The sequence below is a fragment of the Solanum tuberosum genome, unplaced genomic scaffold (assembly GCF_000226075.1).
Source record: "Solanum tuberosum cultivar DM 1-3 516 R44 unplaced genomic scaffold, SolTub_3.0 scf00020, whole genome shotgun sequence".
Classification (NCBI taxonomy): Eukaryota; Viridiplantae; Streptophyta; class Magnoliopsida; order Solanales; family Solanaceae; genus Solanum; species Solanum tuberosum.
In genome coordinates this window covers 1,345-62,292 of record NW_006238946.1, presented here as the reverse complement: position 1 = coordinate 62,292, position 60,948 = coordinate 1,345, and the positions used below count along the sequence as shown (strand labels likewise).

General features: G+C 33.2%; 10 protein-coding genes, 1 long non-coding RNA gene and 1 other non-coding gene across 14 annotated transcripts; 4 read left to right on the top strand and 8 right to left on the bottom strand.

Moving 5' to 3' along the window:
• The first annotated feature begins 289 nt into the window (after positions 1 to 289).
• On the top strand, positions 290 to 3,761 carry LOC102601548 (uncharacterized). Its single transcript, XM_006340539.2, has 12 exons — positions 290 to 675; positions 1,193 to 1,352; positions 1,450 to 1,650; positions 1,840 to 1,904; positions 1,996 to 2,035; positions 2,148 to 2,206; positions 2,306 to 2,392; positions 2,525 to 2,575; positions 2,667 to 2,888; positions 3,113 to 3,206; positions 3,298 to 3,438; positions 3,529 to 3,761. The coding sequence occupies exons 1-12, from the start codon at positions 448 to 450 to the stop codon at positions 3,609 to 3,611; spliced, it is 1,431 nt and encodes a 476-aa protein (XP_006340601.1). The 5' UTR covers positions 290 to 447; the 3' UTR covers positions 3,612 to 3,761.
• A 765-nt stretch (positions 3,762 to 4,526) lies between these two features.
• On the bottom strand, positions 4,527 to 4,893 carry LOC107059172 (uncharacterized). The gene is made up of 2 exons (XR_001472530.1): positions 4,850 to 4,893; positions 4,527 to 4,759 (listed from the first exon to the last, which is right to left on the bottom strand). It is a non-coding gene; the product is annotated as an uncharacterized lncRNA (long non-coding RNA).
• A 1,444-nt stretch (positions 4,894 to 6,337) lies between these two features.
• Positions 6,338 to 14,220, top strand: LOC102600977 (ATP-dependent DNA helicase DDM1-like). Of its 2 annotated transcripts, none has more exons than XM_006340537.2 (16): positions 6,338 to 6,458; positions 6,670 to 6,752; positions 7,808 to 8,080; positions 8,176 to 8,262; positions 8,615 to 8,961; positions 9,108 to 9,297; positions 9,418 to 9,593; positions 10,166 to 10,235; positions 10,318 to 10,507; positions 10,949 to 11,044; positions 11,156 to 11,250; positions 11,333 to 11,452; positions 12,253 to 12,372; positions 13,073 to 13,171; positions 13,249 to 13,356; positions 13,650 to 14,220. In XM_006340537.2, the coding sequence occupies exons 2-16, from the start codon at positions 6,684 to 6,686 to the stop codon at positions 13,890 to 13,892; spliced, it is 2,283 nt and encodes a 760-aa protein (XP_006340599.1). In that variant the 5' UTR covers positions 6,338 to 6,458; positions 6,670 to 6,683; the 3' UTR covers positions 13,893 to 14,220. The 2 variants fall into 2 exon arrangements, with proteins under 2 accessions (XP_006340599.1, XP_006340600.1); XM_006340538.2 differs by having other exon boundaries at positions 6,665 to 6,752.
• A 290-nt stretch (positions 14,221 to 14,510) lies between these two features.
• TRNAE-UUC (transfer RNA glutamic acid (anticodon UUC)) lies at positions 14,511 to 14,582 on the bottom strand. Its single transcript has one exon. It is a non-coding gene; the product is annotated as a tRNA-Glu (tRNA).
• A 1,467-nt stretch (positions 14,583 to 16,049) lies between these two features.
• On the bottom strand, positions 16,050 to 18,153 carry LOC102600634 (protein LIKE COV 3-like). The gene is made up of 6 exons (XM_006340536.2): positions 17,930 to 18,153; positions 17,530 to 17,582; positions 17,309 to 17,418; positions 16,804 to 16,971; positions 16,508 to 16,732; positions 16,050 to 16,415 (listed from the first exon to the last, which is right to left on the bottom strand). The coding sequence occupies exons 1-6, from the start codon at positions 18,071 to 18,073 to the stop codon at positions 16,309 to 16,311; spliced, it is 807 nt and encodes a 268-aa protein (XP_006340598.1). The 5' UTR covers positions 18,074 to 18,153; the 3' UTR covers positions 16,050 to 16,308.
• Positions 18,154 to 20,616: 2,463 nt separating this feature from the next.
• On the bottom strand, positions 20,617 to 24,101 carry LOC102600303 (uncharacterized). 2 transcript variants are annotated; one of them, XM_015304342.1, is made up of 4 exons: positions 23,804 to 24,101; positions 23,622 to 23,703; positions 20,921 to 23,454; positions 20,617 to 20,821 (listed from the first exon to the last, which is right to left on the bottom strand). In XM_015304342.1, the coding sequence occupies exons 2-4, from the start codon at positions 23,665 to 23,667 to the stop codon at positions 20,747 to 20,749; spliced, it is 2,655 nt and encodes an 884-aa protein (XP_015159828.1). In that variant the 5' UTR covers positions 23,668 to 23,703; positions 23,804 to 24,101; the 3' UTR covers positions 20,617 to 20,746. The 2 variants fall into 2 exon arrangements, with proteins under 2 accessions (XP_015159828.1, XP_006340597.2); XM_006340535.2 differs by having other exon boundaries at positions 23,622 to 24,101.
• Positions 24,102 to 24,341: 240 nt separating this feature from the next.
• LOC102595380 (F-box/kelch-repeat protein At3g23880-like) lies at positions 24,342 to 25,310 on the top strand. Its single transcript, XM_006340866.2, has one exon. It carries the CDS (start codon positions 24,342 to 24,344, stop codon positions 25,308 to 25,310), a length of 969 nt encoding a protein of 322 aa, XP_006340928.2.
• A 5,147-nt stretch (positions 25,311 to 30,457) lies between these two features.
• On the bottom strand, positions 30,458 to 33,750 carry LOC102599753 (F-box protein At5g49610-like). Its single transcript, XM_015304340.1, has 2 exons — positions 33,219 to 33,750; positions 30,458 to 31,553 (listed from the first exon to the last, which is right to left on the bottom strand). The coding sequence occupies exon 2, from the start codon at positions 31,542 to 31,544 to the stop codon at positions 30,918 to 30,920; it is 627 nt and encodes a 208-aa protein (XP_015159826.1). The 5' UTR covers positions 31,545 to 31,553; positions 33,219 to 33,750; the 3' UTR covers positions 30,458 to 30,917.
• A 747-nt stretch (positions 33,751 to 34,497) lies between these two features.
• Positions 34,498 to 38,319, bottom strand: LOC102599427 (transcription initiation factor IIB). The gene is made up of 3 exons (XM_006340532.2): positions 37,647 to 38,319; positions 35,914 to 36,072; positions 34,498 to 35,662 (listed from the first exon to the last, which is right to left on the bottom strand). The coding sequence occupies exons 1-3, from the start codon at positions 38,226 to 38,228 to the stop codon at positions 35,126 to 35,128; spliced, it is 1,278 nt and encodes a 425-aa protein (XP_006340594.1). The 5' UTR covers positions 38,229 to 38,319; the 3' UTR covers positions 34,498 to 35,125.
• Positions 38,320 to 39,776: 1,457 nt separating this feature from the next.
• On the top strand, positions 39,777 to 43,903 carry LOC102599104 (uncharacterized). Its single transcript, XM_006340531.2, has 3 exons — positions 39,777 to 40,091; positions 40,225 to 40,440; positions 43,500 to 43,903. The coding sequence occupies exons 1-3, from the start codon at positions 39,840 to 39,842 to the stop codon at positions 43,566 to 43,568; spliced, it is 537 nt and encodes a 178-aa protein (XP_006340593.1). The 5' UTR covers positions 39,777 to 39,839; the 3' UTR covers positions 43,569 to 43,903.
• Positions 43,904 to 44,713: 810 nt separating this feature from the next.
• Positions 44,714 to 46,140, bottom strand: LOC102595054 (uncharacterized). The gene is made up of 3 exons (XM_006340865.1): positions 45,853 to 46,140; positions 45,442 to 45,780; positions 44,714 to 45,208 (listed from the first exon to the last, which is right to left on the bottom strand). Exons 1-3 carry the CDS (start codon positions 46,138 to 46,140, stop codon positions 44,714 to 44,716), a joined length of 1,122 nt encoding a protein of 373 aa, XP_006340927.1.
• A 676-nt stretch (positions 46,141 to 46,816) lies between these two features.
• On the bottom strand, positions 46,817 to 47,338 carry LOC107059065 (F-box/kelch-repeat protein At3g23880-like). Its single transcript, XM_015305475.1, has one exon. It carries the CDS (start codon positions 47,336 to 47,338, stop codon positions 46,817 to 46,819), a length of 522 nt encoding a protein of 173 aa, XP_015160961.1.
• Between the last annotated feature and the right edge of the window lie 13,610 nt (positions 47,339 to 60,948).

Genomic DNA, 60,948 nt, shown 5'->3' with positions numbered 1-60,948 from the left:
GCGAAAAATGAGCAATTAGTAATTATATATCATCTTATTCTTAGGATAGTAAATGTATATACGAAATTGGAAAAGATATAATTACACTATTAATATCTTTTTGGTTTTCTAAAGTGAGAAGTACGTAACTATTTTCGATCAAACTCTTTTATTAGCACAAAAATGACAAAAATTCTTAAATGACATAAATTAAAAGGATATCTTTGTTTAACAGTACAAAACATGTAAAATGTCCATATCAGACACATAGCTATTTCAACTTTTACATATTATATATAAACGTAGGCAATAAAGGGATATTCAAGCATACAATATTCTTGAAGTTTGTTTTAATTCCCCTCAGGCCTCAGGTTCTTCAAAGTGGAATATATATAGAAGTAGCCAATTAATTATCTCAAAGGAAACAGAGGAAGCTACTTCTATATATAATTCTTATTAAAAAAGAGAATGAAGGCGTTTTTCGTAACAGCAGTATGGATACTATGCTGGGGATTATTCATAATAAGCGATGTTGGGATTAATGCAGAAAGGCTTACTTTGAAGGATAAATTAGAGCCAACTGCTACTTATAACATTAGTTATGTGGAGAATAATGAGATGAGACCACATGGCTTTGCAGTAAGGCTTGTGCATTTTCTGTGGAGTGGAAAGTCCTCTTATGAGCACGTCTGGCCGGTAAGATTAGAGAGCATATTCAATTTGTTATGTTTTTACATAGTTTTTTCATGATTCTTTGATATTTGAGTGCCAATGAAATTTGAACCTATATATCCAAGACTTGCTTTTTGTTTTTAAGTTCATGTTGAATCGTGTGACCGTCTAGCTTTTAAATGAGATATGGTAAAATAGCAGGCAGACCTCCTAAGTTCAAAATTTTACTACCACATATATATAAAATCAAAAATATTTTCACTTGTTTAATTCATGAAAATGAATCAAGTCCATGTGATGAATGTGTTGAGACATACTTCATCTGTCCCAATTTATGTGATAATATTTCTTATTTATACATTCCAAAAGGCATGATACCTTTTGATAGTTAAAAATAATTTAATTTTTAATGGAATGATTTATCGACACACAAATATTCCTGACTTGTTTCACAGTCAAATAATATCACATAAATTGTGACCGATGGAGCTAGTAATATATATCAAGTAGTAAATAATGTTTTTTCTTTGGGAGCATACAGGAGATGGAGTTTGGATGGAGAGTAATTGTTGGGTCCATTGTGGGATTTTTTGGTGCTGCTTTGGGAAGCGTCGGAGGGGTTGGCGGCGGTGGAATTTTTGTTCCAATGCTAACTCTTATTATTGGCTTTGACCCAAAATCATCTACAGCTATTTCCAAATGTATGTATGTATATATATAGTACTTCTTTTTTTCATACTAACATGTACTTAGTATATATTTGTGAAGCAGTACTAAACTATATTGATTTTGTTAAAGGCATGATAATGGGAGCAGCTGGATCAACAGTGTACTACAACATGAGGCTGAGGCATCCAACACTAGACATGCCTATAATTGACTATGATTTGGCTTTGCTCTTACAACCTATGCTAATGCTTGGTATTAGCATTGGGGTGGCTTTCAATGTCATCTTTGCTGATTGGATGGTTACTGTCCTCCTTATCATCCTTTTTGTTGGTAACTAACTATTCCATTCCCAAATCAATTTGATCGTCGTACTGAATGACTTTTTATATTATCAGTGTAGTTTAAGTACCTGTGACGAAATGTTAGAATTTAGAAATTTAACTCTCTTGGATTCCTGCCATGTACAAGATTATTCCATCTTTTGCAAAAGGCTAACTATAAGGAGTACATATGTTGTAGGTACCTCGACAAAGGCTTTGTTTAAGGGAATTGAGACATGGAAGAAGGAAACAATAATGAAAAAAGTGAGTTTTACATTTCTTCATGATTCTAAGTTGTGCCGTTTCTTTTCATGAACTCACTTGAACTTGATATCGCGCTACAATATAATCCCAGGAAGCAACCAAGATGCAGTTGGAGTCAGAGTACAAGCCAGGTAAAATTTTGGCTTCTTTGAGTGCGCGATTGCATGAAAACAAATAGAGTAGCTAGTAGAAACATAATTAGAGATCATACAAGAAGTAAATTATGAGTTGAAATGAATGCAGAGTCTGAAGGGGAATACAAGCTACTTCCTACTGGTCCATTAGCTTGTGTAGATGACACTGTAAGTACATGCTCTTTTGATATCTTGATGACTAAATTTAATCCCACCTTCCTTAACAACTTCTCTATTTAATTAACTTTCCAAATGTCACCTGATTAGGTTCCTATGCTTCGCAACGTTTACTGGAAAGAATTGGGACTTCTAATGTTTGTTTGGGTGGCTTTCCTAGCTATTCAAATTGTCAAGGTAAGCAACTACTTGTGATAAACTTGTACCTAATAGAAAAGTAAACAATCTTTCTAGTCTCCAACACATACTCTATGATATGCTGCTTTTTTTTATTTTTATACCAATGGTTATTCATTTATTTTCTTGCAGACCTACACCGTGACATGCTCCATCGGGTACTGGATTTTAAACTTATTGCAGGTAATTCCCATTTAGTTTGGGAGTTCAAGTATATGCTACAAATTTTAAGAATGAGCAAGAAAGATGATGATTTCATATATGTGTTAATTAGGTACCTGTTGCTGTTTCGGTTTCATTATATGAAGCAATATGTCTGTACAAGGGGACAAGGGTGATAGCATCAAAAGGAAAAGAGATAACAAACTGGAAGCCACATTTACTCTTCTTTTACTGTTGTTGTGGCATAGTTGCTGGTATTGTTGGCGGATTGCTTGGTCTCGGAGGTGGCTTCATCCTTGGACCGCTGTTTCTAGAACTTGGAATTCCTCCTCAGGTACATCTTGCCTTTTAATACTCCATATATCTCATCTGCTTCTCTGTTTCTTTTTTCTTGTACAGATATGAACAACTCTTGTTCATGTAAAACCAATCGTGTTTAACTTCTATACATTGACAGTTGGGTAATACAATAACTATTACCCATAATAAGTACTCGAATGATGTTAATTAGTCTCACATATATTGTTCTTTGACAAAGTGATGAAACAAATATGGCAGGTAGCAAGTGCAACATCAACCTTTTCAATGACATTTTCATCCTCTATGTCAGTTGTGCAATATTACCTATTGAAGCGTTTCCCTGTCCCATACGGTACGCAACAGACAAAACATGAACAAATTATCTTCACTATAACTACGTTACAAGAAAGTTAAATCTTGACAGTTCATATTTCAAAATGCAGCTACTTATTTCGTTTCTATAGCAACAATTGCTGCAGTAGTTGGTCAACACGTCATAAGAAGAGTAATTGCTCTGCTTGGAAGAGCCTCTATTATCATATTCATACTGGCCATGACAATATTTACCAGTGCAATCAGCTTAGGTATATATCAGTTTTCATCCTGCCAATTGCTTCTTTCTATTTTCTGGCCTTAAAAATAACCATATGTATGTTATGTTGGATAATTGGCAGGTGGTGTGGGGATAGCAAATATGATTGAGAAGCTGGAGAACCAAGATTATATGGGATTTGATAACCTTTGTTACCATTCCTAGATATGTAATTTGGCTTTAAAACAAAGGCTAGTTGTGGAAGGATATGACTACTTAATTCCACATTGTAATAAGTCACATTTTCAATTTATATTGCGTCTATTTGTTTTCAAGAAGAAAACAAAATTATAACTTGGATCCATCTCTATTTTATTCGAGTAGTACTAAATTTCTTGTACTTCGACTATTTTGATATCCGCTACAAATAGACTACAAGAATATTTCTTTTCACTTAGAACAAAAGTTTATTTAGGAGTCATTATTTTGTGGTATCCTATAAAGGCCTTGATGTTTTGCATAGTCAATTTTCAACCTATTGAATATTATTTCATAATCACTTATTAATTCTTAATAAACCGTCTTAAAATAAAGGGATAAGGGTCTGAAAAATACTTCAACTTTGGTCGGATTTGCTGTTGCGATACTAAACTTTCATGAGGACCTATTACCTTCCTAGACTATTTAATACCGTATTTTTTACTCCCTGAACTATTTAATAGTGTATTTTAAAGGTATATATGTGCCCACGTGGACACATTACTATTTATAATTTTGCATTATTTTTTATGTCCACGTGGGCAAATATATATGTTTAAAATACGGTATTAAATAGTCTAGGGAGGTAATAGGTCCTTATGAAAGTTTAGTATCGCAACAGCAAATCCGACCAAAGTTGAAGTATTTTTCAGACCCTTATCCCTTTATTTTAAGACGGTTTATTAAGAATTAATAAGTGATTATGAAATAATATTCAATAGGTTGAAAATTGACTATGCAAAACATCAAGGCCTTTATAGGATACCACAAAATAATGACTCCTAAATAAACTTTTGTTCTAAGTGAAAAGAAATATTCTTGTAGTCTATTTGTAGCGGATATCAAAATAGTCGAAGTACAAGAAATTTAGTACTACTCGAATAAAATAGAGATGGATCCAAGTTATAATTTTGTTTTCTTCTTGAAAACAAATAGACGCAATATAAATTGAAAATGTGACTTATTACAATGTGGAATTAAGTAGTCATATCCTTCCACAACTAGCCTTTGTTTTAAAGCCAAATTACATATCTAGGAATGGTAACAAAGGTTATCAAATCCCATATAATCTTGGTTCTCCAGCTTCTCAATCATATTTGCTATCCCCACACCACCTGCCAATTATCCAACATAACATACATATGGTTATTTTTAAGGCCAGAAAATAGAAAGAAGCAATTGGCAGGATGAAAACTGATATATACCTAAGCTGATTGCACTGGTAAATATTGTCATGGCCAGTATGAATGTAGTCCACGTATAAATCTAAGAATCGAGTGATCACATGCCGTGGCGGAGTCAGAGTTTTTACTGACGGGTTCAAAATATGAAGAAGTAAATACACAAACTAGACAAACTAGACGAAAGGGGTTCGACATCTTCTACTATATATAGACAATGTATAAATAATATAATTTTCTATGGAAGAAGGTTCGAATGAACCTTAGTGGCAAACAAAGTTTTGCATACTATTGCCACTAAGTTACTACTCTATACGCAGAAAAGTATTCCGTTTTTTAATTAATTAACCATTTTAAAGAAGACTACATTAAATAAAATATACAAAATGTTGATGCAAAAATTCAAACTTGGGTATTGTGTATGGATTGGGCACACTTTTACCACTGAGTTACGGCTCATTACTATTTTTGAGAGTGTCCCTGTTCCTAACCATTGGGTGGCTCCGCGCCTCCGCCCCTGGTCACACGTATGAGAGGTGTTACCTACACATGTCCCTCACCGATTGTGTAAAGTTTTTCAAAGGAATTTAAATGGTCATTTGCTATTCCGCTCATCTTAAAATTTTTGGTTGATGCTTTGATTCTTTCACCAACCTCCACGGGCTCCATCATCAACTTCGATGACCCAACCACTATTTCTAGTCACCATCAACAACTACCTCTATAGGATATTGAGATAAAATTTAAATTTTGTTCGTTCCACTTTAGATAATTATATATTAGTTAGAGCGGCAATCAATTCTTTTCTCAATTATGTAGTTTTGTTTTTGAAAATGTAAGTTGAAAAAACTTAATCATTGTACAAAATGCTACAAACTTCTTGGAATAAGAAGGATCATTTGGTGGGACAAATATAATAATTTTTTAGAATATTTCATAAGATTGTTTTATTCTGTATTTGATAAGGAATATCATTTCGTTTTAAGATTATTTTCTCTCATTATTTTTAATATAAATAGTGAAATAAATTATTTCATATAAAAGATGAAATAAAATAATCTCATAAATTATATCTATCTATCTCATCTTACCGACCAAACTATCCCCGAAGAATATAAACAAATTCGAATTTGATTGGCTCCTGACTAGTGTTACAGAGTTTGGACTTTTTAAAAATCCCTCTACCATACTGGTCAGCAGAATCAGCCTAATGGAGACAGATCAAAGTTTCCTCTTTAGTTATTTCTCTGCAAAGTTCAAATTTAAATTGGGCCACTATGGATGTGACAACCCATAATTAAATTTTTACGGGATAACGCGACAATATGTCGGGCTTAGCGATGCTGGAGCACTATAACACGCGCGCGCAACGGTCATCCAAATCGACGCCATCGATGGCTTTCTTGATATTATTTCCAACTTTCTAGGGTAATCTTGTAACATTGTTTTCCCGCCCTTTGGTCTTCTTGCACGACCATTTCGATTGCAATAAAAGAAAGAAAATTTATTAACCTTTTAGCTGCAATTGCATTCTGCATATACAGTGCACCTTTTCCAGTGCCGCCCATTCTTTCCGGTCTCCTCCGGGCTTCGTTGCTCCTACTTTCTTCCGTTCATTGAAGAAACTGATTCAGTATGTCTCTATTGCTTCATTCTGCATTTTTTGTGGTGATTTTGAGCATTTTCTTGAGTTTTTTTTTTTAAAATTTAAATACGATTCCGTTTTTGTACTGATTTTTTTCACCGGAGGAAATACTAGAGGGCAGATGCTTTACTTTGAGTTGCCAACATTCTTGTTTTGTTGGACTGTTTTTGATTGTGTAATGCTGTTTATCGAAGCTTAGGGTTTGGACTAAAAATGGTGGCCGATGAAGGAGTGAAGGACAGGACAGTTGCGGACTCTCCTGTTTCCGTCCTCGAAGATGAGGTATTGCTCTATTATTTTGCGTATTTACTTATTTATTTTTGTAATGTTTATTTGTGTTTTGTTGCTTATTACCGTTGTCCCTATTGACTTTCATTTAAGGTTCCAGGTGTTGTAACTGGAAGTTTACTTCATAGTTTGTAGGTTTTGTTGGTTACTGTATAATGTATTGACTTTGAATTCTCAAATCCTTATCCTTGAAAATAAGTTGCTAGCATCGGAGGAGGTTTCTAGATAAAAAATAATAACTTGGTTTCAAGACATTTTACTTACCCTAATGCGGAGAAGCGAGGAGGGGGGAGGAGTGGAAGATTAGTGAAGCAGGACATGTATGAACTCCAAAGTCAGATCAATTTGTTTAAAGTGATTGTTACTCTACTAGTCATCAGTATAAAATGTCGTAATGTTTTTTTTTTTAATCTTTCGTGAGTTTCCAAGGCATATAGCTACTTATTTTTTTTGTCTTCAGTTTGTTTTTGATTCACATGCTGAGTTCTTGTATCATTCACCAGTAGCTGCTTATTTTTCTTGCTCACAGTTTATGGTTTTGAGTCACATGCTGAGTTCTGGTATCATTTACTAATAGCTGCTTTTTTTTCTTGCTTTCAGTATATGTTTTTGATTAATATGCTGAGTTTTGGTATCATTCACCAGTTATTTCTGTGTGGAGGTTTACTGAATCAAGGAACACTTCCCTGATGGGGATTTAAGTTTCTTCGGTATCTCCTCACCTGTATTGCAGTTATAGTCTTATTGTTTATTATGAATTTAGATGGAGGCATATTACCCCATCTAACTAAGAAAATGTTCTGGAGGTTGATTCTAGGTCCATTTTAATCATAAAGCATAGAGTTGGTGTAAGGAAAATTAGTTCTAGTAGTTTGCTCAGACTCTTGTCCTGCTTTTTCTTTTCTGATTTTAGGTTTGAGGGAGATGTCATTCTGATACTTTTTTTTTCTTATTTTCTTTTCCCTGCAAGAGTCTAGCTCCTTAGGTTCTCAAAAAACATTTTAATGTTATTTTTCTTCTGAATCTAATTATCTATGCCTGTCTTGCAGGATACCTGCAAAGAGGACTTGGCTGTCAAATTAGAGGAAGAAGTAAGTTTGGACCCAGAAAATGGGGATGCCACTCATATACCTGAAAACATGGCAAAGGAGGAAGAAATATTGATAAGAGCACGGGCAAAGGAGGAAGAGGAACAGCTGAATAATCTCAAGGAAGCGCCCATCTTGAATGACACTCAATTTACGAAGCTGGATGAGCTTCTTACCCAGACACAGCTGTACTCTGAGTTTCTACTGGAGAAGATGGATAACATCACAACAACGGTATCTCCCTGACATTTTGAAAGAATTTAAGTTTAATGTGGAAACGTTTAAGCTATTTTGCTTATCAAGTTCATTTTTTCACTTTGTATGAGCAGAACGTGAAGGAAGATGAAGAGAAAAGCGTTAAAGAAAACAAGAAAGGCCGTGGCGCAAAACGGAAGGCAACCACAAGCTACAACAATGTACACTTTTTCTCATGTCTTATCTTGAATATGTCATCAAACAAAGAACTCTAGTTGAGAGTTTGTTGGATAATTTTATCCTGCCATTAGACTGGTTGAATTTTCTTTTGGATGGTATTTAAAATTTCTTTCATTTTTGTCTCATGCAAATTACTAAAATGTATAAAAAGTATGGTTTTGCTTTGAACAACATTTGCATTCACCCAGTAGGTCTTTAGTTTTCTGTGGCCCTTATACTCGTAACTAAAAATATATTTGTAATTCTTTTGGAGGTTATTTCCCTTTCTTAATTGTGGAAGGCTAATTTTGTTGTTACCTTCATTTCATTGAAACGGTTTAATAAATTGCTTAGAACAAAGCCAAAAGAGCTGTTGCTGCCATGCTTACTAGATCTAAAGAAGATGTTCCTATTGAAGATGCAACCCTTACGGAGGAAGAGAGATTTGAGAAAGAGCAGGCGGAACTTGTGCCCTTGCTGACTGGTGGGAAGTTGAAGTCTTATCAACTGAAAGGTGTCAAGTGGTTGATTTCATTATGGCAAAATGGATTGAATGGTATTCTAGCAGATCAAATGGGACTTGGAAAGACAATTCAAACAATAGCTTTTCTTGCTCATTTGAAGGGGAATGGGTTGGATGGTCCCTATTTGGTCATTGCTCCCCTGTCTACACTTTCAAATTGGTTGAATGAAATGGAAAGGTACATTAGCATCTCCATTCCTGTGCGATTATCTTGATGTTCTTTCTGTGTATTGGTAAAACTACTTCCCTTTTGGGCTGAAACTGTCTTGTGTTATTTGCGTGCAACTACATGGCATGATATTTTTTTTCTATTTCAATTGAAAGGTTTGTGCCCTCAATCAATGCAATCATCTATCATGGTGACAAGAAACAGAGGGATGAGATAAGGATGAAGCACATGCCTAGGACCACAGGTCCCAACTTTCCCATTGTAATTACGTCTTATGAAATTGCAATGAGTGACGCAAGGAAATTTTTGAGGCACTACAGTTGGAAATATCTTGTGGTGGATGAGGTACAGTTTGCCTTTTAAACTAGTATTATTATTTTGTATCATTTTCTATCTACAGTCATTCCATTTGAAAGCACCCCATTTTGTACTTTTTGTTCTGATATTTTGTTACTTCTTTCTTAGGGACATAGGCTAAAAAACTCGAAATGCAAACTGATCAAAGAATTGAAGCTGTTGCCGATTGAAAACAAGCTTCTATTAACTGGAACCCCTCTGCAGAATAACTTAGCTGAGTTGTGGTCCTTGTTAAACTTCATTTTACCTGATATATTCTCATCCCACGATGAATTTGAGTCATGGTAATCAGCTTATTATTCTGACCATTTTGGTCAAAGCGCTTTCGTGTGACTGTTTTAAACATGTTTTTATAACTGCAATATAATTGAGATTTGTATTTATCTGCTGATTTTATATGTTAATATGTTTTTCAAAAGTAGCAGCCACTTTTTCTTCACCTTAAATTGATTTGTTTGTCTATCTGGGGCTTTTGAGTTAAAACTTGTCACATCAGTGATGGTTAGGCCATTTATCAGTCCTTCAACAGATATCCTGTCTGTTATGGTGTCTAATTGCTTAATGTGTCCCAATTCTCCTAATTGACTTTCTATTGTGGTCTGCTCTTAAAACTCCTAATACGTGCTATTATTGTATAGTCACTTGTATTGGAGTAATTACACTGATTCTTTTCAGAGTTCATAGGGATGATGATCTACTTAGTCTATCAGTATGAAGTTGCATGTAGCAGGAGAATCAAATGTAGGATCTGCCACTGATTTGATCATCCCCCGACTCTGTTAATATATAAGCTTTAGTGAATGGCAATCATGAAGAATCTTGGTGTAACATATTATGTGGTCTGTTTATATATCAGGTTTGATCTGTCGGGGAAGTTCAGCAATGAATCTGAAAAAGAAGAGATGGAAGAAAGAAGGAAAGCACAAGTATGATTATTTTCCAGTATTATAACCATTTCTTTTCCATCTTAAAATAATAATCATCTGATTAATAATGTGGTAATTGCAGGTGGTGGCAAAACTCCATGCAATATTACGCCCTTTTCTTCTACGGAGGCTGAAAGTGGATGTTGAGCAAATGCTTCCTCGTAAGAAGGAGATAATTTTGTATGCCACCTTGACTGATTACCAGAAAAAGTTCCAAGAACACCTAATTAATAGGACGCTGGAGGGCTATTTGATTGAGAATGTGTCCACTGGTAATTAGTGTAATCTTAAATATATCTGATTTTGAGGGAGGTGTATTGCTTAATTACTTCTAGGTTTTCAGTTTGATCGAGAGTGTGTGCTCTGGATTAGTGCAATCACAAATATGTGGCTGACTCTGTTATAATTGAGTTGTTTCTCTCTCTAGATTTTCGGTTTTATAAAGAATGTGTCCACTGCATCATTGTAAAATTTTAACTTATATCTTACTTTGAGGGAATTGTATTGGTTTATCTCTGCTATGTTTTCTCTTGTAATAAAACAATGACTTTCTTTTACCACACTATGGCATCGCCAGGTTTTATTTGGAGAGTCTTTTATGTTAGTTTTATCCTGTGAAGCGATTTTGTTTTAATGTACCTTCATAGGGTTTTAGTTATTCCTGGACCCTGTTGAGTTCAAAGTCCTAATGCCTTGTCTGATTGATTTTGCAGGGAATGGATTTAAAGGAAGGCTTAATAACTTGATGATTCAACTTCGCAAGAATTGCAACCATCCTGACCTCTTGGAGTCTATCTTCAACGGTTCTAGTATGTGATGATTATTTTGTGGAACTGATAATTGTGTGCTTGTGTTGGTAATAACCTATAATTTTGTGCTTGTGTTGGTAATAACCTATAATTTTGTTCTTTATTTGGCAGATTTTTATCCACCTGTGGAACAAATAGTTGAGCAATGTGGCAAGTTTCGCTTGCTGGACCAGCTGTTATCAAAGCTTTTTGCTCGCAAACACAAGGTTTTATAAGCTGTCTGGTGCTTCAAGGTTTCTTCCCACTTTGCTCGAACTATTTAAAACTCATTTCATTTACTGCCAACAGGTTTTGATATTCTCTCAGTGGACTAGAGTACTAGACCTAATGGACTATTATTTTAGTGAAAGGGGATTCGATGTTTGTAGAATTGATGGCAGTGTGAAATTGGATGAAAGAAAAAGACAGGTAATTGGTATTTACATTTTGATGCAGATTCAGTATGTTTTTGTTTTGATTCTGCTAAGGTTTGAACCAGTGATGACGTAGACAATTGGTACTGCACACATTGCATGTCTGTAATTCCTAAGATTGTCTCAATAGTTTTATTATTCCAGCTTCTCTTGCTCACAGAATGGTGAGCAGTTATGGCCATGGGATAGTATGCATGAGTTTTTATCAACATCTGGGCTCTGGCTATCACCATTGGTGTGCTGATAACCTTCTAGTATGCCTAACTCTGATTGTGGGTGGAACTCCACTGCTCCTGATGTGTGTGGAATGTCTGGTTGAAACGTGATGGTGTGTACCAATCAACCTGTGTACTTTTCTCATGATTGGCAAGAGAAAGTGCCTGGGATTAATGATTTCTGTTCATAACGTATTTTCTTTTGGGCTCTAAGTTGTTTCACTCTGTTTTTCTAAAAAAACTGATTCACTCTCCTGCTGAAGTCAGTTATTCCTTTCCAATTTATCTCATCTGCTGTCTCCCTATCATTTTTCATTTCAGAGCAAAGTTTCCATCTCCTTGGTTATATATTGATATCAAGTAGTTCTATGTTGCTTTGTTTTGCTTTGATGTAACAAATTTCTTAATGACTACTCTCAATGTTGCATTGTTTAAAGTTCCTCCCACTTGAACTCTCTCTAAAATATTTTGGCTCTTATTGTAGTTCATGTGCTATTGGAATGGTCACATGATCTTGTTCGTTATCTGTAAAATTCTTTATGAAGTTGATCCGTTTGTATTTTCCTTATTCGAGGAACAGATCAAGGAGTTCAATGATGTTAGCAGCAAGTTCAGGATATTTCTTCTTAGCACAAGAGCTGGTGGCCTTGGTATCAATCTCACTGCTGCTGATACCTGTATTTTGTATGACAGTGACTGGGTATGTTCTTAAAGACCCCTTGTGCTTCCATTTGCTTATTCCAATGATTATTTTTGCATGGTTTCTCCCATTAAACAGTGCTGTAATTGACTTTAGCATAAAGAATTCCGTGATATCAAAGATGAAAGAGTAAGGTGTTTTTTTTCTCTGACAAGTAGGCTTCGAGTGCATCATGAAGAGAACTGTATAGTTTCCAGCCTAAAGAACCAGTAATTTTGTATGCTATAGTTCCTCTCTTTTCTTATAGAGTAGTTTCACTTATCAGATACATGCTTGTTTGGTAGTGTTTTCTACCTATGTATTACTTATACATGTATTAGTTAGAGTAAATCATGGCATTAACAATATGGGGTACTATTCCTATTCTAATACACTCTATTCAATTAATACAACATTCCCTATTCAGTATATTATTCCTATTCTAATATACCCTATTCAATTAATACAACAAACCAAACAGTCAATAAAAAATAATCTTAGCATAATTAATCCCAACATTACCAATACTCCCTATTCATTACTAATCTTATACACCCTACCGAACAACCCCTTACCTCATCAAAAGAAAAATAGTTATTGCCTTGCATTCACCTTTCTTTTTTTCTTTTTTTCTGTTATTTTAGTTTTCCTTGTTTGTAGCATTTATGAATTGATGACCATTTTAGATTATTAGTAAGTTAGTTCACATTTTTCTTTTCAGAATCCTCAAATGGATCTGCAGGCAATGGATCGATGTCACAGAATTGGTCAGACCAAACCTGTTCATGTTTACAGACTTTCAACAGCTTTGTCTGTGGAGGTATTCAGGCTATATCTGGAAGTGTGTTTTGCAGCTCTTTATTGCTCATTCTAATAAAGAAAATTTGTGTGTTTCAGGGTCGAATCCTCAAAAGAGCTTTTAGCAAGTTGAAGCTTGAGCATGTGGTTATTGGAAAAGGACAATTTAAGCAGGAAATGAGCAAACCTTCCATGGATGTTACAGAGGTTTCTGGTTGTTTCCCTCTAGGAAATTCTATTTTTTTCATCCCATTTTGCAAATTCTATTTTCCCTATATAATCAGTGAGTTGCTATCTTTCCAACACTTCCTTGTATAGCAACTATTGGAGACTGATAGTTTTTGGTTGTTTACTTTTTCATTACTTGTTCGAATATGTTCCTGCTTTACCTAGTTTGTTGTCTTTGAACCCATTCTTTTCTGTTGTATGCAGTAACAATGCGACAGAGTAGTAGATGAAAATAATAGGTGAATTTTGCTAATTAATCTTCAATGTTGCAGGAGGAGGATTTGTTGTCTCTCTTGAGAGATCGAGACAGTGAGGAGGACAAGTTGGTGCAGACAGATGTCAGTGACGAAGATCTGCAGAGGATTTTAGACCGTAGTGATCTACTTATCCGTCCTCCTTCAGGTGAAGACGGAGACGCTGAATCATGTGTTAACGTCCTTCCTCTCAAAGGACCTGGTTGGGAAGTAGTTATTCCAACTGCAACTGGAGGAATGCTTTCTACCCTCAACAGCTGATGACAGTTAACATGTTTTAGAACTTATTTAGTCAAATAGTTAATTCTTGAATTATTATGTTTTGGGTAACCCCAGTAAAATTTTGTAAATTTGGGCTGCTGCTTACCTGGGTGAACTTGTTAAAGCATTGAATGATGCTTTTCGTAACAGCAGCAATTTTGTGAAGCTGTGCTAATGAAGTAGGTGAAAATGGGGGAAGAATAGATCTTTTTTTGACTAGTTTTGAGATATTGAATAGTAGTTAATGTAACGTTACACTGAGTAAGTTATTTTGGTACTCACTCAATTTGCGCCTTGCATACAATGAAGTTAAGAGTGTATTTTATAAGCTTTGAATATTCACTAATTTTGCTTGTCCATTTTTGAATTTTGATTATCAAGAGAAATATTTTTTTTTCGTATTTTACCCATAATTAGTCATTGTCCAAATTATTCCAAGTCCACTTTAGGGGAGTATAATTTTCTCCAGTTTAGTTTATCAAGAGAAAAATATTTTCATTTTTTATTGTTACTGTTGAGTGTTATCTATTCATCTACCAAGTCTATTAAGAGGCAATATGATTTAGGTTGGACAGAGTATATGGGCAAAAAAATATAATAGTCGTCATATAAAAAAGATTCCGTTACCGGGAATCGAACCCGGGTCCCCTGGGTGAAAGCCAGATATCCTAACCGCTGGACGATAACGGATGTGTTTGTCTATCATATCAAAGAACGATATAAAAGGGCAGCTAAGAGACTGTCGACAGGGCCTGACATCTTGGACCCCTCAAAATATGTGCGAAAATGACGGCATTTTAACTTCTACTTCATTTGAAATAAATTTATAAAGAATCAGACTAACCTACAAGGAAATTGAATGAATTTTTACACAATTAGTATACTTTAACCTTTTATTACTTATAATTGTATGTTATCATTATCAACATGCATTTACCTTTTAATTAATCTGATTGTAAGATATTATTTAGTATCAGCGCATAAAACTTAGCTCTAGTTAAAATACTTCTCGAACTTTACACCTGCTTTTTTTTAAGGGAAGGAGGGAAGAGATGAACACAACTGAATGTAGTGGAGAAAAGACAATGGGCCGGAGTCTAGTGCCGACTCAACAACATTGGGGGCCTAAAGCAATACTTAAGAGAGGGGCCCTAATATTTTTTTTTTATCATATATACTTTTTTTTAAAATCTACTTTTCTAGCTATTTTGGATGCGAAGTCATTATGTACTGTTTTATAATCAATTTGTTTTAATAATTCCTTTACAATTGATAATATAGTTAATTCATCCAATCTCTCTTGAGACATTGTTGATCTTAAAGAATATTTAATCAATTTTAATTTCGAGAAAACATCTTTCCGCTTAGGCAATGGTTACAGGAACTGCTAACATTATTCTATAAGCAATATATGTATTTGGAAAAGAATCAAGTCTTTTATTTGATTGAATATTTTCATTAGATCATTATCTTCTACTTGTATTATTTCTCTTAACACTTTTAATTCATTAAATAAATCTAAACCATCAATATCAAAATAACTATTACGTGTTAAAGAATGTTCAAGGTTAAGACAATATTTTTAAAAATTCTCATCATCTAGTGATTTCAATATTTTACCACTAAATAAGAATCAAAAATATTTTCATATGCTTCAATTGATTCAAATCTATTTTGAAGTGAAAAAATAGGTTTATCTACTCTACATATATAAAGCACTCAATTCTAAAAGATTCTTCAAGGACTTTGTGATTTCGCTATCCATATTTTCATCAAATTGTTTCTTAAGAAATGCATATTTATTTTCATCTCATATGTAATTTCCTTGGTAGAAATCATAGCACTCATAGTACATATAAATTTTTTTTTTTAAAAAAACATATATAAGTAATTATTTTTTAAAAATGGGGGCCCAAAAATATATGGGGCCCCAAGCGATGACTTTAGTGGCCTAGGGGTTGAGACGGCCCTTGGCCGGACAGATCTAGCCAGGAAACATTTCTTGGTTTCATAAACTTACAATTGACCCATACCACTCTTAGATTATTTACATGCTCCTCTATAACATAATATTGTACTTGTTCCCATCCAAAAAGAAATACTATATGCAAGTTGTTGAGAAGAAAGGAAAAAAAATATATCAAAGGCAACCTCCTTGTTGCAATCTGTATAGGTATGAGTTAAGCTCAATTTCTAACTTGAGCTCATTTGACAAAATCTTGTTTGTTTAATATTGTTTTACAAAAAATCAGATAAATGTACCAAAAAATCACAAAGATCAGAGGAGAAAGATTGGGGATATATTCTTGTAAGAGCCTCTATCCTTGAATTATTAACCCCATTTCTAGGTCTGTATGTCCAGTTTACTCGTTGAGCAATATCTTTTCCATGGTTTCTTGTTCAAATGGTTGAGTAATCAAACTTGTGGAACTGCAAATTTTCCAACTCTCGGAGATGAAATAGATTGCACTTCCTGTATGTTCAGTACCTTTGGTACAGCCATGCCCCCGGAGATTACAATTTCTACATCGTTTGAAATTTAAACGTTGTTAAAAAGAGATGAAGATAAAAACTGCAAAGTTAGTTTGTCAAAATGGTCGAATTTAGACTCTTACCTATCCCCTCTCGAACAGAGAGATTGGGCCTCATAACGTCTTTAGAATTCACAAGAAATATATCTCCAAGGTAGAGGTGATTAGTTGGCACATAAACACAGCAGAGTTCCTCTGCACCTGTATTCTTGTGAAGTATGACAGTTGAAGTGATAAAGCCAAATGCATATTCACCAAGCCGCGGATGCCTTATTATGGCCACTTCTTTGAAGGCATGTGAAGTCTTATCTGGAAAAAATTGCTACATTCTGTTTAGTATTTGGAACGTTCAAACAGAACTTCAAAATTTGGTAGGATACCTGGTGAAATTGCTGAGCTAATTTGCTTGGAGGCAGAGTAGATGTAGCTCATGAGGGGCATTTTTTTTATGAACCACTCTCCTAAACTAAGAAGAGATGCACCTAACCATGAGGACATGAACACCCCAACGAAGAAGATGAAAGTCATGGAGGTAGCAAATCCAAGGCCTGTGAATCAATATGAACACTAACCATAAATAAAATGCGCATTCAACAACAGCAATAAATCTTTTCATGCTCAAAAGAAGGACCAGATACTGGAAGTATTTCATGTAGGCATTTCTCAGAAGAGCAATCACATACTCAAATTAAATATGCTAATATAGAATAGAGGCAATCAAATTGGAGGGACGTATCGGTATGCATACATAAAATGAGAGGCGCGCACACACACAATCACTGAACACTTAAAACCATCTTAATCTTTGAGATGAGTCTCAATCTTAATCTTCATCAGTTTTTGTACAGTCAAATAGATAAGTACATAAAGATCGTAGGTACTAACCAAAGACATTGATTCCAAGGTGATTATAGATCGGAGAAAAGAAGGCATCCACAAAATGAATGAACCACCAGGTGATGTAAAAAGTTATGGCTATGGGAAATAAGATGACACTGCAAAACAATTATACAACATTCATGCAAATAAACCATTCAGCAAAGAGAAAAAGCACTGCATAATGATAACAACAGGAGGAACAGATTTCTGAGCAATAGAAAACTAACCATCCGCTGATGAACTTTTTCCAAGTCCAGCTACGAATAACTTTGCTAAATGCCTGCATAGAAGGATAACAATTCATGCTGCAATTCATCGCGCTATCACAATTCAAGCTCTATGTTACCTGGACGGGTAGATATCCAGTATATAAGTAATCACTGTGATTTTGCACAATTTTTTATGGAGAATTTTCATGAATAATCAACGCACATTTGATACAAGTACGTCAAGGCAAATACAGGATTCATGTTCTATACTATAGTCTAAGCTTCAGGCTAACCCATAAAACGTCAATTAGGAAGAACATACAGAAAAAATAATGACAAATGTATCGGATCAGATTGATGATAACAAAATGGCGCGGCACATTGATGAATGATACTGAGAGAGAGATTATGCAGAAACCTCTTTCCCAGAGGAGTGATGAGACGATGGAATCTTGGGGGAATGAGAAGGAGAAGAAGATTTGGAGTGATTAGCATTAATATTCTCAATGACTCCCATTGGTATGAGAAGCTCTAATTCTCTATCTGCTCTTGGCGTCGCCATTAGAGATCTCCTTCCTTTCTTCTTCTCTTCCCCAAAAATGAATATGCTCAACAGACTCCTCGGCAGTTGATTCAATTCCCAATTGCTCAGCCTACCCCTTTTTTCTCCAAACAAAAAAGTAATCTCAAAATACATATTTAAAAGTTTGTGTCCTAAAATGTATAAAATTTTCTTATATGAGTTTGTTTAATAACACATAAATCCTCGTAATTTAGATAGTATTTAATATCGTTAATAAACTAGGTAGTGTATTAGTAATGCACAAAGTAACATGATGCTGCATTTAACATATTTTATGTGAATGTATCATGGTATCTTAATTTAATGAGCAAATAATATACATTTCACTAGCTTATGCCTCCGCCTTAGTTTTTGAAATTATCTTTATCTATCATATTTATTTTGCCGTATGGATTTATACCGGTCAAACCAGATGTAATTCATTCTAGATTTGTAAATACATTGTATTAAAGTATGATTCACATGTATTTGAGATATATTGATTCTTTCCATCGTCTTTTTTCTATCTCGCTCGCTTTTCTTTCTATTTATTTGTATTTCAAAATGTATCTGATATTAAAAATACATATATTCTATCTAATACTTTCCCCGTCTACTTTTTACGTTTTTCGAAAGTCAATTTGATTAATTTTCAAAGTTAAATTAGATTACATTAATTTGATATTTTAAAGAAAAAAGTAGATATTCAAAAACTATACGAAAAATACAATAAATTGGTATCTTTTGCATATCAAAATGATGAAAAAATACATCATAAAATGTTAATCAAAGTTCTTATAGTTTGACTCTAATAAAGAAATCAGGACAATTAAAAATGGACGGATGGAGTATTAAAAGATACTTCCTCCGTTTCACAAAGAATGATCTAGTTTGACTTGACACGGAGTTTAAGAAAATAAAGAAGACTTTTGAATCTTGTGGTCCTAAATTAAAGTTATGTCAAATGTACAAAATTGTCCTTTAATCTTGTGGCCTTAAATATGCCACGTGAAAAGCTGAAATTAAAATGTTACCAAAAAAAAGAAAGAGATCATTCTTTTTGAAACAAACTAAAAAAGAAAACGATGCCATTCTTTTTTAAACGAAGGGAGTATATGTTTTCTCGCTCACTTGTTTGTCTCTCTCCTATCTCACTCGCTTCTCTTCCTATGTATGTATTTTAGGATGTATTTGATATTAAAGATACATATATTTAATATTAAATATACATGTTGACTTTCTCACTTAAAATATGAAGGAATAGTGTGACTTAAAAACTGATACAAAATTATTGGAGTAATTAATAAGATAATATATATAGTTATTTCATTTTGTAATTAGATACTACTTAGTTTTTTTCATTTTGTAATTTGTTTCTCTTAAATAGCACACTGTATTTAAAAATCATCTTATTTATTTTTTTATGAATAAACATCTCATTGGGCTCATACGTATCCCTCTCGAGTTTTTGGCTAAAACCATCCCTCAAGTATAACTCAAACTTAGGGTACATCCTTGTGGTATAATTGTGAACAAAAAACATCCTTCTACTATCTCAAAATTTGCATAAACATCCTTTCTGTTAACTAACTGTTAAAAACTAACAGAAAGAAAAACATATGCTAAGCACGTGACTTTCCTCCCAAAGTCTCCATATACTGTAAATTGATTGCTTCATCTTTTTATAAACAATAGCTCACGTGCAGACTCTTCTTTCATATGTTTGTACAGAAAAATAATTTGCTCTGTCCCACTTTCAGTTTAACCTTCAGAAAATGCGTCCCTAACTGAGGGTTTAAATTGACTGCTTATATAACTCATACATATCCATTCTCCTATGCGAGCAAAGAGGAAGCGAGACAAGCCTAATGTGCCTAGTTGAGAAATGATAAACAACGCTCATAGAAATGCATCGCGTCTGAAAAAGAAGTAAGCCGATAAGAGGAAGGATTGGCCTCACTTTGAAAAGAGAGAAGACGAGAATTTGGAGTTGTAGTAAAAGTAGTCGTTTTATGTTGGATCAGTCTCGCTTTGAGTTTTTCGTATTAAACGTATCTTGTGTGTTTGCCAAGCGCAATGAAAGTACTCTGAGTTGCCTAAAAGCATTTGTTTTTTCTTCTTTTTTCCACCTTGAGCATTTTAACACTTCAAACCAGCAAAAAAGGCTAATATTTCACCTGAAAAATAGGATCAAAACTTGCACAAAAAGCACACTCAAGAATACATCAAGGCAGCTAATTAAAAACAAGGAAAAAGGATTATGAAAACTGGTAAATCAGTACAAAAATAGCATAAAAATCAGCAAAACAATACCAAATTAGCCAAACACAGCAACACATTAGAAAACAACAAAAAAATTGATAAACCAGTATATAAACAACAAGAAAATCAGCAAAACAACACCAAACTAGCATAAAACAACAAAAACAAACAGCAATACAACAGAAAAATTGGTAAACCAATAGTAAACAACAAATTGTTTGCCAAAAAATAAGAAAAGCAACATGAAAAGACCAGCAAAACAATAGAAAAACCAATAAAAATAAGTAGAAACAGAGTCTAGTACCATTAAATTAACAGAATAAGTAAATGAACAGCAAAAACCAGTAGCATATCATCAGTTTGATATACAAGAACAAAAATAACTCAATAAATAAAAAAGAAGTAATTTCTTCAATCGTTCCTGCCATTTTGAGATGTCTGGAAAATGTAACTTTGATGGCCGACTTGAGATTTGCCTTTTCTAACCTGAAATAAGAAATGAAAATATTACATATTTGCATTTATATACTATATTAAAAAACTTAAATAATTGAAATTTAGATGAGAATATTTGAACACTCTTACAGGTAGCTTTTCCACATTATGATAACTTGATGCTCTCTCGATCATGATGGAGTCCAAACTACAAGGATGGTCCGATGGATGAATTTCAACGGCATCAGATGAAGGAGTGCAAGTTCTACTATTATGGCCAGGCCTACCACATTTCTTACAATGAACTGATTTTTGTTTCCTTTTTAACTTCATCCTGCTAGCTCCCGATTCATCATCTTCTTTCTTTCTTAGTTTTTGTTTCTTCCCTTTCTTTGTCTTTTTCAAGTATAAAGGTGGTAATAGTGGAGGATTCTGTGACTTCGGCCATAAATCAGGACCATTCATAGGCAATATTGGAACTTCATAAATTTTTTGATATGTCTCGACCTTGTAACAATCATCGACATAGTTTAAAACTTCATCATTTTTCAACCAAATAGATGATATAGCATGCTTACAAGGGATACCCGAAAGTTCCCATTGCCTACAACTACATGTCCTGTTATATAAATCAACAGCCCAAGTATCACCTTCAACAGGTCCAATCACTTCATAGTTCCACATATTCGACTTTTTAGGAATATAAGTGGCAGCATCCTCCATAATTTTTGTCAACTTCTTCTTAATAGTAGGACAAATATCACCCAAATTCCACTTTTCAGCTTTCTCCCTATTTGAGTTAATTCTTGTCATGAGCAAATGCCTAATGGTTTCCAAAAGTTTAATAATTGGTTTATCTCTCGCATCAAGAATAAACTTATTAAACACCTCACATTGATTGTTCAAAAGAATGTCACACTTCGGAAGCGGAGAGAAATGTGATCTTGACCATTCACTAGGCAATTTCGTAGAAAGCCATGCATAAGCATCTCTATCTAACTCAAACAAATCAGCCATAGAAGCATCAAACCTGTCAACAGTTGTTGCTAAAGCTGCCTTCCAAAGAGCATTTTTTAATGCCATTCCACAGAACCCAGCTTTCTTGAAATTGTTATGCAAGTGTCGCACACAAAATCTATGAGAAACATCAGGCAACACTAATTCAAAAGCTTCAAGAAGTCCCTTTTGCTTATCTGACATAAAAGTCCACAGGTATTGCTCTTCAATTTCAAGGTCGTTCATTAAATATGTTAAAAACCAACACCATGTTTCCTTATTTTCCTTCTCAACTATTGCATAAGCTATTGGAAAGATGTTGTTATTTCCATCCAAAGTAACCGCTGATAATAACTGTGCCCCATACATGGTGGCCTTCAGCCAACACCCATCGACCCCAACAATCTTCCTACAACCAGCCTTGAATCCTACTTTACATGCTGCAAAACAAATATAAAACCTTTGAAATCTCATCAACTTGTTAGGTATCTCATTTGGAGTTACTTTCAGGAAAACGGAAGTCCCAAGATTGGTTCGAACAATTTCATTGCAATAATTCCATAATATACTAAACTGAACGTTTATATCTCCATCGATCATTGCAATAGCTTTTTCCTTTGCCCTTCTTGCTTGATGCATACTTACATGTAGCCGTAATTCCCTACTCAATGTATCTCTAAATTCTGATGTTTTCCAATTCTTATTTGATCTAACTCTATCAACATACCTCCTTGCAATCCAACTGGAAGTGATATTTTTGTTGTTATAATTCCACCCAAAACAAGTATGGTTGGGGACAAACGTCTTTATTTGAAAAGATGTGTCCCTTTGCATCGATGAACCCAATATCCTCCAGTTACATCCATTTTTCCTACATTTGGCCCTTGCTCTTCTTCTGTCATCTTTGATCCACTCAATTGACTTTCCTATTTTGGCTTGATTTGCAATCACAGCTTCTTTGAATTCTTTCTTGTTACCGAATATCAGTCCCAACTCCAATTTGGGATTAAGGGCATCCGTTTTTGGATTGTGCTTCGGAAAGTTAGAATCTTCATTTTCAGAATTGCAATCACTATTTAAACTCCCTGTATCATCAGAATCTACACAATCTGAATCACCTTCCACATTCTGCATCTTTTCATTTACATAATCTTGATTTACATCATTTTTCTCATGTCTCTGATTTATATTGATCCCAAAAGATTCAGCAGAAGGATCAATATATTTAGAAAATAATATATCATCTTCCTCTAATGAATAATCAAAATCTTCAAAATCATCATCATGAGAATCATCACTATTTGCTTCTGTATCACTTGTTGGCAAAGAATCCATTCCCGTCTTCTCGCAATGTTGATGATCATCATGATAGAAATTCAAATGTTCAAAATATATCTCAATCACTCTATCCTTTGGAATGCAAGTAGCAAATTTAGCTACTTCAATGTTGCTACCAACTAACCGAACCTTATAAAGGGTTAAACCATACTTGTGCCAGAACACCACAGACTCCTTGTCATAACCACATTGTTCGGCCATATTTTTAAAATCTGATAAGCTTATCATTGTTCTGTTTACATAGTCAAAAAATACAACTTTCCCACCTATGTAGCCTCTTGTCGGACCACGCACAAATGATCCGCCATGATGTACTTTAATTGTGAAAAGGGATGCCTCAGAAATAGGATCTACACAAATATAGAACTTGTTCTTATATATAAAAAATATGAAATATATAAATCCAAGAATGAACTACAAGTTCAATAAAACTAATATCATAACATGTATAAGTTACTGAAAAATCTGTTATATATGATATTAACAAATGCTTAAAGGTTTTGAATATCAACAATACCATAGTTGGGTGTGACAGATCTGTCAGTTAATCTTCGAGCCAACATTCTTCGTATTGTTTCTTGTTTTTCAACCTACAAAATCTGATGTTATTGAGAATGAAAACGATGTTTAGTTTGAGAAATAAAAAATATACTACAGTAATGGTAAAACCAAAACTTCTTCAATGACTATTTTGTTTACCTTGTTTGTGAGGCAAGGAAAGAGGAGATAGAAAATAACCCCAGCTTCAGTTCTTCTGTTGAAAAAGAACTTGTCTAGTTGCTTAAGTTCAGAAGAAGATGAAATTTTGTTTTTGGAAGCTGATCGGGCAGGATTTGGGAGGAAATCAATAGTACAATGTATGGGGATTTGGGGAAGTCATGTGCTTGGCACATGTTTTTCTTTCTGTTAGTTTTTAACAGTAGTTAACAGAAGGATGCTTATGCAAGTTTTGGGATACTAGAAGGATGTTTTTTGGTCACAATTATATCATGAGGATGTACTCTAAGTTTGGCTTATACTTGAGGGATGAATTTAGCCAAAAACTCAATTTTGTAAGCCAAACTTTAGGTCATTGTTGATATTTTCTCGTTACCTTGTAGGAATGGAAACTCACATGTACATCCAAGAAGAAATAATTATGGATATTTTAAGTAGATTGCCTGTGAAATCTCTTTTCCTATTCAAGTGCGTTTCAAAGTCTTGGAAGGCTTTAATCTGCGAACCTAGCTTTAAGAAAATGCATCTCAATCATGCGAAAAATGACAAATTGCTTATAGAACGGACAGCCAGGGATCGTAATATTTTTTTCTATTGTTCATCTTTGTCATCAATGTCACATCTAATTGTTAGGGATGTACAAGAATCAGTGTTTGTCCCGCAATGTGTGGAAGGGCCTTACAATTACAAGATCTATGGTAGCTGCAATGGCTTGTTTTTAATTGGGATTAAGCAGAAATATATTTTGTGGAATCCTTCTACAAGAGAATCAGCATTACTACCATCACATTGGGATAAGTTCTTTTGTGATTACAATTTTGGATTGGGATATGACCCAACTAGTGATGACTATAAGGTCGTTAAGATTCCTGAAACTAATTCAGAGGCACCCACTGAAATTCTCTCACTAAAAACTGGTTCGTGTAGAAAAATTTATGAAGGTTACTTTACCATCGAATGCCATAATATGGATTATTTGACATTAGTACGAGGAACATTTCATTGGCTAGTTTATTCCGAAGGAGGTAGGTTTTCTCTGTTTTCATTTAATATTTCAAATGAGGCGTTTGGAGAATTACCATTGTCGAAGGAGATGCCTTTGTTCTGTGACACGATCGAGCAAGGCGTAACAGTGTTAGGTGGAATGCTTAGTGTAAATTTTGTTTGTGTCAAGGAGGATACTATTGTTTTTGATTTGTGGGTAATGAAAGAGTATGGTAAAAGAGAATCTTGGACTAAATTATTTACAATGAGAGATAGCAGAGATCGTTTTCAAGTGTTACCAATCGTTCCGAAATATATATTTGGAGATGGGCGAGTGTTGCTGAATTCAGATAGAAGAGATGTGCTTATAACATTCAAAGAATCAGACAGAAGAAGCAATCTCATAGGGCCTCTAACTAGTGATGAAGATACCATGAGGTGGGATGGATATACTTACACAGAGACTCTCATCTCTCCAAAAGATTGTGTTCTTGCTTGCTACTAGTAGTATTTCCTTATGTGGGAAGTGACTTCTTTTCTTTAAATGTATGTATATAATATTTCTGTTTTATTTTAATACAAGTTGTTTTACGCAAGAATTATCTGATTATTATTTTTGCTTAGAATATTACTTGAGAATTGATTGTATATAGATACTAGAGTAAGCTGTCACAAAGTGGAAAAATGCTAGGCTCAATACTCTTATAATCAAACCACCTGCAAAAACTTCACTTATTAGTTAGTGGATCTGAAATAATGTGCTTGGTATGACAAAAAAATATATTAGTAATATTCATTATGTAAAGAATTTTCGTGTTGGCTTGTTGATTTCAGTATAAGTTTGATTATATATGACCTTTTTATTTTGGTCTTGATACAAGTTTGGTATTTAAAAGAGAGCTTCTTTTACAATTAGGACTAAGAATGGTTATTTACACATTTCATAAATATAATTTTATTTAATTTTTAAAGCTTTTGTCTTTAGACTTTGCAATGTAGCTATATATGATGGATTACGTATATTTGAATTTGACTCCTCTACTTGTTATTTTTAGTGTTCTGTTTTTTTTTTCTTTTTTTTCTTTTTGTATAATTTTGAATTAAATATTTTTATTTGGCTCATAGACTAGCCAAGTCCAGTTCATTGCCCAATTTGTAAAAAATTATCATTTTGAATATTTATTCAGATTGAATATAACTTTAATGAAGTGATAAAGAAAGCCTATGTAAAATTTCGTAAGTTAATGAATTAAATTGGGGTTATGTTTATGTTTTTAAAAAAATGTTATTGAGGTGAATTATAGGTGTGTGAGATCCACATGAGAACGTAGAGATAACTGGAAATAGGACGGCTTATCGGGCAGATTAGGTGGATAGTTATACTTAACAATTCAACTTATTAGATATCAATTTTTAAATGTATTAATCTACTAGCCAATCAATAAAATATCAATTGATTTAATATCGAATTAGCAATTATCGAACGGTTATTGGGGGATATATCACACTAAATATAGCACCAATTTACATCTTAAATACTACTATTGTATTATTATTTTTCTTAAATTAAAATCACAAAAATAAAATACACGTCATTGCTTAAATTGACTTGTCTCTTTTTTTCATCAAGTATATCATGAGATCTGTTCCCAACAAGAACAAACCAAATCTCAATGCTACATTAACAAGAAAAAAAATAAAAATAGAAGTAAGGCGGATATAAATATATGTTGAAAAAAATATAACTATGATCATTTTTAATGAATTGATGATTTATCCAATAAGAAAATTAAGTAGTTTGTTCATGCATTAATAAATTGTCTATTATAAAATTTTAATCCGTTTATTAATTGTTAATTGAATAATTCAATATCAATAAGTCAACAAGTTGGATTAAATTATCAGTTATACTTTTATTTTGATCAGCCCAAATTAAAACATAATAACATAAGTTTGGTGCAAGGTGGGAGGGGGAAAATATTCAAAACTTAAATTTCAAGTGTTGGTTAAAATTGTAAAATAACGTGTTAATGCCCCCAATGCACGTCCTCGTGAGTTTTAAATTAATCATTGATGATAAATGCAACGGCACTAGGACCCCATAACACATGCCCAACGTGAGGTCTTCTGACAACAAAAGTGTGTGTTGCGTGTTCAACGAGGTCTGCTTCACTATAAATAGCTCCTAAGTGTACAGAAAGGAAATAAAAGAAAGAGTAGGAAACAAGAAGCTTTTGTAGTTAAACTTTCAATTCAATGTATGTTGATATTTTTCCATTTTTAAGGAAGAATGTGATGATTTGAGAGAGTTGGTGAAAGTCTGATGACTTGTGGACTTCTTGCAATTGATCAAAATGACAATTACAAGCGGTTTAAGCAGGTCAGTTTTCATTATCTCTCTTGAAATCTCGCATTCTTCTTTTAAAATAAATAAAATATCAAAATATATTAAATTAAGAATTAACGACAAACGTTTCTTGATAAAACTTTTGACACAAATTAAAACTGCACTCTTTCAAACATAATTTTCTTAATATAATTTATAAGTCCTACTTTCTGAGTTGATTTATTTTCTTTTAAAAAATCACTACTTATACTTAATTTTTTATTTATTTCAATTTCAAAAGTGTCACCCACTTCATAGAATTTCGTACTCAAGACACATAAGATAAAACGTAAAGCCTGTATTTATCCATGTTCATAGTTACTATTTCATTCGTTCTATATACTATATAAGAGACCGTTAGTACAGCACAAACAATACTATATAAATTTCCTCAGTACAAGCAACCATCTAAAATAAGCTGGCTGCAGCTCCAAACAAAGAACCTTGGCAGATTAGAATTTAGAGGGAGACTAGTGTTATGAACCAGCCTCAGCCCAATGCCGATACCTTTACGAATGTGACACAACTAGTTATTGGGCCGAGAAGAAGCAACAAAACTGGAAGGCCTTTGCAAAGGCTGATTTGGGATCCAGGCCCATTTAACAACTAGCTAAAAGGATGATGGATGAGAAGAAGTGGTTTATGCAAATTGTTAAAGAAAAGAGTGTTTCCTCTCATCTCCCTTCTTAGTCTAAGCTTCTCATCCCCTTTCTTCTACTTGTGTTCTTCAATTTCCATTTAGTTCTTAAATTCCTATGTAATTCCAATTACGAGTTAATGAAATAGAGTTGTCGGTTGTTTGAAGTTGAATTGAGTTGGTCTTGTTATTGAGTTTGTTACATTGGTGCTTTCATTGATTCCATCTATCATGGTGGACCTATCTCAATCCCCTGTCATGAGTCGCTTCAGTGGTGACAATCCTCTAGAGTGGGTGATTCAGACAGAGAAGTATTTCATCTTCTACGACATATTATCGGAGCATAAACTGTCTTGGGCTTCATTCTATTTGGATGGCGAGGCTTTGGAATGGTATCGTTGGCTTTTCCGAAACAAACAACTTGCGGGTTGGGATCATTTCGTAGATAAATTGTTTATTCGTTTTCAGAGTCGGAAAGATCCTTACAATCGATTCGCCTTTCTCCGGCAGTTTACCACAGTGGATGATTATCAGGCACGGGCTGCAACTATTTCGTCATGGAGCACTATCCCTAACTTGCCCTCGCCTCAGTCGTGGAATGAACCATCGGACTACAACAAGGTGAAATCTGCCCACCAGGTGTTCGGTGAAAAGTCAAATAAGACACCTGATATTGTTGTAGATGTTGAGAATGCAACAATGCTAATTAAAAATGGCAGTGCTGAAATGTTGGACACTCAAGCAAAAGAGAAGATTTTTCATTCGATTTTGGATGAAACTAAAGAGGAGGCGGAGTTCCCTGTTCCACAACACGTTAGTGAACCACTTGTATACAACAACAATGAGGCACACAAGGTGTTCGATGAATTTTCCATAGGATGTAAGGATGTTATTCTAGAATCACACAAGGTGCTTACGATTACCACATATACTATTGAGGAAAATGACTATGTTATTGATGTTGGAAATGAAGACAAGAATGAGGAAGAAGAAGAAGAAGAAGAAAAGCTTTTTGCCATTGAAAATAAAATACAACAACTAGTTCCTGCATTTGTGGGAATACGCCCATTATGGATTGATTCTACATTTTCTACTTTCGGTGACTTTGCCATGTTTAATATGATACATAAACTTGGGATAACCCGATGCTTGGAGGAGATGTCTGAAATGCTTTCAACTTGCAGATATGACCAACTTATTAATAGAGGTATAATTGATCACTTTAGTAGTTTTGGTCATGCTTCACTTCTCTTAACTTTGCATCTGTTTCCACCTGATCAATTCGGATTAGCGTTTCCATTTGATCCTGGCTCTCGTTCACTTACCATGTTCCTTAGAGTTACAAGAAACTATGTATTTTGTGTCGCCTTAGACAACTTGGATCATAATAAGTTAATTATGTCAACCTTATGGTATTCTTGCATTTGGGTTGGTAAAGGACAAGAGCAATGTCTTCCTGGTATCTTGTTGCCTAAATCGAGAGAGTTCAGTAGGGCGGAGAAAATGCAGGGGTTGCTTAGGGCATTTGCCGCACGATATTCAGAGCAGTTTTCTGATATTCTTGTCAACAAAGATGATGTGCTCTTGTTGACTATATTTGGTGTAGTTCATATATCAAAGACAACTTTGTCTTATCTAGGCTTTGGTCCTGGTCCTTATCTTGCTTGTGAGATATTTGCTAAGTTACCTGGTAAGACAATGGACGTATTTCGCCAGCAGTTATATCTTGATGAAGAACTTGCACCGCAGAGAACTGACCGACAGATTGCCTCACTTTATCACCTAACTCCTCGAATGATTCAACGTTGTTACACTGATAGCGTCTTTGTCGAGAGTAATTTCTTGCAAGCAAAGTTCATATTTCAGATTGTTTGGGTCCTACTGTTGACAGAGCACAAGCTTAGGCCAAGCATAATTACTGGTTCAACTTTGAGCTCAATTATGTGTGATATAGTTGCAACTTATTCATGGACTGAGCAACAAAGATTTATTGAGGATTATCTTGATTACATTTTTATGGAGTATGAGTGTGGCTTTCCAGTAAAAGAATTCCATTCTCATGCTGTCAAGGCGGAAATCTCCGAATTTATTATGTCAGCAATTTTTTTGTGCAAGATTTGGGAGCGGTTAATGAAGAACCAGTTAAGGGCTGCACAAAGGCAGAACAAATGGATGGTTGATGGTTGTGCAAGAAGTATACAAGATCATATTTTATATTTTGCCAACATTGCACAGTTTGTCTTGACTACATTTGGCAGGGAGTGTGCTACTAACATTGTTCCTTACTCGAACCTTGAGGACAAGGTTCCTATTGAGGACGGGAGTATTGTTATGAACCAGCCTCAGCCCAATGCCGATACCTTTACGAATGTGACACAACTAGTTATTGGGCCGAGAAGAAGCAACAAAACTGGAAGGCCTTTGCAAAGGCTGATTTGGGATCCAGGCCCATTTAACAACTAGCTAAAAGGATGATGGATGAGAAGAAGTGGTTTATGCAAATTGTTAAAGAAAAGAGTGTTTCCTCTCATCTCCCTTCTTAGTCTAAGCTTCTCATCCCCTTTCTTCTACTTGTGTTCTTCTAATTTCCTATTTAGTTCTTAAATTCCTATGTAATTCCAATTACGAGTTAATGAAATAGAGTTGTCGGTTGTTTGAAGTTGAATTGAGTTGGTCTTGTTATTGAGTTTGTTACAACTAGGCTGTTTACATATGGAAAGCATCGACGAATTCCAACTTCACTGCTCAGAAATTTTTTTGCACAGGACTTGAAATCGTATGAGTACGTTCTTCCTCCACAACGAGCCACCATTATATCACTGTCAACATGTAAAACTGAGTAGTTCCTTGTTACATCCCCAACAATTTCACTGTCAAGAACAACAGTCTGTTTCTCTGACCACATTTTGATTTGGCTTCCCATTTGCATTGTATTTGAGTGGGTATTAGCCAAAATGTTTAACAAGATTCTATTACCAGTGACATCAACCTTACAGAGCTTTCCACTAAAAGTCCCCAAGAAGCCATGAGTGTCATAGCTTTGAAGGAGCTGTGACCTCTCCTTTGTTAGATCAAAAGCAAGAATATTATCAGTTGTCATCCAGTAAACAAAATATTGTTCTATCTCCAAAGCATATCTCCCTAGCAATTTCCCAAGAACCCTCTCTGGAGGAATATATATCAAATTCAGTTGCCTTACCAAAATCTGTGGATGGAAAAGCACATATAATTTTGTACTCTGCTACAAAGTTGAGCAACGATGGTTCAACTAAGAGCACAATTGCTGGAACTGATCCATGATTAGCATTTGATTTTGGTAGTTCCTTCCACTGCTTAGTAAAGGGATTACATATGTAGTAGACCTTGTCCCCTTCACGACCTCGGCAACAAAGCAGTCCATTGGAGGAGGATTTAATGTCAACAGGCTCAGGCAAGAAGCTAAGAATTGGATCTGGCACCCCACAAATGGGTATGAGAGAAGGGGAACCCCTGTGAATCTGGATAAAGATGCCTGATGTGCTGTGACAAGAAAGTGACTGATTGTGGGCAAAAAGTGGAGCGGAAATCTGGAATCTCCAGTCCCTGCAAACAGCTCCGAATTTGACAACTGATTTGGCAGGAAGGAAGGGAAGGGCATTCTCCTTGATGATGTCCTTTAAATCCAGATAAATCTTATTATCCCGTGCAGCAAGGTCTGGTATTTTTCCACGATCCATTATTGCAACCTAAATAAATTTACTCCATTGTCAAACAGCAACACTCATCTTAAATATAGAATTATTTATTTGAAATACTCAATTTAGGACAATTGGAATTAAAAGTTCCATTTTTCCATCAAACAAATGAAATTTCCCCACATACAACGACCACTTTACATGTTTTTTCTCCTATAGTTCTAACTGTAACAGACCCTATCCCAACATTATAATTATAATTGTTAAGTATGCACATGCAGAAACTTCCAAAACAAGATTTCATACAAAGGAAGCAGAAATTTTCGGGTAGCAACAAATGCTAAGATTAGAACGATTGTAAATGGAGCTTGTTGATGACTAGGAGAATACTGCATTTTCAGGTAGGCCAGAAATATCTTTGAAACCATATTTTCCTAAGACACCACAATGAGGGTGAATATCACAGTAAAATATCATACAGAATTTAATGTATTCAATTGGACCACTAGTCGGTCATTAGATGAACATTAGTTATCAGTCACAACTTGGCACTTCCATATTTCATATTTCTTACTCAGCAATCACTAGACAGAGACAGCCACATCCTATATCACCAGCATCACTTTGATATATTTAAAGTAGCACTGATTCCAGCATCAGATTCCAGGTTCAAGGCTACTAAGGTAAAAACCAATAACGTAAAGTAGAAAGGAAAATCTAATTTCAGTAAGGAACCATCGTGTATTTGAAAAAATACATAAGATTTTGATTCTAACCCATAAGAAGATGGAAATATTTTGAATCATTAGCAGTAAAATCATTCTGCCACATATAAGCATGGCTTACATATCAAACTTTCAGGTTACTTACAAGACAACAACCTACAGGAGGAGCAGAACACTAAAGTCTAATCAGGATCAGATTTCACTGTATGTTCCAAAGAAAAAATATGGAATATGCACAAAAACCACAAAATCTTATGAAGAAGCCATAGAAGGAAGAATGGATTATAGTCACTGATGGTTAAGACAGTGCAACAAACAGTCTCTTTCTTGTTTTTTCAATCTTCTGTTACTAAAGATAATCACAATGCCTCTAACATCATGAGGGTTCAGTTTTGACTTGCTTTGACTTGACGCTTAACCAGTCCAAATTTGACCAAACCCGCCCACCATTTTACACCCCTAAATTCAGTCAAGATTGTTGCTTTTCATTTTCTATACAACAACAACACACCCAATGTAATGGGATCAGGGGAGGGTAGGAATTAAGATGCACACGAAGGACTTACCCCCTACCTTTGTGGGTAGGGAGAATATTTCCGATAGACAACAAAATAATTTTCTTGACATTCTTGAAGATCAAATGACGTTAGCTCTTACAGCAATACTGGAATGATGGGTACTCTATATTAACATATATCTAAAAGAATACTTAATGAACAATAACATATCAACAAAACGATCTCTCAAGAAAAACATATCAACTAAATTGGCATAGAAATCTCAAAGAAAAGAAGAGAACAGATTGCGAAAAACTAGAATATACAAAAAGCCTAATCTGAATATCGCATAATAAGATAAGATCAATCAATTATGTAGCCACAAAAACTCTAAAAACTATAGTGATCAAAGCCAAATTATTATTTGTAAGCACATACAAAACCCTAAATTCTTGAGCAAACAATTGAACGATGAAGAAAATAAGAATCTATACCTTACTGAATTTCTATCACAGAGTGTAATTCAATTATTGTTGTTAAGCGAGAATGATGGATCCCCTTGTACTTAACGCTCGACTCTTTTTATACGGGCGTAATACATAAACGTTATTCTTAACTTGGCTTCAACGATAATTATGCCCTTCAACTTTGAGTGTGCACAAGTAAATACTTAAACTTGTATAAAATTGAACAAGTAGACACATGTATCCTACATGACATAATACATGTAGGACGCCACATAAGACACAAAATTTTCATGTAAAGTGTCATATAGGACGAATGCATCTAGTTGTTCAATTTTATACAAGTTTAAGTGTCTACTTGTGCATATCCAAAATTAAAGGTCATAGTTATCGATTGATGCCAAGTTAAGAGTCATATTTATGTATTATGTCTTTATATTGCGAGACTCGAATTGACGACTCCTACAAAAAAACTTTTCTTATTAAAATAGATAAAATATTAGAGTACAACTGCACACCCTGAAAAGTGATTAAATTATACATTGCATCCCTCAATATTTTAAAATCAAACACAAATAAGTACCATGATTTAATGATAAAGATACTCTCTATTTTTAAAATCAAATAGTTACACTCTTATACTATAGAAATTATATTAAAATCAAATAGTTACACTCTTATACTATAGAAATTATACAAAAATATAGTAATAATTTAAATACACATGCATTCTCTATTTTAAAATCAAACACTTAAATAACATACTCCTGATCCATCTTTACTTGTCCACTATACAATTTTGAAATGAACAATAAAACCTTTACTATTAAATATGGTTCATTTTTTAATACTTAGATGACTCATATTTAATAAGGGTTATTTAGTAAAATTACATTTATCATTTACGACTTCTTAATTCCTGCATCAAATCAATAATGAACAACTATTGTTGGACATATAAAGTATTTATTGATATTTAAAAAATTAAAGTCGGATGACTTTTGAGTTATAAAACACGAATACAATCCTATAGTCGGATTATTTCTTAGAAAAATGTACAGTGGAAAATGATGCCAGCTGCGAAGTTGTAGCCAAAAATAAAAAATTATGTAATGACAATATCTAAGTGAAGCTGCGTAATTTTTCCGTAAAAAAAAAAATTCAGTCACTTTGGTAAACTGACGACTACTGAAATTACTCCTGCTCTAGCACCTCCATTTGGCATATAGTATTTCTTAGGAGCTTTCAAAGCAAAAGAACTAAGTTTCTTACCTGCGATTCACTGTGGCAAATAAAATTAGAAAAGGACTAAACCATGTAAATGGAGTACCTAAGATCTTTTCTCCATTTTTATATCAATAAGGCATACTATATAAAGGCGAAAAGTTATCACCAGCGGCGTTCAGAATTCCATACCAGAGTGTTCCAAGCTAAATGTGTTGGGAGAAGAAATAGGATATTAGTATATCATTACCATTCTAACTGATGCTTATATTAAGAAAAAAACTATTATGAGAAGTAGAAGGAGAATAGGACTTTTAGATGATTGCGGAAATGTCCATTTAAGCACCTGGTTGCTCAAAGCTCCACGAGAGTACCAAATGAAACTTACACGAGGCGTTTTTGTAACTACTATTTCTCCCTCTCATAGTCCCCCATCTTCTAACCAAAGTAATTGCTTATCCGTTTATCCAGCTACATATGGCTCCTCATCCTGACTTTACTAAATGAATCCTCTATCTACAGGGTTAGATGCAACCTTTGGTGGTAGTACAGCTTGAACATTCCAAAAGAGCCAGGTGATACCGCAGGCTGGAGATTCAGAACACTGAAGCTGAAGTTGCAGTTGACACAGGTGATAAGAGAACTGGCTGACATCAAAGAACTAGAAGCAGTTTTTGCTATTTGTGAAAAGGTGCATCTTACTGAGATTTATATTATAAATCAATTTCCATTTCTTGAGTAGCATTCTGACTCTTCTCTGTAGCTGTTTTAACACCACCTTCAGTAGGAGCTTCAGGCTTCCAAAATGGTGGTGGCCAAGATAATTGAGTCGTATTAATATTATCTTTGCTATGAGAGTCCTCCTTGCCTCTGATCTGAGGAGATACATCTAATGAGTTGACTGGTTTAACAGGCTTGTCCCTCTCAGATGAAGTTCCCTCAACTAAATCAACTCTAGGTGTTAATGAACGGCCTGTAGCAATGGTAGCTGAAGGAAAAGCCTTCTCTGGTGGAACAACTGGTTTATAACTTGAGGGTAGGAGATCATCCCAGTTCTCCAAAAGCTCCTTGTACACCTTACGAAGAGTAACCTCAGTTAGTCCAGTCACCTTACATATTTCAGCCTGGGTCTTCCGCTTGTCCTCTAGTTGACATGCCAAATATATAGCAGCAGCAGAGATGCTAATTGGATTCCTTCTAGTGCAAAAGCATTTATTGATGATTACTTCACCAATGTGAGTCGCCAGCTCCTGATGCAATTGTTGTGCAAGATACATTCAAAAGATTTAGTAAATACAGAGGAACCTTCAAGTAAACTAAACAATAACTTGATGAAATTGAGTAAACACATAGGACCAACATGACATGACTTATTCGCAGTCTCAAACAAATTGATTGGGAAAGAGAGCTTTTTTCGGCTATTGATTTTTTGTTAATGACAATAGCATATACAATTAACCAAGGCAACTGATTACTAACTTTTGAATGAACCGTTAGGTACCTGAGCAGATTTATTCAGCTGAAGGAGTGTACAAAACCTTGGCATATGTACTGATATAGAATTACTATTGATAGGTTGACTGAGTTGTAACGCTTCTCCAAGAATCTTTATGTACTTCCCAATTTCCTTCTGAGGTAAATTGGCTGCAACTGATATTTCCTAGTTATCAATTAATTCAAATTAGAGAAGCGCAGAAAAATCAGAAAGTTCATGGAAGTTTTTTTATGAAATGCATCTCAGACTACCACTCAGTTACAAAAAATTAAGCATCCAATGGAAGAGGGGAAAAAAAGCCAAATGTTCAGTTTGACCTACAATTGGAAGAATGTCTAATTATTTCAAAGTAAACATGGTATACAAATTACAATCAACAACCATTGACAAAGACACACTAGCATAATATCAAAAATGACATGTTAGCAATCTTGAGACCCCTCTCTCTCTCTCTCTCTAGCTCTCTTACTACAAGAATGACAATTGACAGTAGTAACACAATGGCAGTACTTCACATTCAATACATCTTAAAGGCCCTTATTCATGATGATGCTTTCTACATTGTTGTTGCTATTTTGAAGCACTGTTCTATTTCATGGAGTATATGTTTAACGAAGACCAAGAAACAAAATTCAAATTGTGAGCTTAAGGTTATTGACCATTTGCTTGGCTTTAAGTGCAATCAAATGGGTAGTATCTATTAACCACTTTAAAGTTAGCAGCAGATTTGTTGTCAATGGTCAATCACAGGATATTTTTGATGCAACTATACTGCAACTCCAGGTTCGGCACACTACTAAAGGAAACTAGGGAAGGGAAGAGGAAAGAAGTACAAGAGCTTCCCATCTCTTGTTTGTTCCTAGAAAAACACGTGAAAAGAACATTGGGTGGGGGACTGGGGGTAGGGGGAGGGAGAGAAAGGGCGAGGAGAAAGAAGTTCCCTTACAGCCCACCAAAAGTTTCCTGTCTTCTCTTGTATTTCCCTCTTTGTACTTTGTTTTTTTCCTTCTCTTCCATGATTTTCCTACATATAGGGTATCTTCCACTTAAGATAAGAAAGAGGAAAAGTAGTAAGTGAGAAAGAGAGGTTTGGAGAAGGCAAAAGTTTATCAACATCAGAATAAACCCTAGGATGGAAATAAGCTTGAACAAGAGAACAAGAAAGGAAATAGCGAGACGAAACGAGCTAACAATGACAAAGGTTCAGCTGAATCAGTATGCTACATAGCTGTAATTACCAGCGTTCTCTTGGCACTGTTCTACTCAATTAAATGACCTTATTTGTTTTTAAAAAAAGATTGTAACACCAAAGTTCCATACCTATTGATTGAAATGTTAACAATACTGTCTTGGTGATTTAGTAGTAGTATTGAATATTGGAAACATTAACATTGTGTTGATTGAAGCAAGTGATACACAGTAACAGCTGTGGTATTTGGAAAGAAAAATGAGTACCGCTGACAATGGACGGTAGTACCACTTCTTTGAAAGATATTTTCTGCCATACCAAATACATCTATTGTAGCTATTTTCCCAATATATGAAGTCCTATTGTTTTTGGACCCCCGATTCCTTTACAAAGATGTTCCTTACTTCAAAAGATTTGGCAAGAGTTCAACTAGATGCCAATTAGCTGGATTAGTATAGACAGAGCAAAGCTTAGAGCTTGATTAGTTTTGTCCCTTTCAAATTCAGCAATAGCATAGTATTTATGGCATCCATTTACCAATTTAACATACCTGGAGAGTTCTCGGCTCTTGGGCTTCCCTGATAGCGTGCACAAGAGCAGCAGTAGCAAGCGCTTCAACACTCCGATTCCTTAAGCAAGTCGCCGAAGAACAATCCCTGAAGAGCTGAAACGCGTGGTCCGAAATATCATAATCCAGTCGCAGAATAGAAGCCACATCAATAATCTGCAAATAAGCCCGGAGATTTTCCACCACGACAGAGGAAGAAGACGAACTGGAGGAAGTTGACGTCGTTTCGAGGACCCGCTCGAGCTCTGCGAGGTGGCCGGCGAATGAAATGGAGGATTGGGCAAATACTGGGTAGGGTTCGAGAGACCAAGTAGAGAAAGCGGTGATGAAACCAGTGGGTTCAAATGGGTCTTCATCGTCGTTAGTGGCGGAGATGGGAAGAGTGGGGAGATCGGAAGTAGCCAGGCACAGAGGAGAATCTTGGGCACGGGTATGAAAAAGATGGTGGGATTGGGTTAATCGCTCCTCCACTACCCGGCCGCAGGATGTGCACTCTGTTATCGGTCTGCCACTAGTGCTGCTGGTACACCGCCCTTGCTCCGCCGAGCAGTACGGACACCGCATTTTTTCTGATTTCAACTAGCTAGGCGTGGGGGCTTGGAGTACTGGTCCTGCTGGACCAAATTATTTGTAAAAGAGTTTTGGTCACCGGTGCAGTAATATTTAAAGTTTTGTAATCGAAAATGTGACATCATTACCATTAAATATGACTTATAAATTGTTATTATCAACGCAATTATAAATCACAACTAGTAAGCATAGGTTTTAAAAATCACAACTAAACACAATATATAAATAATACTTAAAATTTGACTTATAAATAATGTTTACTCCAATAGCATAAAGAAATGTATACATTCTCATCATAAATTTAAGATCAAAGTCCCAAAAATGTAGGTTCACACTCTTTATTCTGTGTTTTTTATGTGAACGGATTCATGGCTATTTCCATTTATTAAATAGTAAAAATTATTTATATTTTTTATCTATTTAAATAACTACATATCATTAATCTATGATTCGACCTTAAAAATACTTTTAAATTTGGAGAGGCTTGAAGCAATCAACTACTTCTATAACTTCTTAATAATTTGGCTAAATATAAATTTCAATGGTACTAATATATAAATATAAAAAGATTACTATATTGGTCAAAAAAATATTTATCAAAATAAGTTAATTTTGAAATAACAACCTAGTTTCAAATAAAAATAGGATGATCATTAAATAGATAATCCTGCGCCATAACGATAGCAGAGAATTCCATAATAAAAATACAAATCAAATTCAAATTAAGCAAAGGTATAAATAAATACATATAAAAAGGGAAAGGCAAAAGGAATTGCAAAATTGATTCCAAACAAAATGTGAAAAACACAAAAAAGAAACATTATAAAATCATATTTTATTATAATTTATAAACCAACAATAATAAATGTAATTCTTAATTCGGACTCGTAAATATAACTTATTGTTGCCATTATATATGACTTATAAATCATTGTTATCAACATAATTATAAATCACAATTAATAAGCATAAATCACAACTAGTAAACATGACTTTAAAATCACAACTAAACACAACATAAAAGAATACTTGAAACTCAATTTATAAATAGATTTTAAACCAATAACATAGACAAATCTATATATTCTCATCGTAAAATTAAGACCAAACCCCAAAAAATGCATGTCATACTCTCTATCTTGTGAATTTCTTTTTAAAGCACACATGTTAACCGATATTTTGCTGTTTTCACTTTTTAAATAGTCAAAAATATGTTTATTTATTTATCTGTTTGAATAATTGCATCTCATTATTCATGATTAGACCTTAAAAATACTTTTGAATTTAAAGAGTCCGGAAACAATCCACTACTTCTATAACCTTGTAATAATTGGCTATATATAAATTCCTATTGTACTAATATATAAATATAAATAGTTGCTATATCGGTTCATTTTTTGTTTTAATCAAAATAAGTAAATTTTAAATATTAACCTAATTACAAGTAAAAATAGTGTGGCCATGAAAATATATTATCCTGCAGAATCCCAGAATAGAGATCCAATCAAATTCAAATAAACCAAACGTATAAATAAATACATATAAAAAGAAAAAGGGCAGAGGAATTTTATTTGTACAAAAAAAGAGAGAGAAGGGAAAATTGAGATGAAGGATGATGATCTTCCCATATCAACGCCGACGGCACCTTCATCGTCGTTCACGACTTCCAAAAAGGAAACTTCATACTCCGCCATTTTCGGTAGAGGCCGTTACAAGTTTTGGGCTTTTACCGCTATCTTATTGTTAGCTTTCTGGTCTATGCTCACCGGAACTGTTACTCTCCGTTGGTCCGCCGGTAACCTCAACGCCATATCCGATGACATCGACATTCCCCTCCCCGAAGATCTCGACGTTCTGGTCCGTACATTTCCCTTTTTCAACCTCATTGTTTGGGATTGACACAGAGCTGATTGATTGATTGGATTACCTAATTATTAGTAACTTGATATTTCGTTGATTGGTTTTCGGAAATTGTATCTATTTTTGGCAGGAAATGGAAGAAAGGGAGAAGTTAGTGAAGCATATGTGGGATGTATACACAAACAGCCGTGGGATCAAATTGCTAAAGTTTTGGCAGGAAGCATTTGAGGCTGCCTACGAGGAGTTAACCAGTGACGTTCCTGGAGTCCCCGAGGATGCCCTTTCTGAGATCGCTAAGATGTCTGTACGCTACATTCCTATTGAATCACCACCTCTTCATTCATCGGTTAGCTCTCTCTTTCCCTTTGAATCCAATTCTCATGGTGATTTGGGTGTGGGTGTGGGTGTGAGTGTGGGTGTGGGATATTAGACAAACATTAAGCCTTGTAGCACTCTTGTGATCTTTACTGCTGTTAATTCATTGTTACAATAATTGTCATTTTAACTGTGTGTCGATGAAGCTTTAACAACAATAGCAACCATACTTTAAATCTCAGTTTAATTGGGGTTTACTATATAGATTTTTCAATATCATTTTGACTTCATTTGTTTATGTTTCATTTCAATACTCTTATGATTTCTTTGTAAGACAAATTTGAAGCTCTCTAACCCTAGTGGTTCTATTTATCTTTCTGTTATACAAATCTGTAAATAAATAAAGAAGACGTTCAGCGTACTCCAGACTTACATGTATCAACACGACTAAGTTAATCTCGACTAGTTGGCATTGCTCAAATGATATTTTGCTTTCATTGTGTTTTTTTCTTCACCAAGTTTGAGCTAACTTTCTTCCATGTGATTTTAGGATTACCTCATTTCCTTTTAATATCTTCAATCATTATTTGGTAATGCTGACAGATCAGTGCACTAAAATATCTACCTAGTCTCTTGTATCAATCTTTTCTTTCAACTTTCCTATATTAATCCTAAGACTTACTTTTTCATGTATTGCACCATTCTCTTGGATCACTAGGCTAGATCTCTGAATTGTCTGCATTTAGACATCACACCTGTTTATGTAAAAATTAACTAGAATTTGCTTGTATGTTTCACTTGTCATCTTTAGTTTCCTTATTTTGGAGATAATATTACACTTAGAATGTTGCAAATGCTTCACTTGTCTATTATCACTCCTACCGATGAATTTAAGTAGTTTTTCCTTGAACTTTAAGGTATATGGTAAGTCCAAGTCAAAGGAAACTGAAAAATGCAACATAATTTGGTCTATTCCTTGCAATGCAACTTTTAGGTACTTACCGTTTCTTAAACTTTTCACAATCCACTAACTTAATCTGATTGTTGTGTGAGTTTATTATATTTAAGAAGATATCATAATGAACTGTAGCACATTGGATGTATACTTTTCTGCTCTTTCGCTCACAACTATCATAATGTTGACTTGGTCAGAAATAATACACTGAGCAGAAGATTATAATATCTTCTATAACTCTATTTGGTGGTGGAATCTACTGTTGCTTCAATTCAACAGTTTCAGCTTAGAGTATTCATTTTGACTAATACCGAAGTTAGCCATTTTGACTAAAGCATCTCCCTGATTTATTTATTTTAATCTCCTTGGATGCTAAATCAAATTTACCCAATAAACTGGTATCTGCTGCAATTTCGTAACTTGACTTTCCTGAGATATTCGCTGTTTCAAATATATATATATAAATATACACACACACATACACACACATAGAGAGAGAAAAGTCCCATGGTAACTAAGACTACTAGGCGGGAGAGAAGTTCCAACTATCCCTAACTGACGCTGGCACCTAACCAGCTTCAGTTAGGAAACTTTTGGAAATTCTCTCCCACGTCACGCTAGATTATGATTATGGGCTAAAATTCAACAGCTGATGTCACCGGCCCAGAATGGAAGATTTTTCGCTACTAGTGTTATTATATTATTATTTCTGGTTTTTAAACTTGCACTACTCTTTTTCTTGTTCATTGTCCGAGCAAGCTTATGTGTCTTGACTATTCCACGGGGTACCTGCTACCTCCCAGCAACATAGGTTCCGGGTTGGCTTAGGCAGATGGGAATCTGGGATTTAAACATTATACCTCATTTTCTCATCCCACTTCATTGACCACTAGGCCATACCCTTGAGTGCCACTTTGGTGCGATGTTAATGCTTACATTCTTTTTGTTTCTTAATTTGAGATTTCATTGATTACATTTTATCATTAATGTGGCTATATTCTACAGACGCAAGTTTACTAGTTTTCTGTGTTCCTTTTGGTTGCTTCCTTTAACTATTTGCAACCATCTAATTGTGGTTTGTTCTGTGTGGACCCATTCATAGGAATAAGTGTTTTCAGTAACTAGATTCATGAGTTGTATTTTTAATAAACTTTGATGTGAAAACTTATTTTTCTTCTTCCTTGGCTAGAATTAACCTGCTTGCTGACTGTACTTGGCTATTATGCTATGTTGAACTTTAGCGATTTGCATATGGAAAAGATAAAAGAACATTCCTTCAGTTCCATCTTGCTATATTGAATGACATGATAGTGTAAAATATGTAGTATTTCAGAACATCTGTTGTTAACTTGTTATTCTTGATAATATTGGTAGATAGGTCCATCACTTCTGTCTTTCACTTTTACCATCAACATGAGATGATCTTCTATAATTCGTTTGCTCCAGTCGAAAATTTCTCCTTGTTTTCATTGACAAAATACAACTTTCTCGTTGGAGCTGATTGGACTTGATAACAACACAGTTCTCTTTTTTGACTTTGATGTGCCTATTCTTGTGTTATTTATTTATTTTCTCTGATGAAGCTTATGAAATTTCTTGTTACTCCATATAAGAGTTGAAGAAAGTTCTCAGTATTTATATATGTATGAAATAACGAGTTGAAAGTTCTCTTTGCCTCTTATAGGGCAGTTTACATGAAATGTGCAGTAACTTCCTATTATAAGTACACAGTGATAAAATAGTAGCTTTTCTTTTTTGATGAAGAAAATAGTAGCTTTTCTTTCTGCAACTTAATTGGTCAAGTTGGTTGGCATGAAACACGATGGCCTAACAATATTGTTCCCAAAGGTTGGCAGGTGATGGATAGTAAGATGTTCCGTTTTTCCTTTCTATAGGCCAGTAACTTTGGCTTGAAAAACAACATTCTTTATGGCTGGATCTCTCTCTTTAGCCTCTAACATGCGCTGATTGTTGCTGCTATTTTGTATTGTCCTTTGTTAAAAGTTATAGACAAAGATAACTTTCTTAATTCTACCTAGTTTGCTCTCCTAGATTCTTGTTATGTTGTGATTGTTCCTTTTAGATGTGTCCTAATGTCATTGATGCGTGTTTGATCCCATTTTAAACTATTTCAGGGAATACGTGAATTAAGTCTAAGACAAATGAAGATGGAGCAAACAACTGCAACAGGGAGAAAGTTATGACTTGGAGAATATCAAGAATCCCCCATTTGTGTGATCACCGCTTTTCACATACATGAATGATGATTATGCCATCTGCTGTCTGGTTATTGCGAAAGGCGGCATTTGTGAAAAGATTACACTGTCAGTTCATTGCATTTTTCGCTGTTAGGGAAAAACTAGTATTTATTTAGGATTTCATACTTGTAAATTTTTTCTCCTCTGATTTTTGTCTTTCCACAATGAAATCACATGTTGGTGAAAACTCAAAAAACATCATGATTGGATTAATTCATGCAAAAAACAATCTGGATTTGTTGCTAGTAGTTTTGCGCTGAAATACACTTTCGATAGACATGTTTTGCGCTTGTGTTTAATTTACTGATGATACTAGTATCATATGTACATAATACATTGTCTTATAGAGGATAGCTTTGTGCTTTTTGTTATACCGTTTTAAGAGAGTATTTGAGTATTCAGAAAGTAAAATCATCATAGTTCCAAACTTAACTTGCGAGTCGAATTGTGATTCGATTCTACGTAGTAAACCGTTGATGTCCTTGGTAAGTTCTTAAATACACTTCATGAAGCAGCAAACTGCAGGTCCGTTCTTGATTTTTTGATTACATGTTTTAGAAGGAAAAAAATAATAGAAAAGTGATTGATTGTTATGAAATACTAAGCGCTTCAATGTGGAAGAAAGAATTGTATTCCATTGTGTAAGAACAGCACAAAGCCACAAGTGTTTTGTTGAATAGTAACTGTGATCTTCAGAAGCTAAAATTATGTATATAGACGGTGAGTTCAAATGTATGTGCTCTTAAAATACGTACATACATTTTAACTGTTTTTTGTATATGTATACATAGCCCGAGAGGAAAATGAGGGTTCAATTCAACTCACAGAGCTCGTCCTAGATCCTAACTGGTATGAGATACTTCTTCCATTTTTTAATTTTCCGAAGATAAGAAAGTTAAGGTTACTATATGTAGAGGCAAAGAGTTGTTATCAGATAGAAACTTGACAAATTTCTCTATTATATACTGTTCAAATTAGTACAGTAGTTTTTAAAAAAACTTTCTTGAGAGAGGAGAAAAAGCTTTCTGTTTGTGTATATACTGCAAAATTGTGTTGAATATGCTTCAAGTACATAATTTTCATCATCTATTCTAGACTCGAGCACGTTCTTTATCGAAATCTGAAGGAGGCATGAAGAAATCAGTTGTCAATCTTCCAACATTAAAATCTACCTCTTCAATTTTCCATCTTTCTTCCAGCTGCCTCTTGTGGTTTGCAGATTGCTCACCATATCTGAAAACTGTAACAAAAGTTTTGCCACTATGCGCAACATTAACTCCTTCAACATGCTTATAGTCCTCCATAACAGATTCTGTGCTAGTCTCCCAGAAGACGCCCTCATCGTCCCTGCTGGTCTTAACTGTTAGCAACCTGGAATCCTCAAACTTGATCATTAGACCTGATCTTTGGCTGAAGTATCCCCAAATGGTGTGATGAAGTATTTCATAATTTGGACCACTTTGTGCCTCCAATGCTGATTGATTTGTGTCTAGTTTGAGAATGAAACAGTCCTCTTCGTTTATTATCTTCTCTCCTATGCAGACTGCATTCGCAAACAAGTTTGCTATAGACCGAGGATCTAGTCCCTACAACAATGTTGATACTAACATTAATGTGTGAGTAATTTCACGTATGGTCAAGTTAGACAACTATTTTTCTGTCACGTTAAAATAACTGAGCTATTGGGACGTGATCAGAAAACTCAAATGACTGGAAGGCCAAATTTCCGTCCGCGAATAGTTCAATTACTTTAATGTGACAAAATAGTTTCACGAATCAACTATTATAACATATGTGTGACAGTTTAAGTTTGTTTTACCTGCAGGAAGCGGCGGAGAGGTCTCGGAGGACCCTTGGAGATTGGCCTAATTTGATTAGAAGATTGTCTCCATGAGATTTTGCCATTACTGCCAGAAATGACTTTACATCCAGAGATAAGCAATTCTAAGCACCAAAGGTCAGGATTCTTTTGCCAAAGCACAAAGCCTCCGTTTTCGTCACTTTTTCTCACCTTCACACTTTGATCACCTTGATGGAAATCAGATCCAGTAATTTTAACATGCCCAATTACACACATACTATTCACTGCGTTTAACGCTGGTTGTCCCCCTGTTGCTGCTATGTATTGTTGCAATATGTATTTCGCTGTAGACGCTTCCTGCACATCAATTTCAAACAATTAGTCGAGGTGTCTACAAGTTGATCAGGAAATATAAATGCCAAAACTTACAATAGAAGAATGTTTGACAGGACGATTAACGGATTGGCCCAATTGGATTTGAAACGGGATAAGAGGAGATCCCACCATATAAAGTAGAAAACTGAGTTCATTATAACGAGCAGCAACAATAGGTGAAGACCATTTATCAGATGTTTGAGCTTTCATCCATGTTGCCATATTTTGCCATCTAAGAGCTGCATTACTCCCCATACTTTTGAACATTTCATCTGGAATTGGCACCTCCAGCACTGTCTCCAACCCATCTTCTTTATCAACATTTGGACAAAGTATCCTCATGTAAGAATTATAATTTACCTTATGCCAAATTTAAAATTACAACTTAATTTTAGCGATTTAATGAAAGAGAGAGTAAATTTCGAATACCAAATGCATAAAGAAAGAGAAAAGCAAAAAAGGCTGAGAGATAATTAAGGATTGTTATGAAAAAACAACATTCTATTCTCTGTTTTTGTTTGCCTAAAACAAAGTAGTATTTGAGGTGGGCAAGTTTTTGCGGAGAGATTTAAAAAAAATTAAACTATATATTTCTAAATTAAGGATTTAAGGTTCCCCATTCTTTTAGCAATCGTGCGGGCACCATTTTATCTAATTTTATTTTGCATACGTTCATATCGACTAGGTGAATTCAGAATTTTAAAATTAAGTATAATACAAAATTAAACTTAGTACTTATATATAATTCTCTTCTTCATAAATAGGAGTGCAAACAAAAAAATATATTTACCTTCGCTATTAGTAACGGGACGAACGTAAGAAATAAGAATATTCAAACAAGATTTTTAAGTTTGCTATTAGTAGCGAGACAAAACGAAAGCACGTTTCATATTTTCAATCTTCATTCGAATTAATCCTATTAAACTTGTCAGTAAATTATATTTAGATAGTCACGAACTATGATTTGTTCCAATTGAGCACCACACACATGATAAAATACAACGGGTAACAACCGATACTAGTACCAAGCAAGAACACAATCTTTTGGAGAGATGAGTGTCTCTGTGTAAGTATATCCGTCCCATCTCATGGTATCTTCATCACTAGTTAGAGGCCCTATGAGATTGCTTCTTCTGTCGGATTCTTTGAATGTTCTAAGCACATCTGTTTTATCTGAATTCAGCAACACTCGCCCATCTGCAAATATATATTTTGGAGCGATTGGTAACACTTGAAAACGTTTCCTGCTATCTCTCATTGTGAATAATTTAGTCCAAGATTCTTCGATACCATACTCTTTCATTACCCACAGATCAAAAACAATAGTATCCTCCTTGACACAAACAAAATTCACACTAAGCATTCCATCTAACACTGTTAGGCCTTGCTCGATCGTGTCACACAACAAGGGCATCTCCTTTGACAATGGTAATTCTCCAAACGCCTCATTTGAAATATTAAATGAAAACAGAGAAGACCTATATCCTTCGGAATCAGCAAGCCAATGAAATGTTCTTCGTACTGATGTCAAATAGTCCATATTATCGCATTGGAAGGTTCATAAATTTTTCTACATGAACCAGTTTTTAGTGAGAGAATTTCAGTGGGTGCCTCTAAATCATCTTCAGAAATCTTAACGACCTTATAGTCATCACTAATTGGGTCATATCCCAATCCAAAATTCTAATCACTAATGCAAATAACATGATTTTTTTTTACCTTGACCTTATAGTCATCACTAATTGGGTCAGGAATCTTAACGACTATTTTATTTATTTTTTTAAAAAAAAGTAATCTAAAACCCTATTGTATGGTAATATCAAAGAAAGGCATTTGTGTAACAATAGGTATATATATGAAACACTTTTATAACAAATAGTATATCAACTTTAAATTGCAAAGTCAAGGTATATCACCCTTTTCCCTATTATAATATTTCCTTCGCAATCATATTTAAAAGAAGAGATAAATTAAAACACTACTGTATGGTAATATCTCTTTTAATTTTTAGAACTATATTACAATATTAAAATTTATCAGAACGATTAATTAAAGAATTCATTAAACTAGTAGGAATTGAATTAAACTCAAGTTTTGAGTTGTATAATTAAAAGGGGAACTTCAAACAATGAGCATGCTTGGATTGACTTATATTAGATGTTTTTAAGTAAAATAATTTTTAAACAATTTTTTAGTATTTGGATAAAATAAAAAAGTATTTATAAGCACTTATTTTTAAGTTAAAATAACAAAAATAAAGTCTAAAGTCATAAGTTAGAACTTTTGACTAACAAAAAATCAATCCAACCCAAAGTCCCAAACATGACTAATTGTCAAAAAGCAAGTTAACCTATTTGGATTGATTTATTTTAAGGATTTAAAATTAAAATAGTTTTTAAACGTGTTTAAATAAATTTTAAAAGTGTTTATAAGCCCTTGATTTTAAGCTAACATGATAAAAATAAAACAAAAGGGAAAAAACCAAAAATCCATCCAAACAGAGATAATTTGTAGATTGAGAATAAAAATAAACGTAATAGAATTTCATTGTATAAACCTAGCTAAACTAAGAAACACCCAATTTCGACAACTCTAAGTTATTAATCAAATTATAATAACAAACTTAAGAATAGTCCAAATTTTCAAACTCAGTGTGAAATACCTAAAATTAATTACCATATTTTTCAGTTGAGGCATCGGATATCATAGACAAGAATTTTCGTCAGAAAAGAACCTAATATTTGGGTGACAAAATTTGGGTAGATCCAAATAACATGTTTTAAATTAAAATTGTTAAACAGTATAATACAAAGAATACAAGGCAAGAACAAACCTGATCACGGACAACGGGTTTTTACTTGTTATTTTTTTGACAAATCAAGGAAGGACACTTTTTTTTCTTATTGTATCCTCAATTTATTAACATTGAGTTAATGTCATGACCTAGTAAATAAATATGTTTGGGCCCATATCAATTAATAAGAGTAAAATTTCTATAATCACCGTTTTCTTAATGAGTACGTAAAATCAAAATTTGTCGAGTAAATAAAAAAGAAGGGAGCAATATGAGCTAAGCTTAAATTATGTTGGAAAATTAATTGGTCACAAAATAATTAATTTGAGAAAAAGTTATTATTAAACACTTTGTTGTATGGCTTGAGAGTCCGAATGCTGATCATTTTTTCATAAATTTGATTAATTACTAAAACATAAATATTTACATTTTACAAAATTCCATGTGGGTTTGATTTTTGGGTAAAATGACTATTGCATGAACAGGGAAGTAGCTTTACCGATTGTAAACTTGATTGAGTGGGTCATTAAAATGGTTTTAATAGATAAGTATATTTTTATTTATTTAAAATTTGATTTGAAATAAAAACTTTATATAAGCAAATTTTAATTAAAAAATAATGAAATAGATTGAGTGGTTTTGTAAGTAAAATTTCCATAGTTAAGTGAATTTTGAGTTAAAATTCAAAGTTGAGTGACTTTGTGAAAGAAAAAAACCCATATTTCAGTAATTTTTGTGTTAGAAATCAAAGTTAAATGAATTTATGAGATAAAAATCCATAATTGAGTGACTTTAGAAATAAAAATCAAAATTGAATGAGTGACATATGGAATATTATCTCAATTTGCACCGTATCAAGAACAAGTATTAAAGACTACTCGGAAAAAAAATGACAATTATTATGTGTGAGATTAGAAATTGAAAACACTTAAAACAATTGAATGTAAAGTAAAGTAGGTTTAAAATAGTAAAATATCTCTTGATTTTCTAAATTGGACAAGTACAATATAACCTCACTAAATTAATATAGGTGAGACCATGAAATATTATTATTTCATAGAGAAATTATTTAATCGATAAAGTCATATTTATTCATTTAAAAAGTTTTTCGAGTTCAATCTTGTGACGCTGCAATAATAAGAGCTTTCAAGATGTATTATCGCAACATATTTTTATCATATGATATTTTAGAAGGCTACGAAGTGGGACAAACGGATCCAAAAAATATTTATGTTTTGGATGCTATCAATTTTGCAATCTAGACTTGGACAACAAATGTTCAAAGCAAAAAACAATAGCAAATTGTTTTCAACACTGCAAAATTTGTTGGGGGAATGAAATCTTAAAGAATTTGAATGAACTCACTTGAAACATCATTTATGAACTTGAGGTCATGATTAATTATCTCAGTTATCGCAATAAAATAGACGTCAAGAACTTGTTGGATTACCCGGATGAAAGTGATACATGTTCAGAGGTCTAGAACTTAAAAGAAATTGAAGACATCATTGGAAAAAAACAATGTTGATGATGAAGTTGAAGATGATACAATACATTTGGAACAAGTGACGCATAAGGAAACACTTATCGCATCTAGAACTCTTCACAATTTTATGGTGCAAATAAAAAAGACAACACAAGAACTTTTGGATATAATAACAAAAATTAGAGATAAACTTCAACTAGAATTAAATTTTAACAAAAAATAAAATACTATAGAATCATATTTCCCTAAATTGTCTTAGATGTATTTGTACAAATTTATAATATTAATGGGACCATATATTTATATAGGGGTCTCCTGAAAATATATTATCTTATCGAAATGTGTGATTTTTTCCATTGGCCCAAATCGGAACCGGAAGAAAATATTATCTTAGAGAGATTATTAATTTACCAAGTATTAATTTAATGAGATTTTGATGTAAAAGTGAACGTTTATTTTTAATATGGCGGATAAGTGAAATGGACAAGGAGAGTAACAAATTAGAACGCACAACTAATTTATCTTCTAAAGTAGAACACAAAGGTCTAAACTATATAAGAACGTTGCAAGTTTACTCTAATCCTATGCATTTTCGAAAGGTACTTTAAGAAATGATATTTTATAAGCACTTACCTATTAAATAGAAGAATGAAACAGTAAAATAAAGTTTTGTTTGTGATCTTTGCAATATATGATCACTATATTGGTTAGCAATACATGATCATAATATAATAATGATCTCTTTTTATATGTAAAAATGAAAATCGGAGCGAAAATAGAACCGACGCAATAGAAGACACGGTATTGAAATAAAGAAAAATGTTATTCTTCAAGCTGATGGTTGAAATATATCTAGCGGAGAACTACGTAGTTTAGACCGACTAAGCCCCTATTCAACTATGAAATCCAGAGCATACTTCTTTTGACACATCATCATTCCTTTCCTGGCTTGTCAAATTCAATTCCAAGAAAAAATTTAAGTTCACCCAAGTCTTTCATCTTAAACTTTAGCTTTAAGTCATTCCTAGTTTGTAAAATCAGAGAGAGAGTATTGCTTGTAACTAATAGATCATCAATATAAACTAGGACCACTACTAACTCAGGGCCAACATGTTTACTAAACAAAGAATAATCAAAATGGCTTTGAGAGAACCCAAGAAGCAAAAGAGTGTCGATGCTGATTACATGCATACACAGTATTGGCATTTTCATATTTTGATAGGATGGGTTGTTCCTTATCAGTTGATAATGAATATGGTGCTGGTGGTTCATATTTGATAGTAAGATGCTTTGTCTTGCATAGTGCTCAGTAATTGATTGTGGTAGTGAGTGTTGTTGAATTGCGAATTCGTTATCTCTTCTTTGTGAAAAATGTTGGTTGTGTTTTAATTAGGAGTAAGATTTTATAGTAATATCATTTGTTGGTTTAAAATTTCTACTGTCTATTGAAATTGGTTAATTGATTGATAAATTATGTTAGTTAGGTCGTTAGTTGATAAACTCTGTTAGTTGGTGAAATTGTTAGCTTAGATGGTTAATTAATCAGTAGTTGTAGCACATGTATAGAATGACTTGTATAAAAACCCACATCTGTAACTAACTTATGCAAGCTTTGATCAAATGAGAGTTTTTTCTTCTACAATACAATTATCTCTCTAAATCTCAATATTATCCATACTAGGTTGTACTTGGATATATTGTTGTACCTCCTTGCCATTGGAAATACGTGCTTCATTTGTAGTCATATGAGCAGTTTTGGATGTGAGATTGTCAATTGGAAATAGCTCTTTCAATGTGCTATATTTCTAATTCAACCGAATTAGTTTTATGTAGTATATATGTCAGGAGTGTCTTGGAGTAAATCTAAGAGAGAGATGTGGCTATCTCCCGAAAGTATGGGATTTGATTGTGATGTCTTGTTTATTTTGATTGTAGTTTTAGATTAAACAGTTTTGCACATGACGCAAGTAGATAATGAAGATATTGCACATGAGTTCGGGGATAATCAGGTGCACCTTTATGTTTTAGCTTTTTTCAACTTTTAAATTTTTGAGTTATGATTGGAGTAATAACCGACAATATTTATTTAATTTGTAGGAACACATTGATTCTACCTCGATAGACCTCTCCCTGTTTCGTTTAACAACAACATTCAACCTCATAAATTACTTTAATGCAACATATAAAATTTCAGCAAACTGGAAAATTGTCGAAACTATTAAAAAAAATAAAGAAGTGCGCAAACTATTTATGGGAACTTGTTTTGGTTCCTTTCTAGAAGTAAATGACCATAATAGGAAGGAAAAAAGTTTGAGCCAGATCATTCACTATATTCTACTGCGGAGAATTTCTTGCAACAAAAAAAATGAGATTTGGTTCATGATTAGGGGTAAGCCAATTCGATCTATATTTTATTGCGGAGAATTTCTTGCAACAAAAAAAATGAGATTTGGTTCATGATTAGGGGTAAGCCAATTCGATTTGGCATGAAAGAGTTTGCTCTGATTACGAAATTGATTGGTGGAGAAATTTCATCCAGTGAGGGTTTATATCATAAAACGAAGGCAAAAAAGTTTTTAGGATTATTGAGCAAGAAAGGTTATGTACAGGGCTTAGAATTAGAGGATTTATTTGAATCTAAAAGATTTGATACACAAACGTAGTTGAAGATTGTCTTGATTTGATTTGCTGATAGTTTCGTGTCTGCTGGTGATCGTAAGAGAATTGTTAAATCAAGTTATATTAATATAGTGACAAATTTGGCTCAATTCAATGAATATCCTTAGTGTAGGATTTCATTTGAGAACACAATCAATTCTCTGTACACTCCTTGCTCATGTATGGATACTAAGTCCGAAAAATTGAAGTCAAACATCAACTTGCAAGGGTTCTCTTAGGCTTTTATGGTGAGATATTGAATTGGTCATGACAGAATATGTATCGATCTCAAATTTATACTAATATTATTTAATACTATTTTTGTTTTCAATACAGGTATGGGCTTTCGAAGCAATTCCTATACTAGGAGAGACTTTTGGAGAACCATCAACACAGTCTCCCTTGCCACTTCCTAGATTACATCGATGGTTTGCTAAAAAACCGTCAATTTCAGATTATAAGAAAGTGTCATTAGTATTGGAAAAAAACAAGGTGAATACTTAAGTTTTCTTTTTTGTGCAATCTTTCATTTTAGAAGTTTTATTTTTTGTGGTTTTGTTGAACATTTATTCCCATATAGGTTGTAATGCATCCTACTCTGATTCCTACTACTATGGAGTCAGAAAAATCTTATTTGATTAATTGGAAGGATTTAAAAGATAAGGTTGATGGGAGAATAGATGAGTCCATCAAAAAAATTGATGGAAGGCTTGTGATTGCTACGGATCATAACATGCATGAAACAACTTTTGAGGAAGAGGTGATGTGCTGTCAAATGTATGATGCAAAACAGCAATTAAAGAAATTGTATTCAAGTTCAAGTAGGGTGAAGATATTTCACGCGACTTGGTAAGCTTTCAAGCTCATGTAACTAAGACTATCATTGAAGACTAGAAAAAGTAAGTATATAACAAAACTTAACCACACAAAAAGAGTCATAGTGTACCCTTCACGATTTTACACAACTACTAGAATAAAGATTCACAAAATGAGCTAAACAGTTTTCTCAAGCAATCTACTTTCAAACACTTTACAATATTATGAAGTGATAAGAGTATTTCAACAACATTTGCAAAACAAACATATGAGAAACTATATTAATTTGGAAACTTGTGTTAACCTTATTTATATTAGACTTCTCAACTATAATCAGAAAAAGGGTAAAAGGATTCCGTGAAAGAGAGTAACATTTTACCAATTTTCAAGCATCTAACTTCTCCTTAAGAAGTGCCACCAAAGTGCTAACTTCTGCAGGCACCTCTGAGCCTGCAAACACGTTATCCATATCATTTCCAACTGAAGTAAACGTCTGTCAAACAACAGAGAACTATTTATTAGGGAGCAAATAATAAATCAAGGTAAATCTATAGAATATCTATTAACATAGAAATGCAGAGAGTAGCACATATGGGGCAGCTCTAAGGACAAAAAAGACAATGAAATGCTCAATATATTTTGAGTCTCGCTTAAGGGTGCTTTTGATAACACTGGTCTATACTAGTATAAAACTGAAAGCCACAAATTTAAAATACCTATATTAAATAGTATAGACCTCATTAATGATATAAGATGTATGACCACGTGCAGTGGCATAGTCAAAAATTTATGAAGGGTGTCCAAGAATTGCATAGGAAAAAGATAATTAAACGAATGGTGATCTAAAATTTTGTAAATCAAACTATGTAGTATAAAGTAATTATTAATTTTAATTAGAAAATATATCAAAAATTTTAAAATCAAACTACATAATATTTAGCTTCGATGTTCATGTTATTTAATAGGAAGTGAATGGACAAAGAAAAAAAGATTCAGTTTAGAGTAAAATCACATTTATACTTAAAAGATTTCACCTAAAAATCGAAAATAAAGAGTAGAATCAGACGAGATTTTGTAAAAGAAATTTTATAGAAAGCCTTTTTTCACTTTTACTAGCTTTATAGAAAAAGGAAAGACGATTTTCTGATTAACTTTAAATTAAATAATTAATTTTAAATTTTATTTAAAAAATTTAAAGAAAGGGAAAAAAATCAAAATTCAAATCAATTAAAAATTTTGATCGCCTTCTAAATATTTTTTCCTTAAAATTTTAAGTTGTAGCATGTAGGTCTCTAATTTAAGATTATTTAATAGATAATATTAGATTTGAATTATTGAAAAAATAGAAGATTTATTAATTAATAACTTTTGAAAATGTAAAAATAAAATGTAGTTGTGAGGAATTCAATTCGCGTGCAAGTTGGTCCCCTTACCTTTGGCTAAGCTCCAAAATCCTATGGGCTATGAACATTTGTTGTTTGAAGAGTGTCCAAAACGTCTTATTTAACCATTTAAAATATCATTTTACTTATATACGATGTTATTTTCGTAGAAAAGTGTCCGCTTGGACACCGGGACATAGTGTAGCTACCCCCTTGGCCACGTGCTCCCTGGTCTAAATGATATGATGCAATACTCAAGCCCAACAACAAACGAGCTGATTGTACCATTTCAATGGCCAAGTTTCGAAAACAAATCAAAGATATATTAAATTTTGTTTGGATAGGCTGTAGGGTGACACAACTTGTGTTTATCCTCTACACCACACCAACTGACAGTAAATTGAGGATAATTTAACTTCTTGTACGAGATAACTGGTTCTATTTTCAGGTAAGTAATTTCACATACTGATATAGACTTGCCATTAGTACTACTCCTAATACGTAAGTCAAAAAAGTTTTGTAGAAAAAAAGTTCCTAAACACTTTTATTGAGACAGTCTACTAAAGTCAATACTAGTAGTACGGTCCTAGTCTAGTTATCATTCCTATCTCCATAGAAAAATTATAAAAAAATATTTCTTTTTAAAAAATGGGTTGGCCTAGCATAGCCTACAGCCATCATACTTGTGGGTTGGGTTGACCATTTTCTACTCCACAGGAAAAATGGTACAGCCTGATTTGACCCCTCAAAATTTTAAGAATGTACGAGTTACCCTGAATAGGGTGGCTCAACCCATACTGATAGCTCTCTGCTTTCAAGGACATGAAACATATTTAATCGGAAACAAAATTTCACATAAAGTCTACTTAAAATATTCATAACTATTTATTCTTGAATGAGCATGTGAGTTCTCAATCTAGAAGGTGACAAGATGATATCAACAAAATCAATGAATGATTGCGGAACGAAATTCAAAGTAGAGTTACCGCATTTTACTGGTATAATTATAATATGTAGGAAAAAAGGCTTAATATATCGTTAATTTTGCGATTATATATTCTTCATTACAAAAGTGGTTGACATACACCCCTACTGTCACTACTAAAAAACTGGCGAAAAATGACAAATTGCTTTGCTTTTTTTGTCAAAATCAACGAAAAAGCAATGCAATCAAGTTTGTCGCTCTTTTGCTCGACGCTTTTCAAAAAGTGACAGACGCCGCCGCAAAAAATCGATGGACAATGTCGTTTTTTATTTTTTTTTAAAACAAAATTATTTTCTTGAATAATGCGACTTCGTTCGTTGCTTTTATATATATATATATAGTCCGTCATTTGTTTTAAATTTATCATTTTTTTAAAATTTTGAAAAGCAGGGGACAAAGAGACGTTCGTCGCTTTTCTTTAATTTTTAAAAAAAAATTGAAAAGTGACGCAGTCTAAAATTATATTTAGTTAAATCCAGACAAGCGAACTACCCTATCCGTCGCTTATCCTGCATTTTTTTTTACAGTTTCTGCTGTCCACCTGTGAATTCAATTCAATTCATCCAATATATAAATCATACCACAAACATGCTACACAAAACATGAACTAACATTAGTTCATAAAGATTACATTTTATCAAGATTTTAAAGTTTACAACCTAAGAGGTTCATAATTTCTACAATTCAAGATTTCTAAAGTAAACAACCTAAAGTTCTTAAATTGTACAATAATTCAAGATTTCTAAAGTTCACAACCTAAAATACTAAAATCCTACAATAATTCAAGATTTCTAAAGTTCACAACCTAAAGTACTTCTAAAATCCAAAAATTTAAGTTCATATCTAATTTCTAAAATTAGTTCTATACAAACTTCAAATTCAAGAATTTTTAAGTCCAAGAATTCAAGTAACCTAATTTCAACTTTCATATACTATCCAATATTTTTCTAACTTCAAAGTAATCTAACTTTCATGTACAATCTAACATTTTTCTAATTTCAACTTTCAAACTTACTAAATTCAAGAATTTCCAAGTTGAAAAATTGAACTAATCTAATTTCGACTTTCATATACAATCCAATATTGTTTTCTAACTTCAAAGTAATCTAACTTTCAGATACAATTTAATATTTTTCTAACTTCAACTTTTAAACATACTAAATTCAAGAATTTCAAAGTTGGAAAATTGAAGTTATCTAACTATATGGTATATCACCCTTTTTCCTTATTATATTTACTTATTATATTAAAAAAATCTCTAATTGCAAAGTCGGGGGTATATCTAATTGCAATATTAAAAAAATCTCTAATTGCAAAGTCGGGGGTATATCTAATTGCAATATTAAAAAAATCTCTAATTGCAAAGTCGGGGGTATATCTAATTGCAATATTAAAAAAATCTCTAATTGCAAAGTCGGGGGTATATCTAATTGCAATATTAAAAAAATCTCTAATTGCAAAGTCGGGGGTATATCTAATTGCAATATTAAAAAAATCTCTAATTGCAAAGTCGGGGGTATATCACCCTTTTTCCTTATTATATTTACTTGACAATCATATTTATTTATAATATAAGAGATAAATATGTTAAAACACTACTGTATGGTAATATCTTTTTTAATTTTTAAAACTATATTACAATATTAAAAATTGTCTGAACGATTAATTAAACACATATATTGAACTAGTAGGAATTGAATTAAACTCAAGTTTTGTGTTTGTATAATTAAAAGGGAAATTTTAAACATTGAGCATGTTTGGATTGACTTATATTAGGTGTTTTTAAGTAAATTAACTTTTAAACAATTTTGTAGTATTTGGGTAAAATAAAAAAAGTGATCATATGCAGTTATTTTTAGGTAAAAAATAACAAAAATAAAGTCCACAATCGTAAGTTAGAACTTTTGACTTATAAGTCATAGGCCAAAAGTCAATCAACTTAAACATGACTAATTATCAAATTGCAAGTTACCCTATTTGGATTGATTTATTTTAAGAGTCTTAAAATCAAAATTGTTTTAAGCACTTTTATAGTATTTTAATAAATTTAAAAAGTTTTTATAAGCCCTTGATTTTAAGCTAACATGATAAAAATAAGTCAAAAGGTAAAAAGCCAAAAGTCAATCCAAACAGAAATAATTTGTAGATTGAGAATAAAAATAAAGATAATAGAATTTCATTGTATAAACCTAAACTAAGAAACACCCAATTTTTTTGGTCATTGTAGTTAACTTTGTACCGATAAACTATAAGAATAGTAGCATATATTTTTTTGTCATTATATATAAACTTGTCCTCTTCGTTTATTATCTTGTCTAATCTCTTCTATGCTTGCATTCACAAACAAGTTTGCTATAGACCGAGGATCTAGTCCCTATAACAATGGTCAACGACAGATCATTTAGCTATATTTAATTAAGCAGCTATCAAAATACAACGTTGATATTAATAATAACGTGTGAGTTTAATTTTACATAAGATCATTGAACTATTGGGAAGTGATCAGAAAACTCAAATGACTAGAAGGCCAAATTACTAATGTAGTGCACCACTCATTTGTAAAAGTTAAAATTTAACTTAGCCTAATTTACCTTATACCAAAATAAAATTACAACTTAATGTTTAGCGTGGGTGTGATTTAATCAGAGGGAGACATTGAATTTTGAATATCTAATGCATAGAGAAAGAGAGATAATTAAGGATTGTTATGAAAAAAACAACATTCTATTCTCTGTTTTTGTTTGCCTGAAACAAAGTAGTATTTTAGGTGGGCAATTTTTTGAGGAGAGATTTAAATAAAATTAAACTATATGTTTCTAAATTAAAGAGTTAAAGTTCCCCTTTCTTTTAGCAAAAATCGTGCTGGAACCATTTTAACTTATTTTATTTTGCATTTGTTCATATCAATCAAGATGGATTCAGAATTTTAATATCATTTACTTATTTATTACAATAAAATTTAAAGTTTGTACGAATATATAATTATTTTCTCTATAAATAGGAGTGCAAACACAAAATTATATTTACATTTGCTATTAGTAACGGGACAAACATAAGAATATTCAAACACCATTTTTACCTTTGCTTTTAGTAGCGGAACAAAGCAAAGCACGTTTCATATTTTTCATCTTCGTTCGAATGCATATAGGAAGAATCCTATTACACTTATCACTAAATTATATTTAGATATCTATGAATTATGATTTGTTTCAATTCATGAGCATCTAAACACATGATAAAGTGTTCTTATTAGATATTTTTTAACTCATATTTTGAAAAAGTTTTTGCACGTCTTCACAAACGATCATTACATAGATAAGATATTGTACATTATTATATTAGAAATTAAAATATTAAGTGCATGATAACAAGTTAAGTGACTAACTTATCTGTGTAATGTACGCACGTTCAAGAACAAGAGTTCTTTCAAAATTTTGAATTGGAAATGTCTAATATTAACACTTTATCATATGTTCGGATGTTTCATAGAAATATACCTTAGTTCGAATATTTAACTAAAATTTATTGACAAATTTAAGAAATTGTCGATGTATGATGAGAAAATGTTAATTGACTAATGGTGTTATATACAATCTGTGTTGCAAAAGTCTTTATTCTGTTCAACAATTTGGTGGTCAATAATTCACGCCTGGTGTGAAGTACTCTGTAAACTATAAAGCTAGAAGTACGAGGATAGATTTTTGGATGTCCATGAAATGTAAAGAAAGAAAGTTTGGCAAAAATGTCATACTCAGCAAGTGTCCTTTTATTTCAATTCCCATACTCTTACATAAATCTGGACCAACACCTAATAACATACCCATCAATTGAATCACGTGACTTGATTTTAACTACTCATTTCTACTTTTCATAGTAACATATGCAATCGAATGTTACTTAGTAGGCGTTTGGCCATGAGATACCATATCACGATATGATATTGTGAGATGGGACATGCGATTTTATGCTGATTTCATATCATGAGAGGTGATACTATATTCTCCAAAAACCATGATATGGAATTATATGGTGATTCCATATCATGATTTGGGATCTTATAATACAATAATTGATCCATGAGTTTATATTTTGTTAAAACAACCCCACATTTATATCTACTAACCATTTGTTTCATATGTAAATAAAATTTATAATCACATCATTACTTTTTAAAATTTATTATTCTCACTGACATAAATTTTATTATTCTCACCAACATATAGTCACTTTAACTCATACCAACCGATTGTTAAAGTGATGAAATATTTATGGTCTATGAGCATGAAAATATAGTTGCGGATGATATTGACCAACAAATGGCTTAAAGTAACAATGTTGGTTCGTCTTCTCGGTCACATGATCGAGAAATGCAAGTTCAACGTGAAGAAATTGTCCGTACTATGTGGGAGGATTATATTAAAGACTAGTACACTACAATTTATGTCCTAATTTTTTTTTATTAAATTAAAGTTAGATGAAACAATTACTTAAGTGGAGAACAAATAGCTTTGTAATAATTTATTTTGCGATTTATAAATTTTTGTTTATTTGATAAGATTGAATAAATAATTGGGGCTATTTTAATAGTTTTACAACTTATGGGATTTTTATGTTTATGAGAAAATATACAATACAAAAATTATATATCGCATGTCCAAACAAAACTCATGATTCTATATCATGATACCATATCGCATGGCCAAACGGACCCTTAGCGTGAATCTAAATTAATCGAGTTTTATCGAACATTAAGAGACTTGATTTTAACTACTCATTTCTACTCTTTCTTTTTTATTTCCAAAAGAAGTCCACTTCACCTAATTGACAAAAAATAATGTTATTTAAATATTACTGGTAAAAAGAAAATAATGTACATTTTCATCCTTTGTTTTAATCTATTTTCTGTAAAGTAAAGTAAAATAGATAAATTTGATACAGCAGAGTAAATTTTCCTGAAAGTATGAAAAAATATTTCTACTTATAAATTAAATTCATGTAAGTAAACTCGTGCGTACTTGTGCTTCTTATT

Excerpts from the sequence above, each read along its gene's own strand:
- LOC102599753 (XM_015304340.1), bottom strand. The coding sequence starts at position 31,544 with ATGGATCGTGGAAAAATACCAGACCTTGCTGCACGGGATAATAAGATT.
- LOC102600977 (XM_006340537.2), top strand. The coding sequence starts at position 6,684 with ATGGTGGCCGATGAAGGAGTGAAGGACAGGACAGTTGCGGACTCTCCT. Across the intron at positions 8,962-9,107 it reads TGGTTGAATGAAATGGAAAG|GTTTGTGCCCTCAATCAATG; the intron begins GTACATTAGCAT and ends TTCAATTGAAAG. Across the intron at positions 10,508-10,948 it reads GATTGAGAATGTGTCCACTG|GGAATGGATTTAAAGGAAGG; the intron begins GTAATTAGTGTA and ends TTGATTTTGCAG.
- LOC102601548 (XM_006340539.2), top strand. The coding sequence starts at position 448 with ATGAAGGCGTTTTTCGTAACAGCAGTATGGATACTATGCTGGGGATTA. Across the intron at positions 1,905-1,995 it reads AGGAAACAATAATGAAAAAA|GAAGCAACCAAGATGCAGTT; the intron begins GTGAGTTTTACA and ends ATATAATCCCAG. Across the intron at positions 2,889-3,112 it reads AACTTGGAATTCCTCCTCAG|GTAGCAAGTGCAACATCAAC; the intron begins GTACATCTTGCC and ends CAAATATGGCAG.
- LOC102600634 (XM_006340536.2), bottom strand. The coding sequence starts at position 18,073 with ATGGCGACGCCAAGAGCAGATAGAGAATTAGAGCTTCTCATACCAATG. Across the intron at positions 17,419-17,529 it reads AAAAAGTTCATCAGCGGATG|TGTCATCTTATTTCCCATAG; the intron begins GTTAGTTTTCTA and ends ATTGTTTTGCAG. Across the intron at positions 16,416-16,507 it reads CTCTGTTCGAGAGGGGATAG|AAATTGTAATCTCCGGGGGC; the intron begins GTAAGAGTCTAA and ends CAAACGATGTAG.
- LOC102595380 (XM_006340866.2), top strand. The coding sequence starts at position 24,342 with ATGCATCTCAATCATGCGAAAAATGACAAATTGCTTATAGAACGGACA.
- LOC102600303 (XM_006340535.2), bottom strand. The coding sequence starts at position 23,667 with ATGTTGGCTCGAAGATTAACTGACAGATCTGTCACACCCAACTATG. Across the intron at positions 23,455-23,621 it reads ATCTGTCACACCCAACTATG|ATCCTATTTCTGAGGCATCC; the intron begins GTATTGTTGATA and ends ATATTTGTGTAG. Across the intron at positions 20,822-20,920 it reads ATAATGTGGAAAAGCTACCT|GTTAGAAAAGGCAAATCTCA; the intron begins GTAAGAGTGTTC and ends TTCTTATTTCAG.
- LOC102599427 (XM_006340532.2), bottom strand. The coding sequence starts at position 38,228 with ATGCGGTGTCCGTACTGCTCGGCGGAGCAAGGGCGGTGTACCAGCAGC. Across the intron at positions 36,073-37,646 it reads AAGAGCCGAGAACTCTCCAG|GAAATATCAGTTGCAGCCAA; the intron begins GTATGTTAAATT and ends ATTGATAACTAG. Across the intron at positions 35,663-35,913 it reads AGCTGAATAAATCTGCTCAG|GAGCTGGCGACTCACATTGG; the intron begins GTACCTAACGGT and ends CAATTGCATCAG.
- LOC102595054 (XM_006340865.1), bottom strand. The coding sequence starts at position 46,140 with ATGAGGATACTTTGTCCAAATGTTGATAAAGAAGATGGGTTGGAGACA. Across the intron at positions 45,781-45,852 it reads CTGTCAAACATTCTTCTATT|GAAGCGTCTACAGCGAAATA; the intron begins GTAAGTTTTGGC and ends ATTGATGTGCAG. Across the intron at positions 45,209-45,441 it reads CTCTCCGCCGCTTCCTGCAG|GGACTAGATCCTCGGTCTAT; the intron begins GTAAAACAAACT and ends ACATTGTTGTAG.
- LOC107059065 (XM_015305475.1), bottom strand. The coding sequence starts at position 47,338 with ATGGACTATTTGACATCAGTACGAAGAACATTTCATTGGCTTGCTGAT.
- LOC102599104 (XM_006340531.2), top strand. The coding sequence starts at position 39,840 with ATGAAGGATGATGATCTTCCCATATCAACGCCGACGGCACCTTCATCG. Across the intron at positions 40,092-40,224 it reads CCGAAGATCTCGACGTTCTG|GAAATGGAAGAAAGGGAGAA; the intron begins GTCCGTACATTT and ends TATTTTTGGCAG. Across the intron at positions 40,441-43,499 it reads CACCACCTCTTCATTCATCG|GGAATACGTGAATTAAGTCT; the intron begins GTTAGCTCTCTC and ends AAACTATTTCAG.